General features: G+C 38.3%; 2 protein-coding genes and 2 pseudogenes across 3 annotated transcripts; 1 reads left to right on the top strand and 3 right to left on the bottom strand.

The window, feature by feature from the left end:
* Positions 1–11,088: 11,088 nt before the first annotated feature.
* LOC146455267 (uncharacterized) lies at positions 11,089–32,217 on the bottom strand (annotated as a pseudogene). Its single transcript, XR_014859053.1, has 3 exons — positions 31,985–32,217; positions 31,577–31,878; positions 11,089–12,230 (listed from the first exon to the last, which is right to left on the bottom strand). The product of XR_014859053.1 is annotated as an uncharacterized LOC146455267 (transcript).
* Positions 32,218–33,119: 902 nt separating this feature from the next.
* LOC146455266 (uncharacterized) lies at positions 33,120–34,087 on the bottom strand (annotated as a pseudogene).
* A 4,200-nt stretch (positions 34,088–38,287) lies between these two features.
* LOC146455265 (sodium- and chloride-dependent GABA transporter 2-like) lies at positions 38,288–59,349 on the top strand. Its single transcript, XM_085094412.1, has 13 exons — positions 38,288–38,515; positions 45,683–45,814; positions 46,419–46,749; positions 47,136–47,268; positions 49,126–49,260; positions 50,345–50,448; positions 51,489–51,613; positions 52,719–52,831; positions 53,530–53,667; positions 54,223–54,325; positions 55,490–55,590; positions 55,877–56,044; positions 57,702–59,349. The coding sequence occupies exons 1-13, from the start codon at positions 38,383–38,385 to the stop codon at positions 57,804–57,806; spliced, it is 1,821 nt and encodes a 606-aa protein (XP_084950538.1). The 5' UTR covers positions 38,288–38,382; the 3' UTR covers positions 57,807–59,349.
* Positions 59,350–62,140: 2,791 nt separating this feature from the next.
* LOC146455264 (uncharacterized) lies at positions 62,141–70,318 on the bottom strand. Its single transcript, XM_085094440.1, has 7 exons — positions 70,022–70,318; positions 68,124–68,229; positions 67,570–67,700; positions 64,801–64,894; positions 64,114–64,220; positions 63,277–63,406; positions 62,141–62,277 (listed from the first exon to the last, which is right to left on the bottom strand). The coding sequence occupies exons 1-7, from the start codon at positions 70,198–70,200 to the stop codon at positions 62,188–62,190; spliced, it is 837 nt and encodes a 278-aa protein (XP_084950566.1). The 5' UTR covers positions 70,201–70,318; the 3' UTR covers positions 62,141–62,187.
* Between the last annotated feature and the right edge of the window lie 1,771 nt (positions 70,319–72,089).

Genomic DNA, 72,089 nt, shown 5'->3' with positions numbered 1-72,089 from the left:
TATGTAAATTGCCTTTTAGCATTGACCGTCATTAGTCGATGTTTGTAATTTGGCATTTTAGCATTTACCGTTGCTAGTCAATGTTTGTAATTTGGCATACCTTCCAAAGAAATGGAGAGCAGCATTCCGTTTGTTTTGCTGGGGAGGGAGAGGAGACAAGGGAGTGTTTTCTACTGCCTCTCTTCCCAGGAAGACAGTGGAAAGCACACGACTCGTGTTTTGCTTACCGAGATTTGTCCAAGATTGTGGCTCACTATGGGCCTCCCATGACTCACCACAGGTACCCCAAGCTCCATGAGAGATATACCGTATTTATTCGATAAAGCTTCCACCCTCGAATAAGCGCCCACCCTGAAAAGTTTAAAAAGTTAATAAGCGCCCACTCCCACTCCACTCCCAATAAAAAAACCGACTGCGAGCATCAGTTGTGTTTAGATACGGTGGTCAAACGAACTATTATATTGTTTATGCCTTCGTTATCATAGCGTTCCACTTTGTTGTGTCTTGGTGAAACGAAATTAACTTGTTATGCCTTCTTTTGCAATTCTTTCAAAATGTCCTTGCTTGCTGAAAATGTTAGGAAAATTATAAGCGCCCAGTGCGGTTAATCGAATAAAAATGGTAGGCCATGACCTTTGCGTGAGTATTGTAATTTGAGCATCGCGGCGACTATAGTGTAACGATGAAATTATAAGGATTTGTATGGGGGAAAACGACTCCTGCTTCAATTTAAAAATACCAATGAATTTTCGACAAAAAAAAAGATTCCTGCCTGAAAATTCGTTGGTATTTTTAAATTGAAGTAGAAATCTTTTTTTTCATACAAATCCTTATAATTTTGCTGTACGCAATGGTCGTCATGACGCTCAAATTAAAATACTTGTGCAAACATCACGGCCTATTTCATTCATAGAACGTGGGGTACTTGTGGACTCACTGATTGGAATTGATAATCCCGCTGATAGGATACAAATTGACGATTGTTTGGGGTTCCCGTCATGCATGAATGAAACAATACTAAATTTCGACTAAAATTCTTAGTTTCTCTCTTAGGGTAGTTGTTGTGTAATGTGTGCTCAGTGCGATGGCTTTAGCTATTCATTGGAGGGCATGTTAATTTATCATAATTCTAGTGTCTATAACGAAAGAAAAATACCAACTGAAGAACCAGAACCCGAAAGGAAATGATTAAAGTCGACAGGGGAATTATGCCGGTTCATTTATCTTGATATCGTAAGCTCAGAAAGACGAAATAGATATATTTGTGGGTAATGTCAACTGTGCACATCCTGAATCTCTTATTACTTCTTGTTATAGTGAACATTGATAACTCGTTATTAATATAAGTCTAGACAACAACCTGTCGACAGGGTGTGGGACCTGGGGGCCTTATCACGACCTATCAGGCTAATCACTAGTTATGAATGTGCATGTGGGTCACAAGCCAGTGACCTAAAATTCTAGGTATGCAGCATGATAATCACAAGATTAAGGTTAGCCAATCATATGGACACAAGTTTCAAGATCTGTATATGATCCGGGCTTAGTCAACCATATTCTCATTCAATGTAAGCTGTAGCACGAACAGCATCGGGCTACAGCAACTTATATTAAGCTAAAGCAGTCTGCAGTTAGGCCTTAGTGGTACAAAATTTGAATTTATACAGTCAGCAGTTAGCCTTTTGAATTATGAGCCAAAACAGTTCTGTTCAAGATTTGGATCATGCATCTAAACGAGTAGCGAAGTGCATTGGGTTCAAAACAGCACTTTAAGAACACCATTGGGGCATTGTTTCAAAGTTTTGTGATGGGTATGAGAAGAGCTCCCCGAGGAAAGAAGTTGATGATGCACCTCTGGACAAAGTAGGGGACATAATGGCCTTGCTAGCGGAGGAGTTAAAGGAGGGCCAAAGGGCCTGTTCCTCGAGATGGAGGAACAGGCCCTTTGGCGACAGCAGAACGAAGAGAGATTGCGTGCCAGAATTGCAGAAAAACGTCGGGTGATCGGTAAGGTTAGCCAATCATATGGACACAAGTTTCAAGATCTGTATATGATACGGACTTAGTCAACCATATTCTCATTCAATGTAAGCTGTAGCACAAACAGCATCGGGCTACAGCAACTTATATTAAGCTATAGCAGTCTGCAGTTAGGCCTTAGTGGTAAAAAAAATTTGCCCACCCACCCACGCCAGGGCAGCCTTGTCAGTTTTTGTTGTCGTGTTATCGTTATAGGGATTATGTTATCTTATGATCTGTTATAAAAAATGGAATTGTTACTGTGGGCTATTGTTTGAACTAGTGTATTATTTATGATCCGATCAATCTTAAGTATATGTATTATGTAACGGTTAGTTTAGGTTGTAAGAAAGGCTGCCAGATCCCAATCTTGAGTCCGCGTTGAGGTTTAGGCTACAAAATTTAACAACTGTAAAGACAGGCCTTTTATCTAACAATTGAAAGTTAACAGCCACCAAACAGCGGAAACAGGAACAACTGAAACTACAATGTTTCGACTACACGCAAAAAAGAAACAAACAAGAAAACCAACAACCTGGAAAACAACTGGTCAGCATTTCCATCTATAAAGATGGTTCTGCAAGAAACTATCAACATTTATACAATGAACTGTGTAAAACTCGCGTTTTGATTGGTCTAGAGGAGTGTGTGATTAGAGTATAGACGCACGACTGACGTCATCGAGTGGTGTGACCGGCGCACGTGATCAGAGTCTAGAGTCCAGCAAGAGCGACTGGTCAACAAAGTTTTGCAAACTGTATTTGCGAGTAGCGGACAAACACAGGCAAATTTTCTCAGGAAAGGAAAACTGTCCAATAAAAAATTGGACAAAGACTGTTGAGAGTGGCCTCAACCAGGATAGGAAAGCTAGAACTTTGTTGTGAGGTGAAAAGGAAGCAAATATTTGTCGAAATATGTCGCCGATAGAAATCCGGTAATGGCGAGTAATCAATTACAAATCGCAGTGAAGCGACTTACATGCTGTAATATTTTGGTGTCAGGATTTCCTTCTGGAATAAAGGTTAGTTTTGAAAATATTGTTAGTGAAATTCTTTTGGATTATACTCTAATTTGGAAGATCACAATTGCATGTGTGCAGCTGTTTTTGACTCAGCTAAGGCAACGCGATGCTCGCTCACGAAATGTGTTGAAATGTCTTGGTTATTGTATAAAACAAATAGATTCCATTTTGCCGTGGGTCTGTACTCTGATAACGCACAGAGGACGTCAAAACGTGGTGAGAACATCAGTCATGCTACTCGCCTGCGGCTCGTAGCGTACTTCTTTGTTCTCACCACGTTTTGACGTCATCTGTGCGTTATCAGAGTACAGACGCACGGCAAAATGGAATCTATTTGTTAAATATTAATTTTGGCAAAATGGCATCAGAAATTTAAATTTCCTTCAGGCAGGTAAAAAAATCAGACCAGATCTACTTGGATAGGATGGGACCAGACCAGATCACCTAGTCCAGGTTGGATCAACTTGGATTAACTAAAATTTCAATATGGAATTAAAGTTTTCCTTGCTTTGTTTTGTTTTCTCATTTTGTTTTCCTAGTGCCAGATCCTTGTCAATCAAATGATGAACTCGTTTTCAGTCTTCAGTCACATTCTTCCCTGGCCATAAAAAAGTTAGTTTTTAGATGTTTGAAATGTATAACTTTCCTTATTTCTATGAAAGGTGATGTTGCTCCACTTTCTTCAAACCGGCTGACGCTCATAGACTTTGAGCAGTCCCTTATTTCTGTCAGGGCTGGTTGAGCGGGAAATCACGCAAGCGCACGGGAAAGTCGTCTCCCACATGGGGACAAAAAACATTTCCGCTCCAAGAAAATTACATAAAAACAAGTGTCACATAATGGCAACGCAAATTGTGCAAAACACAAGGTCGAGAAAAATGTCAAAAGTTCCCTTCAAAAAGAAGTAAATATATCAGTCACAACTTTCTCAACCTGACTGAATGAAAATAAAAGAGGGGGTAAAGGAATAAAACATTTTTCTAATTTGCTGTTTCAAACTTTTGGTTATGATTTGGGTAGAGTGTATGCTTACCTGGACTTCCCATATAAAGGGCACTCTCTCCCCCACCTTGATCGGTGTCCTAAAGAAAAGAAACATCTGGAATGTCAACATTGATGGCTACTTATAACTTTACAACATGCAAAATAACTGATGCATGCATCTGATGATTGCGTTTGACTTTATTGTCTTTCGAGGAATAACTATTCAATGATCAATGGTATCAATCCACAATCAACAGGTAATTTAGTTCTGCCGATAATGAATAATGAATAACTGAACACCAAAAAATTGCAAGGGGCATTTATAACTCTTTGCTACATCACTGATTACTCACTGATGTCAGCAACTATCTACTTGATTATAGCGTATTGCACACAAATGAAGATAACAGCAGTTAAGAAAGTGAAAGATAAACCTACAAGCGCAATGTCTTGTGCTTCTTCCCCCAACCTCATCTCTGTGTCAAATTGTCTCAAATATTCTTGTCTGAAGCGGTAACCAGGACTTGTCCTTGAAGCTCTTTAATTATGCTCTTCATGTACTGTCTGAAATTTATAAGGAACAAAAATACTGCACTCAATATGTGAAAGTGCTTGATAATTTGCCAATTTCTCTTGTACATGAAATTCTACCCATTCATTTAAGCTTGATTGCATTAGTGACAGCAAAGCATAAGAAAGGAAGTCATTGTTGTACCTCTTGATTATCATCCCCCTGTGCTGCTGTGCTGTCTGGTTGCTGAACCACTGTTCGACTTCTGAGTAAAAGTACATAGCCAAATTGAAACTATAATGTATAGTTTTATTACACAAGCCCAGCTGCCTTTACTCATCTTAGTGGAGCAGCGAATACTATGAGTATTTGCAGTTAGGATTGGATTGCCTCTCTTGATTGGAAAGAGCAATTCCCAAATTCATTAATAATTCATCAAGAGAAAACAAAGAAAATCACTACTGTGATCGTGGTTTGGATTTGTGATCCTAATTACCATAAAATTTTGCCAATTTTAGCCTTGAATTTCTCCAAGAATTATTGATCATTTGAGAAGCCATATCAAACACTCGAAAGTGTGTTTCATTAGATATCCACACCTCGAAGTTGTATAAAAAAACTCGGCTGCGCCTTGTTTCTTCAACCTACTTCTCAGTGTTTGGATATCTGATGAAACACTCTTCCTCGTGTTTGATATATTTAACATACACCACTCGCAACCCTGTCATGTAGCAGGTTAATTTTTAACCTTGTAAATTATTTTCATGCTTTTTTCAATGCGCCAAACAATAAATTATTAAGATTTTCTCAGGTGGTAAGCAGCAAGTCAGACCTTACATTCAAAATGCTTATTACTTTTACTTGATAATTAAGGAGCTAATGAATCTGAAATGGGTGCAACTCGCTAATACCAAAAAAGTGTGCTTATTACATTTTCAGTTATTGTTAGTTTGCCAACATTGAGTGTCGAGTTAAATTCCATTATTGTACAAGCTCAGATGAAAGCTTGCCTTTGGTTTTTGGACACGCCCAAAAGGCAAAACTGGGCACACCTTGTGTCATCCAGTTCCATAATCTGGTAAGGTAAAACGTCAGCAAACGGTCAGAAGTGATGGACTTTGAGATTGCAGGTCATCCGTGACGTCTTCACTAGCAAAAGAACCAAACCCTTTGAAGCTGACCTCTGGGGAAAAAAATTGACAAGGGCAATGCTTTCTTCGAAGGTCTCATGTAGAAAACAACACCTTTATACCCACAGACACCCTCTTCAGGCAACATTGGCTTAACAGGCTGCACGTACAGTCGGAACTATGGCGGATAAAGTTCTAGGGAGCCTACCCAATCATACACAGCCCTGATCTTTTTTGATCTCAAGAAGCAGCGCTTAACTCTTCCGTGAGAGGGATGCTGTATCACTATATGCACTGCTGAAGAATCACCTCCTGGCTCCTCTGGAACTGTAGCTTCCCTTCCACTTCGTATTTCCCCCAGATTTGATACTTTCGTGATTTCTCCTTCTAGATCTTCCTTTGCTTCTAGTTCACTCCACAGTTTTCTTTCATTTTTAATTTGCCCTGTCAGATGTTGGCGCCACATCTTGCCCTTGCTTTGTCGGGAAATTTTACTATCACTTGTTGAAGGCTCAAACACGCTAGTCAAAAGTACATCATCATCAGAAGGTTCATATGGTTCGCAAGTGAGGTACAGCTGGACTCTTGACAGCTTGAAACATTCAAAATACCCTTGAACAGTGAATGGTACTTCTTGTCCATCACTGCCTTTGACGTTGTCAATAATTTCACTTTTAAAGCAAATGCCCTTCCTATAGGTGAATCACCATCTGGAAAAAATATTTGCTTGCTTTGTTCAATCAACTATTGCTTTGTCATGTGAATGGGTACATCTAAGGAACGGCTTCCGCCACCTGTACAGTAACGCACGCTCACAAATTTGCTCTTAGCTTTGTCAAACTTCATAAGTCCTAATGAAATTCGCCTAGTTTTGGGTGGCTTGGTTGTTGGACATGTCTCTTTGGTGGTAGTAAATGAACTTGTACTGGTTCTTGTATTTGTAAGCTTCCTCTTTTTCCTGCTTTCTCTTTCTTTCAAAATTTTGTAACCAGTCTGCGTTTTGTACCATCCCTCTCATCACTTTGCCCTTAAGAACTTCTTTTTCTGGAACACATGGCTTTTAAACTATAAATGCCCCCCCCTTTCTCTTCAATCCCATTTCTTCCGATACACTTTTTGGCATACAATCAATTGCTGAACAGTGAATCTGAGGCATCAAATAACATAGGGTATTGGTAAGGTAAGGTAAGGTAACTTTATTTAGACACGGTGAGTCCTTCAGCGAACATTGAAAAAAAAAAAAGATAACCAAAATCATACCTAACTAAACTAACCTAAACTACTATTAACCACATACTAAAAGCTGCTTTACAAGGATGCCGTGTTAAAACTCATTCAAAACTGTGGTGACGTAGATTAAATTTAAAATCATGTAAAGATGTTGCTGCACGAAGGTCACTAGGTAAGCTGTTCCACAACCCGGCTCCACTTTAAGAGAAACTCTTTTTTAAATAATTGGTGCGGGGCTGCGGAAGAGCCAATTTATTTTCAGTTTTCCTTAATCGATATGATGTTACGTTGTTTCGAGAAACAAATCTAGAACTCAGATATTCAGGGGTCATTCCATGTAAAGATTTGTACATCATAATAGCAGCTGATTCCAATCTTTAGTATTTTAGTTTATGTCAACCCAGTGCCCAGAACAATTCATCGATGTTAGAGTCATAATTGGCACACATTAAAATACGGGCTGCACGATTTTGGAGCTTCTGAAGCTTTTCAGAAAGACCATTGCCACAGTTGCCCCAAACAACACTACAGTAATTAAAATGTGGTTGAACTACGGCGTCATATACATTAATTAATATGTTAAAAGGTATAAGATGTCTTATTCGCTTAATTGCGCCCAAAGCAGAAGCAATCTTTTTACAAATGTTCTGTATATGACATTCCCAGTTCATGTTTTAGTCGATGTGCACACCAAGAGATTTCGTGGATGACACCTGCTCCATTGGATGGTCATTTATAGTGAAAGAATGAATTTCAGGGAATGTTGATAACTTCTGTCTCAACACAACTAACATGAATTCAGTTTTTGTTAAATTCAAGGACAGTTTATTGGCAGATAGCCATGTATACATCCTGTTTAAATCATAGTTAAGGCAGTCATCAATATGTTTTAAATCTGCGCTAGCGAAGATGAGGCTGGTGTCATCTGCCTACATTCTAGGTTGTGAAAAATACAGACAATTAGGCAGGTCATTAATATATAATACAAAAAGTAAGGATCCTAGAATTGTTCCCTAGGGGTCACCACATTTGACTAATTTTGGAGTGGACATCAATCACTGCCTTTGACGTTGTCAATAATTTCACTTTTAAAGCAAATGCCCTTCCTATAGGTGAATCACCATCTGGAAAAAATATTTGCTTGCTTTGTTCAATCAACTATTGCTTTGTCATGTGAATGGGTACATCTAAGGAACGGCTTCCGCCACCTGTACAGTAACGCACGCTCACAAATTTGCTCTTAGCTTTGTCAAACTTCATAAGTCCTAATGAAATTCGCCTAGTTTTGGGTGGCTTGGTTGTTGGACATGTCTCTTTGGTGGTAGTAAATGAACTTGTACTGGTTCTTGTATTTGTAAGCTTCCTCTTTTTCCTGCTTTCTCTTTCTTTCAAAATTTTGTCAACCAGTCTGCGTTTTGTACCATCCCTCTCATCACTTTGCCCTTAAGAACTTCTTTTTCTGGAACACATGGCTTTTAAACTATAAATGCCCCCCCTTTCTCTTCAATCCCATTTCTTCCGATACACTTTTTGGCATACAATCAATTGCTGAACAGTGAATCTGAGGCATCAAATAACATAGGGTATTGGTAAGGTAAGGTAAGGTAACTTTATTTAGACACGGTGAGTCCTTCAGCGAACATTGAAAAAAAAAAAAGATAACCAAAATCATACCTAACTAAACTAACCTAAACTACTATTAACCACATACTAAAAGCTGCTTTACAAGGATGCCGTGTTAAGAGAAACTCTTTTTTAAATAATTGGTGCGGGGCTGCGGAAGAGCCAATTTATTTTCAGTTTTCCTTAATCGATATGATGTTACGTTGTTTCGAGAAACAAATCTAGAACTCAGATATTCAGGGGTCATTCCATGTAAAGATTTGTACATCATAATAGCAGCTGATTCCAATCTTTAGTATTTTAGTTTATGTCAACCCAGTGCCCAGAACAATTCATCGATGTTAGAGTCATAATTGGCACACATTAAAATACGGGCTGCACGATTTTGGAGCTTCTGAAGCTTTTCAGAAAGACCATTGCCACAGTTGCCCCAAACAACACTACAGTAATTAAAATGTGGTTGAACTACGGCGTCATATACATTAATTAATATGTTAAAAGGTATAAGATGTCTTATTCGCTTAATTGCGCCCAAAGCAGAAGCAATCTTTTTACAAATGTTCTGTATATGACATTCCCAGTTCATGTTTTAGTCGATGTGCACACCAAGAGATTTCGTGGATGACACCTGCTCCATTGGATGGTCATTTATAGTGAAAGAATGAATTTCAGGGAATGTTGATAACTTCTGTCTCAACACAACTAACATGAATTCAGTTTTGGTAATTTCAAGGACAGTTTATTGGCAGATAGCCAGGTATACATCCTGTTTAAATCATAGTTAAGGCAGTCATCAATATGTTTTAAATCTGCGCTAGCGAAGATGAGGCTGGTGTCATCTGCATACATTCTAGGTTGTGAAAAATACAGACAATTAGGCAGGTCATTAATATATAATAGAAAAAGTAAGGATCCTAGAATTGTTCCCTAGGGGTCACCACATTTGACTAATTTTGGAGTGGACATCAAGGAGTTCATTAGACAAGTTTAAGTTCGATTGCTTGAATATGACGTAAACCATTTGTGACAGAGACCGCGTATTCCATAGAATTGCAATTTTGTTAATAGAATATTGTGGTCGACGGTGTTGAAAGCCTTTTTTAAATCTAGAAAAACAACAGCATTGACAAAACCGTGATCAATATTCATAACCCAACTATCCATAGCTTCGAGTAATGCAGTAACCATAGAGAGTAGAGAACAAAAGCCGGATTGATAACGAGAAAGAATACAGTTTTCAGTAAGATAGTGGTATACCTGGTCATACACAACCCACTCAAATATTTTAGCCACGACTGGGATTACTGATATTGGTTGATAGTTAGTGGGATCATTGCGTTTTCCAGAATTTTTATACAATGGGGTAACCCTAGCAGACTTCCACTCATCAGGAAAAATACCAGTTAACAGTTACGAATTTCTATGGATAAGATTTCCAGGAGGTGATCATCCAAATCCTCGTGGACAACATAATTTATGTCCGAACGAATATAAAAGCAAACACCCCCACCAATTCTACCATTAACAGTCCTGTCACAACGGATCACGTCATAGCGCTCAAATTTTACGTCCTGGTCAGAGATACTACCGTCTAGTCTTGTCTCATTGATAGCCAGCAAATCAATACAATTATAATTTAAAAGAACCCAAAGTTCATCTAAATGTTTCAGTATACTTATAATATCTAAGCTAGCCATTTTAAACCCGCGGCCCTTGGGAATTATAGAGTCTGGATTGCACCGGGAACTAGGTGGGGTTAAAAGAAAATCAGAAGTCGCCCCCAGTGATAATGAATGAGAATTAAATCAATGGACAACATGATTAACTTAATTACTTGCTAAGATGGCGATGCCCTTCTTGTTAAGATGGAGCTTCTGATTGTTTACGCATGATTCATCAATGTTTGGGTGTTTAATAAAACCCCATCCATTTTGGTTACGAAAGGATTTGATGACTTTGTTACAGTTGGTTACCTTTTTAACGAGACACTCCTCATCATAGCGCTGTGTCAAAGCCGAGATGGTGACTTTGGTTGCAGGAGAAGAAGATGAAATTAGGTTTCCTAAGTCGTCAATCTGTTCAGCACCAACACATGAAGAGTGATCCTTAAGGTCATTGGTACCAACATGGAGTACAATTTCGCTAGGCTTTAGTTGCAGGGAAGGCTGTAAATGATGCTTTATGTCACCAACTGTAGCACCAGGGAAGCTTCGGACTGTCACTCGTCGCTTCGCCGCGCGGCTCAATAGGTCTCTTCGGAGACCTTTAATTATGGAATCGCCAATAATGACAGTTGTATCAGTTCGAGTGTGAGTTTCGGGCTCTCGATCTGCTGTAGCTTCAGTTTCATCTTGATTCGATGCTTTATTCTTCTTCTATTTCCTCTTTGAATTCACCTCGTTGAAGTCAGCAGTTTCAATAGCCTGATCGCCATACTGGTCTGATAATTCAGCGAACTTAGCAGACAAGAATTGATTGTCATTGTTTAAAATAGTTATTTTCTAAACTGCGTACCGAAAATAACTTATTTATGCTCTAAACTCTGTAATCAAACATCAAACACAAGCAAATACACAATAATGAATTTATTGTTGTATTGGAGGAATAGGTCGAGCAGTGCCATCAAATACGAACCGCCTAACGACCTTTACAAAAAACCAAATAGAAGAAAAAACACAAAAAGAATATAATGTAAACAAGCTGTAACAAAAACTGCTTAAAGCACACGCCAATATGCAAAGGAACGATAAGACGCGACTCAACTTTATCGTGAACATAGCCATCTTTAGCTGAATCAGACTTCCACCTCCCGTGAACTTTAAAAAGCCTGTCCGGGAGATCCAGATTAGCCGCGGAAGTAGCCCCTCCGGACCTAAAGATGTGATTGCTAAACTTATGGGGGTCTAAGCCGATGGCTTCTAGCTTCTCCTTCAGAATTTCCCCCGCTCTGCTGGCGGTAAGAGGCTTAGAGGACAAAACATTGGTCTTCAAATTCTTGTCATATCGTAAGGATCTGAAAATATAATTCTGAGAAGATGACGGAATCCTGGCAGCTTCCAAGTACTTTATGAGATATAAATAAGGACAAGTAACATTCCCAGTCTTAGCGATATAGACCGAGGAACCCTCTATATACTTGTCAGTCTTGCTGACTTCAATGAGAATCCTATGATAACAATCTTCGGTTACAATATTAGGTCTCCTAATGCTAAGAAGCTCTGAAATGCGGAAAAACCCAGCATAAGCAAGTAAACACGTACAGACAAACCTGATGTCAAGTAAGTTACTACTTTCCCCATATTGCCGGTAAATTAGACCAAGGATCTCCGGGGTAATGGGCTCTGCTTTACTAATAGGTTTACGAGGAACACGACGTGAAGCCTCAACAATAGACTTTACAATAAAGGCGTCACATGGATTACGATTATCAAAACCAGCTAATTTGTGCACCCAGTTAATAGCGTAGAAGACGTTTTGAATAGTGGAGCTACCTAAAGAACTCTCAAGTAAATAATGCAATACAACAAAACTGTAACTGAAGTAGCTGGGAGAAAAGAAAACTCCCCAGAGCTAAGCAGACACCACGCCTTAAATTTACAAAATGATTGACAATAATTGATAACAGTGTTATCAGCTCTAGAATTAAAGACAGTGAGCCAAAACTTCTCACACAGTTGAACGCCATACGTCCGGCTGGCAGCTGCTTTAACATCTGAAGCAAAATTAGAAAAAAAAAATAAGAAAGTAAGAAAAATATAAAAAACATGTAACATAATAACAGAAAACATAATATTGAGTCCAAGTGGTCCCACAAGCAGCAAAAAACATTGCCAACAAAAAAGGCCCAAGTGGCAAAATAAGGTTGGGTCCAAGTGGTCCCACAAGCAGCAAAAACATTGCCAAACAAAAAGGCCCAAGTGGCAAAATAAGGTTGGGTCCAAGTGGTCCCAGCGTTACGAAAAAAGACCAAGTGGTCAACGAAAAACAGGGGGATCCAGGTGCATCCCACAACACTAAAAACCATGTGGAATGAGCATAACAAATTCTACAAAATAAGGCCTCTCTAGGAAAACCTCAAAAACAGAACCCCTGAACAGAAATTTTGTGATCCAAAGAGGGCATTCTTATAATTACCCAAAACGAGAACATTGGTACCCTTAGGGATCTCGAAAAAATCAGAGAAAATGGGAGACATGCCCTCATCTGTGAAAATCAGTGGCCAAAATGGAGCGGAAGGACAATGTGGAACAACAAGTGTAGCACAACTGCCAAGTGCGACAATGTGATTGATGACCCGGGGAATAAGAAAAATAGGTGGAACAAGCCAATTATTTTCCCCCGCCCAAGAAACAGAAAAGGCATCAACCGCCTCTGTTCCAGGGCACCAAAACCTGCTGTTGAAGCGGGGTAACTGGAGTAGATGAAAAAGGAGAGACCTGGCTCAATTAACAAACTCGCCGTGTGGTGTCTTAAAAATCCCAAGGTCATGAAAAAAATTACCCGAAAAAATCAGCATAAAAAATCCCAAGGTCATGAAAAAAATTCCCAAAAAATTTAAAGGGACTTTTCATCTGCTTACGCGGAGGCCGGTTAATGAGAAAAAATCAAAGGGACGTTCCCTCGGCTTAAACTTCCGGTTATTAATGAGAAAAAATCAAAGGAACTTTCCCTCGGCAAGCCGAAATATTTTCACAGAAATTCTGTAAAAATAATTCATTCTCTTTTGAAATCATACTTAACTCCCTCTATAACTATTCCCCCATTTTTAATAGCATCAGCAACTCTATTAGCCGATATTTTCAGTTTCTCCAAGGCTTCCTTTCTTGTGTTGAACTCAAGCCTTTCATTTGAAGATTCAAAAACAAACTTTCTCAATTTTTTACCTTTGGAAGGAAATCCAAAAGCTTTTTTAAGCTCCTCATTAGTGTAGGCCATTTTGTTATGAATTCTTCTCTTTTTTGCCATTTTCAAAAGACTCGCACGAATTGGATAAACTGTGATTTCATCACTTTTTGAAATAATTTGGTTTAAATAATCAAGTGATGAACCATTAAAAGAAATTTGAAAAATATCTTTTCCACTCACTAAAATTTTTAATTCAATTTGTTCTTTTTCCATTTTATATATTTTTTTAAAAAATTTATTTTTTCAAAAAAAAAATTTAAAAAATATATATATAAAATGGCAAGTAAGACCTCAAATCCAAAAAACCAAACGCCTTTTTACTCTCGTTGGTGTGGAAACATAACCAATTATTTGGAAGGTTGGAAAAATTATTTTTGGGATATGTTTAGTCACTCCCCTTCTCAAGAGACGCCAACAGAAATTAGTGAACCAACAACAAGAGTCACAGAAACAGCAACAGCATTGAGTGGTTTTGCAAGACAATTTCGAATTCAAAGAGAAGGAAATTATGATGAAATAGAATTCATGCAAATTGTCAAACCAGATGTTTTGAGAATAATGAGACAAAATCGACAAACAAGGATGAGACTCATTCTCAATTGCTATATGACAAGAACTGATTTGACCAACGGAAATATTATAGATGCGTACCCATATTTTCACTCTCAAACAATTGAAAATCTGGGCGCTCTGCGCCCGATTCCCGTAGGGGATCATGAAGGGATAAATGAATCAGAAATCATTGACTCTATGATTGAAACAATCGAAGAAAAATTTCAAAATTACACTAACAGAGGATCAAACTGGGTTCTTGAAAGAGTTCTGTCACTTGACGTTCAAATGACACAATACATTCCACTCAGAGGGAGATCATACATCCCACTACCGAATGTTCTCAAAAACAAAAAAGCAATCATCAACATGAAAAATGATGATAATGAATGTTTCAAATGGTGTGTAACAAGAGCTCTTTTTCCTGTCAATAAAAATCCTGAAAGAATTGACAAAAATCTCAGGGAAAATTCAAAAAGACTCAATTGGAATGACCTCAAATTTCCAATTGATTTCAAACAAATAACACATTTTGAAAATTTGAATCAAAACATTTCAATAAATGTTTTTGGTTATGAAAAAAAAGCTGTTTATCCTCTAAGGCTTTTCAAAGCTCCAGAAAGGCAACACCAAATAAATCTCCTTTTGATTGCTGATGATGTAAAAAAGCATTATTGTCTCATCAAAGACATGAGCAAACTGTGGTCAAGTCAAATCACAAAACACAATGGATCAATTCATATTTGTTTAAGATGCTTGAATGCTTTTAAAACAAATGAAAAACTTGAAATTCACAAAGAGATTTGTCAAAGCAATGAATTCATCGAAATGCCAGAAGAGGAAACTTTCATCGAATTCAAAAATCACATTCGCTCACAAAAAATGCCATTTGTCATCTTTGCTGATTTTGAGTCTCTTGTTGAACCCATCAGTGGATGTCAACCAAATCCAGAAAAGTGCTTCACCAACCAGTTTCAAAAACACAAACCTTGTGGGTTTTGTTATCACATCAAATGCTCTTTTGATGAAAAGCTTTCAAAAACAGTAACTTATCGAATGAAAAATGAAAAAGAAGACATCTCTCAAATCTTTGTTGAAATGATTGAAGATGATATCACAAGGATTCAAAATATTCCAAAAAAGCCCCTGATTATGACACAAAATGATTGGAAAGATTTCAACGAATCAACAAAATGTTGGATATGTCAAGAAGAATTTGAAAAAGATTCCCCTTCGGGGAATCCGAGCGAAGCTCGAGACGAAAAAAAAGTCAGAGATCACTGTCACTTTACTGGGAAATTCCGAGGAGCAGCTCACAACTCATGCAATCTCCGATACAGAAAGCCATGGTTCACTCCAGTAATTTTTCACAATCTTCAAAATTATGACGCTCATCTTTTCGTCAAAAATCTTGGAAAAACTGAAGGTGACATGAGATGCATTCCAAACAATGAGGAAAAATACATTTCATTCACAAAAAAGATAGTTGTTGGTTGTTACATCGACAAAGAAGGAAAAGAACATGAAATCAAACACGACATCAGATTTGTTGACAGCTTCAAATTCATGGCATCTTCTCTTGATGCATTGGTCAAGAATCTGGAAAGAGACAAAAAGATTGAAACAAAAAAAAGTCTCCTAAAAGAAAAAATCAGGGAAAGAGGAAAAACCCTTAAGGAAGAAAAACTGACTCCAAAAGAAAAAGAAGAACTCGGAGAAAAACTCAACCTTCTTTCAAAAAAAGGAGTTTATCCTTATGACTTTATGGACAACATCAAAAAATTTGAAAAAACAAATCTTCCCCTAAAAGAAAAATTTTATTCAAAACTCAACGATGAACACATCACACAACAAGACTTCGAGCATGCACAAAACGTTTGGAAAACTTTCAACTGCAAAAACATGGGAGATTATCACGATCTTTATCTCAAAACAGATGTTTTGTTGCTTTGTGATGTTTTCGAAGAATTCAGGAATGTTTGCCTTCAAAACTATGAGCCTGATCCAGCATGGTATTTCACCTCACCAGGTCTTGCATGGGATGCATCTTTGAAGAAAACACAAGTCAAACTCGAACTCCTAAATGACATTGACATGCTTCAAATGATTGAAAAAGGCACAAGAGGAGGTGTTTCAATAATTTCAAACAGATTTGGAAAAGCAAACAACAAATATATGGGAAAAGATTTTGATCCAGAAAAACCTTCAACATTTATCCCTTATCTTGACGCAAACAATCTTTATGGCTGGGCAATGTGTGAGCCTTTGCCTGTTGGAGGATTTGAATGGGTGGATGAAAAAGAATTTGAAAACTGGAGAAATTTTCCTTGCATTCTTGAAGTTGACCTTGATTACCCAAAAGAACTTCATGACCCCCACAATGATCTCCCACTTGCTCCTGAGAGAATCATTGTCAACAATATTGAAAAACTAATTCCAACTCTCAACAACAAAGAAAAATACGTGATTCATCACAGAAATCTCAAGCAATATCTCCAAATGGGTCTCAAACTGAAAAAGATTCACAGACAGAATCATCAAATTCAAAGAAGAACCTTGGTTGAAATCTTATATTGAACTCAACACAAAACTAAGAGCAAACGGAAAGAATGATTTCGAAAAAGATTTTTTCAAACTCATGAACAATTCTGTTTTCGGAAAGACCATGGAAAACATCAGGAAAAGGGTTGACATCAAATTGGTTAACAACAGATTTTCAGCATTGCGATTCGCTGCAAAACCAAACTTTGAAAGTTGCACAATATTTGATGAAAATTTTATTGCAATTCACATGAAAAGAGTGAAACTTCTTTTCGACAAACCAGTTTATTGTGGAATGGCAATTCTTGACATTTCCAAAACTCTCATCTTCGACTTTCACTTCAATTACATCAAACAGAAATACCAAGAAAAAGCAAAACTGCTTTTCACTGACACTGATTCTCTTTGCTATGAGATCGAAACAGAAGACTTTTTCAAAAACATTTCAAATGATGTTCATGAAAAGTTTGACACATCAAATTTTGAAAAAAACCATCCATCAAACATTCCAACTGGATTAAACAAAAAAGTCATTGGAATGATGAAAGACGAAGCTGGGGGAAAAATCATCGAAGAGTTTGTTGGACTCAGGGCAAAACTTTATTCTGTGAAAATGCATGAAGGAAAGGAAGAAAAAAAGTGCAAAGGAATCAAAAAATCAGTCATCAAAAAAACAATCACTCACCAAGATTACAAAGATTGTCTCATTTCAGGAAAAAAACAAATGAGATCAATGAATATCATCAGATCACATAAACACGAAATTTTCACAGAAACAGTCAACAAGATTGCTCTTTCTGCAAATGATGACAAGAGAATCATCAGAGAGGATGGAATTCACACGTTTGCACATGGGCATTATAAAATAACAAAATGAATCCAGAAAACATTCCATTCAATGCTGCACTGCATGTATTTTTCCAATACAAATTCAGTAGTGAGTAGCGGTCCAACAAATTCAGGAAAAACAACTTTTATTGTGAATCTTCTCAAAGAAACATTCAATCAAAAATTTGATTTTATTTTTCTCCTTTGTCCAACATTCATCAACAACAAAACCTGGGATAATTTTGCTGAGAATGACAAAGATTTTTTCATTATCATTCCAGAACACCATCAAATCAATGACTGGCTCAAAATAATCTCCTTTGCCTTTGAAGGAACAAACACATTGATCATTCTCGATGATTGCGCTTCATCAAAAGATGTGAAAAAAAGGACGAATGAACTTGTGAAACTTGCTTTTTCTGCAAGACATTCGGGAATCAGCGCTTGGGTTCTCACTCAACAAATGTCAAGCATAGCAAAACCTTTCAGAGAAAACATTGCTTCTTTGATTCTTTTTTTCACCCCATCAGCAAAAGACATGAAAACAGTATTTGAAGAATTCGCAGGAGATTTGACAAAAGATGAAAAGGAAAAATACATGAAAGAGTTGAAAGAAGTCAAATTTTCTCATCTTGATTTTTCCCTCAGACATCCTTTTGAAATTTCTTTGAACTGAAAAAAATTTCCATTTGATTTAAAATGGAAATCCAAGAACAAGAATCAATGGCAGAAGTAATGTCACTTCTTGAAACTGAACCCCAACCCATTGAAACAGATCACAGAGAAAATCTTGCCATTTTGGCAGCAAGTGGTCAATGCAAGGAAATGATTGGAGTTGAACTCACTCAAGATCAAATCAAAAGACTTTCAAAGAAAGATGTTGAAAAATATTTCAAAAGATACGAAGCTTCTTTGTCTTCAAAAACTTGCGGTGCAATTTGTTGAAACATTTTTGCAAGCCAGTGCAAAAGCACTTTGTTTTTTTCTTCCTCTTGATGAAAAAAAGTTTTTGAGTGGATTGAAAAATGATTTCATTGTGAACGGAGAACTCAATTTGATTGCTGGGAGTCTTTATCTGAAATACGGAAAATACATGGCTGCTGCGAGTGCAAGTCTTTTGGCAGCAAACAGTTTGAAACTTGAAGAAGGAGCGAAGAGAAGCGAAGAAACTGTGAAAGAACCTGTGAAAGAACTTGAAAAAGAACTTGAAAAGAACCTGTGAAAGAAATTGAAGAAGAATTTGATAAGAACCTGAGAAATAACTTGAAAAAAAAATTCAAAAAAAAAATCAAAAAAATTTTTTTTTAATTTTTAAATAAAATGGAAAGTCTTCAATCATTATCAGCCAGAGTTCTTGCAAAAAATGATTTCAACGAGAATTTTTCCCCTAAAAAACTCATGTGTCATTGGGAAATCAGAAATGCAAAAAAACAAGAAATTTTCGATCAATTCAGTGTTTATGAAAATTTTTGTCTTGAAATTGAAAAAATCCTTGATAACACTTATGAAATTTCCGAAAAATATTATAGTGTTATTAATTCAGCAACAAATGGACAATATAATGATTTGTTTTATGAAATTGAAGAAATTTTAGAACCAAATTATGAAAAAATTATCAAGATCCTGATGAAATCAGAGAATTTTTAAATGAGTCAATTGAAATTCTTGATTGGATAAGAGAAAACGAAAAATCAATTCAAAAAAAAGTTCAAGAAAAAAAATCTAAGGAAAAAAAACATTGAAGAAATAATTTTGAAATTTGATGAAGTTCACGATGATTATCAAGATTTTAATGAAGATGGATACGACGAAAATATTGCAGCAAAAGAATCGATTGAAATTGAAGAAATTGAAATAATTGAAATAAGATTCATTGGGTGATTATATTGGAAAAGATTATTTGGATGGAATTGAAACGATAAAAGAATTTTTGGAAAAAAAATTGTTTTTTATTTGAGTTTTTCCAAAAAACTGATTTCATTTGGAAACCAAATGAAATTAATCTTCAAGATCAAAAAATGACTCGATCTCTTCATTCGTCAAATCATTAATCAAAAATTCATTTACTTTGACTTGCTTTGCATAAAGGTTGAGAAGCACACCGTTCTTTGAAAATGGTGAAAAACACGCCAGAACACAACCACGCATCTTGATTTCTCTGTTTTCATTGAAACATTTGCTTTGATCCATTCTTTTGTTGAACTCATCAAAAAATGGAGTATTTTTGTTCATCAAAATGCCGATGCCACCAAAACAAGTAACATTTTCTTTGCCAGCCAAACAATGGATCCGATCAAAAATCTTGTAATCGACAGGTTTCAGACAAAGTTGCAGCCTTTGACCATATTTTGTGATGACAAAATCACCCCATAGTTTTTGGAGAAGATCTTTGCCATCGTATTGAATTTTTTCAAAATTGTTGCCTTTGTAACTTGATGGTATCAATTTGAATTTTTCAGGTTCAAGAGTCATATTTTAAATAAAAAAATTAAAAAAAATAAAAAATTAAAAAAAATTATTTCATTATTATTTGCATTGATTTTAACAAAAGAAAAAGAGAAACGGAATAACCAAGAAACTTGTGAAAGAAAGGAGTTTTTTTTCTCATTTTTAACAAGTTTTTCAATATTCTTAAAGATATCCTTTTTCAACCTCATCTCGTGTTTGAGTCTGTCATTGAAGACTTGCATGAGTCTTGTCTTTGTTTCTCCCGTTTGGTTTCGAAAGAAATGAAATGTTGACTCATGATTTTCTTGAAGATTGTCTTTTCAAGATATTGCCGATGTTTTTGTCTGTTTTCTTCTGATTCATTTTTGAAATATTCCAAAAGCACTTCAAGTTCTTCTTTGTTTAATTTTTCCATTTTAAATTAAATGACAAGAAATTGAAAAATTATTTAAAATGGAAACTCAAGAAGCGAACAAAGTGAGTGCGCGAAGCGCTCCTGAAAAAATCAAAGAACCTCAAACAAGTTCTGAAAAGAAAGAAAAACCTGATTCTGAACAAATCACAACAACAACAAAACAAACAGTTCTAAAAAAATCCAGGAAGAATTGCAGCTGGAAAAAAACTTGCTGATCACAACAAAAAAGCACGTGAAGCAAAGAAAAAAGCAAAAGAAGTCACTCGAAGCGACACTCAAGAACAAAAAGAAAACCCTCCAACTGAAAAAGAAAGCGAGCAAAGCAGTTCATTTTCACTCACTCAAGTGCTTTCTGTTGCCAGCATTGCTGTTTCACTTGCTGGATGGTATTACAAGAGGGAAGAATTGAAACATCTTTTCAAAAATAAAAGCAAAGTGGGAAGCGAACGGCGTGAGCGTGAGTGAAGCGAAAAAGCACAAAAAGAGTTGATTGATCATATGACGCCGCAGGCGTCGGTGCGAAGCACCATGGTAGAAGTTGAGAGGAAAAATATTGAAGTCCCACAAAGTGGGACGCAGCAAGCTGCAACAAAAACAGCTCCAAAATTAAAACAAATGGATTAATTTGTTTTTTCATATAAAATGTCAGACAATAAACTCGTGAAAACAATGACTGATGCTGCAACAATCACTGGATTGGGTGCAGGATTTGGATGGCTTGCAAAGAAAGTAATCAAAGAACCCATGACTTCTGATCCTTCCTCAAATCTAATGAATTATGTGAAATTCACTGTCATCATTGCAGCTTCATTGGCAACAAAAGATTATCTTGAAAAACAAAAAATATTGCCAAGTTAAAATGGCAAGCATCGCAATCATGATTGGAGGAGCAATAATCAATGCAACCGCCTTTGTTGGTGGATCTTATCTCGCAAAATTTCTTTCTGGAGATTCAGAATCAGCCTCAATGGAGGAAAAAAAGAGACACAACCTGGCAGTTGAAAAATATAAAAAAAAACTCGAAAAATACGAAGAAAATCGAGCAAAACTGAATGATTGGATTCAAACAAATGACAGAATAAAAGATGAAGCAAAACAAAATTTCACAAACACTGATTATGCTTTGAAGCTTTATAACAAGGTTCATCAACAAACAATTGAGCATCTCAAAGAACCCCAATTTTCAGACTTTTACCAACCAAGCGAATCTCAAAAACAGGGAGAGTTGATCTTTGTTGGAACGTCAGCTTTGGCTATTGGATTTGCAGCAAGTCATTTCCTTTAAAAATGTCAAACAAAAAATTGTCAAAAATTTATTATTCCCCAAAAGGATATTGGAAAGGCTTTCAAGCAGTGAAAAAACTTTCTCAAGAAGCAAATGTTTCTGAAGATGAAGCGAAACTTTGGTTGATGAAACAAGCCATCTGGCAAATCTATCTGCCTGTTCCAAAAAACATCCAAAGACCAACATTTGATGTTGAATTTCCCAATGCAGTTCATCAAGCTGATCTTCTCTTTCTTCCTCATGACAAACTTCCAAGAGGGAGAAAGATTTTCAAATATGCCTTGACTGTTGTTGATGTTGCAAGCAGATTCAAAGCTGCTGAACCTCTCACTTCAAAAGATTCATCTGAAGTTTCAAAGGCTTTTCAGAAAATTTACAAAGGACCTTTGAAATGGCCAAAAATTCTTCAAGTTGATCCAGGAAGAGAATTCATGGGTGATGTCACAAAGGAAATGTCAAAACATGAAACAAGAATCAGAAGAGGAAATCCAAATGTTCACCGTGATCAAGGAATTGTTGAGAGATTTAATCGAACTTTGGGTGAAAGACTTTTCAGTTTTCAATATTCCCAAGAAATGAACTTTAAATCAGGTGAAAGATCCACGGAATGGGTGAAAAGGCTTCCAGAAGTTGTGAAAGCATTGAAAAATGAAACAACTCGACTGACAGGAAAGAGGCCAATTGACGCAATCAAAGAAAAGGTTGTTGATTCGAAGAAACCAAATTATTCAAGACCTGTTGGAAAAAATGAAAAGAGACTCGATTCTTCAGTGAATGTGAGGTTTCTTTTTGCTCCTGGTGAACTTGAAGGAGGTCAAAGAAGAGCAACTGATCCGAATTGGTCTCTGAAAGTTTTTTCAATTGACAGAGCAATTGTGAATGAAAAAGAACCGGTTCTTTATTATTTGAAAGATGGACCAAAAAGAGGATTCGTCAGAGAGGAGTTGATGATTGTTCCTCCTGGAACTGAATTGCCTCCGGTTTGAAATTTCTTTTTGATTGATCAAAAAGAAATTAATATGCCACACTATCAAGCTCTTTGTTCAAAATGCTGAATTGCGCATCAGCCAAGATGAAGATGTGGCATTTGACATTTCCTGAACCACTTGCTGTTCTTTTGATTGACAAATAAACACCATCTTTTGTGTTCACCAATCTCATTCCACTTCCATGAAGATCATTGTCTTTCATGCTTCTGAGATCGATGAACAATGCAAACTTGTCTCCTGCAAAGAATTCAGTTGCGTTCATTGACGAGTTTTCCTTTCCAAATCTTCTGAAAACTTCATCAAACATGTCTCTCGTTTTCATTCCTTGACTGAAAATCTTGTTTGGAACTACATTCACGTCAACTTTTACCTCTTTGATGTCAGGATTGAATGTTTTTTCTGAATCTCTTGCACCTGCAGTGTAAGGTTCGAAGAAAAGGAGGAGGATTCCCTTCATTGATCTTCTCGGAACATTGATTGACTCGTTGATAATTGAGTCTGTTCCCTTTGCAAATGTGATTGTTTTGTGATGAGTGACATGCTCAAACATGAAACGATCTCCGTTGAGAAGATTTGAATTTACTTCATCTGAAAGCTTTTTGCTTTGAATGACTTCATATTCAAGCTGAATGTTTGTCAATTCATATGCAAGTTTTGTTGCATCCGATCCCTTCACAACACCGCTTGCAGGAGCAAGGGTCAATTCAAAAACCAGTTCATCAGACAAGGCTCTTGGATAAAAAACTCCATGATCTTTTAAAATTTCGTGATCAAGTCTGATTCTGTATTTGCTTTTGAAGATATCATTGAGCTTGTTTTCCTTCACGACTGAAGAAGTTGGTTTGTCTCCAGCATTGGATCTGATTTTTGAGAGAGCCTCAGATTGAATTCCCTCACTCAACATGTTTTCTCGATCGTGTTTTGTCAAAAAAAGATCTTCCCATAGCTTGAAAAGATCCCAACCGTCTGTGTCAGCGAGAATTTCTCCAGCAAACTTGATTTTCAATCTGGAAACCAACGCTCTTGAAACATTGTTCACCAGAAAATTGTTTGCATGACCACTCACATTCAAATCAAAAATCAATGCGAGTGAATCTGGAACCAAGACTGTTCCCTCATGAAGCTTTGGAACTGGAATCCTGAGTGTTTCACCTGGGGAAGCTTTGTTCGGATTGAATGTGACTCTGTGAACAGTTCTTTCTGCCTTGAGAGCGTTTGATGTTTTTTTCTCAAAATTCGGATTGATTTTTTCACTGACTTCCATTTTAATATATTATTTTTAAAATGGCAGAATACATTCCTTTAGAAGATCTTGATCCTGATGAAGAAGATAAAAATGAAGATAAAGATGATGATGATGATGAAGATTCTGATCAAGAAATAAACAATCCCAGTGAAAGTACTCCAAAGACAACAATGAACAGAGATTATGGAAAAGAAGGAGCAAGACCAAAAACTGCAGGAACATCTTTCATTGAAGGTGAAACTCAAGGTCGAAAAACTTGGGGAAACTCGCAATCCCTCACAAAAGATGCATGGGATGATCTCAGTATATTATACCCAAATGCAGAAGATGATAAACTTGAAGCTTCGTTTTTCAAAGATAAGATAGAAGTCAGGATGAAAAAAAGTGGGAAAAAATTCTACCCATTAATGACCAAAGAGCAAACAACAGGAAAAGAAAGATTAAACCCACAATTGCCAAAAGAAATATTATCTGCTTTGGGAACTGATGCTGAATCTTTGATCGCTAAAGATAATTCTGAAATGAAAGAAAACCGGCAGAGACTGAGAGAAGCAGAAAAACAATTGAAACAAGCAGAAAAGAATGCTGAAGAACTCCACAAAAATGCTCAAGAAATCAGAGATTATAGAAACAAACTCGAAAAAACGCAAGCAAAAATTGATGCACTGGAAGAAGAACATGGTTCGAGTCTTGAAAATCAAACAGAATTGCAAAGACTGAAGCAAATGAAAAAGAATTTGCAAAAAGATTTTGAAAATGCAAAAAAAGAAAATGTAGATTTGCAGAAACAAGTGAAAGCGAAAGAAAAAGAACAAGCAAAGGTTGACAAACTCAAATCTGATCTTGCAAAAAAACAAAAAGAAAGAAAGACTCAACACGACAAAAACCATCGATGAACTGAATAAACGAGAGGCTGAGCTAAAGAAACAAATTGAAACTGACAAAGTAATCCTAGAAGATGAAAACACTTCTTCCCAACTGAGAGCAGAAGTTGAGGCAAGAGTTGCAGAAAATGAAGAGGAGCTTGCCAGGCTGGGAACACAAATTGAAGAAATAGCAAGAGAAATACCTCTTCGAGAGAAAATCAAAAACATTTTCAAGAGATATGGATTCACAGTTTTTGCTGTTTTCCTTGCTGTTGGTTCAACAATCGGTGTGATTGTGAATGCGCTCTCAAAAGGACTCAAATCTGTTGCCAAAGGAGTTGGAAATGCTTTGAAAGATCTTGGAAAAAAGCTTGATCAACTTCCTCCTGGATTGATTGGTTCAATCGTCAGTTTCATCTTCAAAACTGCAGGACAAGTTGTTGGATTCCTTGGAAAAAACGCTTGGCTGTTGATTCTTGCTGTTGCAGTTTTCATGGTTGAAAAGATTCAAAAGAAAGCGAGCGGAGCGAGCGCGCGATAGCGAGTGAAAAATTGAGTTAAATCCATTGGATTGGACTCAGCGAAAAATCCGATAAATGGCAAATGCTCCGAGTGATGCCGCAATGATGACTCCAAATTTCAAAGTTTCGTGACGCGAAGCGTCGGCAGCTTTGCTGCCATGATTTGATTCTTCTTTTTCTTGGTTTTCACTCGCTTCCTTAAGTTTTTTTGTGACTTGTTGTGAATCCAAAGACGGTGGTTTTGTTTTTTTGTTTTCATTTTGTTTCTCTACTGTATTTGAAGGATGCGAAGTTGATCTGTTGGTTTTTGAAGACCCTCCATCCATCTTCCTGACTCCAACTTTTTTCAAGTCAACATTGACATCAGAGTTGACTCCGAGTTTCATGTTTCCAGTTGCTTTTTTCAGATTGTTGTTGTATCCAACTGTGCTTTGAGTGTTCATAACAAGATTTGAAGGCATCAACCATGTTCCTGGTGAGATTGCAAGATCAAGCCTGACTTTTGCCTCATCAATCGCAAGTTGAAATCTTTGGATGCTTTTTGACAAGTCAGGCTGTCTGATTGCATCTTCCATGAGGACGAGAAATTCTCTTTGAGCTTCCTTTGCGCCTCCAAATTCACCAAGGATTGATGATCTGACGTTGACTTGTGCTCCAAGAATGCAATAAACGAATGCTTCAATTGATTGATTGAGTCTTGCCATTCCTGCTTGAGAAAGTCCATTGAGAGGTCCGTTTGGCATGAAAAATTCAAACTGTTTGTCAGCTCCTTGATCATTACCGATGAAATCAATTCTGTTTCCTTTTGCGTCAGTTCCGCCTTCATCGGAGAATCTTTGACTTGATGGGTTTTGAAGGGTTGCTGGAGGATAAGTCCAATGCTTTTGTGCATAGTCTCCTTCTCCTGGATAAAATACGTTAACATATCCATGTCCAAAATTTTGACCAAAGGTGAATCTGAAATCTGCGTTTGGCGAGATTTGAAATTCTGCACAGATTCTCTTGTATGAAGGAATGTCGAATTCTTTTTCAGTTTGACTGAATGTGGGATCACCTGGGAGAGCAGATTCACTTTGAATTCCTCCCATTTCGAAGAGAATCCTTCTTGTTGTGAAATAAATGTGGAAAAGAAGAAAGGATTTGATTTGAGGTGGGAGTGAATTGACGAGATGTCTTGAGATTCCAGAAGCTGTTGTTGCGCACCAAAAGGCAAAGTTGAGTTGTTGTGGCCAATGGTCAATGTTTGGTTGATTCAGCCATTTTCTTGATTCTTTTCCTGTTTTGTGAGAGATCTTTGTTTTCGTAAAAATTTCTCGGAATTTTGTTGTGAAGCTTTCATTTGGTTTGACAAAAATTTTGATTGGTTGGTTGAGGATTTCCCCAAAAGATTCGGGGATTTTGTCTGAAAATGGAACAGCTGGAACTGGATTTGAAGGATTTGAATTGAGAATTAGCTCGATTGGAAAGCCTCCAAATCCAAGAACTTTCTTCATTTCAACAGACCAATCTTTGGGATTGGGTGAAACAATTTGCCAATGTTGACCGGGAACAATAACCAAATTTATTTGAGCTGTTGCGTGTGTTTTGTCGGTCATATCCACTTGTGCAACGAATTTGCTGAGGTCAGCGTTGGGAAATTTGGCTTTGAAGTTTCGCCATGCTTTTTCTTCTGCTTGTTCGGAAAGTCGTTTTGCTTCTTTTGGGTGGGAATCTATCCATTTTAACAAGTTTTCCATTTTTTATCTTTTGAAAAGAAAATGGTTGTTTTGACTGTTTTGACAAATTTAAATGACCACACGGTTTACTTTGATGAACCAATCGAAAAATTTGAGTTCATCCGGTTAACCAGTTGCTCTTTTTATAATTCTTGGTATAATTTGAAAGAAAGAGGAGAAATCGCCATATATGATGACAAAAATGTTGCTTCTGTTAAAAGGATTTATCCCGGAAATTACTCTATTGACACACTCGGAAAAGAAAAAAAGAAAATACTTGAAAAAGAAAACATCAAAGTAAAACTTGATGACCAAAAATGTCCAATTGTGATTGAAAATCCTCTTGGAAGAAAAGTTATTTTTGATCGTGACCTGACTCATCTTCTTGGTCTGATTGATATCAGTCAGGACGTTTCGCCAAAAGCCCAACGACGGCACACTCTGAAAAGTGGAGATACCATCATCAATCGTTTGGCTTCATTCAACAACCTCTTCATCAACTGCGATCTCGTTGATAAAAACGAAAATTTTTTCAATGAAAAACCTTCAAATGTTTTGGCGTGTTTTGACATCAAAGGAAGGCCTTTCGAAAGAGTTGAATATTCATCAAAACATAGCCCGTTTCGGAAAATAGCAGGTGGGAAAAAAATAATCGATTCTTTGCGAATCACAGTGACGGAAGAAACTGGTGAGGTCATCGATTTTAATGGGCTTCCGTTGAGATTTGAATTTGAAATTATTTGAGATCTTTTAATAAAATGAGTGAACAAAATATTATTCCAGGCCCCACGGAGTGGGACCGGGGCGTAGCCCCAAGTGCTCCTCAACTTTATCCTTCGCTTCAAAGCGAAGTGAACGAAGTTGGCGCTGAATTCAGATTGAAAAAGATTTGTGATTGTCAAAAACAACTCGAAGACGAAATTTCTCATTACAAACGAGTCAGCAAAAAATACAAGAGAGCAAAATCAGTCGCTTCGAAAATAACATCCGTTTCAGTTTTTGTGACAACCGTGTTGGCATCAAGCATTGTTGGAACTTCATTGAGTGGAATTGGGATTGCCGTCGGAGTTCCTTTGAGTTTGACGGCATTGGTGACGACTCTCATATCATCGGCTTCAATGGCCGGAAGTGCGAATTTTGAAAGAAAAGTTAGAAAACACGAGAAAACGGTTTCTCTCGCTGAATCATCGCTTTTGTCAATGAATTGATTGATTTCAAAAGCATTGAAGGATGGATTTATTTCTGATGGTGAGTTTGACTCGATTTTGCGAGAGGTTGAAAAATATTTTTCGATGAAAGAGCGTCTTCGAAATAAACAAAGGAAGAATTCAACAGTCAAAAGCGAACCGACGAAGCCAGTTGATGTTGATGCCTTGAAAGAGGAGATTAAAAAAATATATCAAAAAAAACTCGGATCCCTTCTCGACGTAGCGAGTTAAGAGTTGAATTTGAGAAGAGATCGGGTGGTTTTTCGTTGTTTATTTCAAGAGATAAAACAATTCTGTGAAATGATGAAATGCTTTCCCGCTGACGTGTCAAAACTTGGTTAAGCCTTCCATACCTCTACGTCATTTTTACAAATTAACTCAATGTTCGCAAAATTCTTTTGAAAAAAGTTAAGAGGAAGTTCACATTTCAAAAGTCTTGGATATTCCAATATCAGTTTGTGAAGTTTCATTAAGAAGTAGGCATGCGACCTTGAGATGTTGATATTGTTTCGCAAAATCACAGTAAATGATTCACGACATAATTCTTTCAACTCTGAAAGAATGTCGCCTTGCATTGAAGAATAAAACAAAATATCTCGATGTGCGTTTCCAACAGCTCTTGATAATGTGTTGATGGTTTCCACACAGTCTTCAGGGGAGTCCCTTTTTATCTCAATCTGATGGTAACACTTGCTTCTTTCCTCGTTGACTGAAGACTTCAATGTATATTCAATAACAGCAAAGTTACTTCGTCCTGATGAGGGATTAGATGATGTTCCAAGCTCAGGAAATTTCGTCAACATTTCTTTCTTTTCATTTTCGACAAAATCCTTGCCATCTGGAAAGCGAATAACAATCCTCTGTGTAAAAGCTTCGAGGTAATTCGCAAATTCGGCGAAACGTTTCTTGTTCATGTCTTTACTGAAATATTCCTTCCCCTTCAAAATCATCTTAAATAAAGAATCTGTCTGATGCATCAGGCAATTCCTGATTGGTTGATAGAATCGTACGACTGTCATATGACCTTGAACACAATGTAAATTTGCATTTTGATGAACGGCGTTTCCTGACAAGCATATTTAATAAGATGCGAAATTTTCATTTTTGCAAAGCGGAACAAACTGTCAATATAAAGTCGCTTCGTGTGACAAACATTGTTCCTTTATTGGTTGAAAAAAAACAAAGACCTGTCAAAAAAATTTAAAAAATATTTATTTAAAATGGAAAACGATTTTCTCGATTTGAAACTGAAAGTAAGAGGAAAAGGCCTCTTCGATTTGTTTCTCGCCAGAAAGACAAAGAATGATTTAATTGAATTAATCAAACAAAGCGATGAAATAATTGTGCAACCTGCTCGTTCTTCCCTTGTTGAAATAGCGAAAAAGAAGCAGATAAAAAACAACGTAATTTTCACGAAGAATGAGTTGGAACAAGCGCTTGGTCTTTCTTCAAAAAAAGACAAAATGAAAAAGCCTTATGTTTTTTCAAACGCCGGAAGTCGATTTGAATTCGCCACAAGAAAGGAAGCGATGAACGGAATGAATCTTTGCGCGTTTGGAATTGCAAATGCTGCGAAAAATGGAAAAATAGTGATTGGCGATGTTGAGTATGATTTCAAAAGAGAATGATTTTCAGAGAATGTCTCTGAAAATATTACGGCTTGCCGAGGAAAAGTACCTTTGAATTTTTCTCATTAATAACCGGAAGTGTAAGCCGAGGGAAAGTCCCTTTAATTTTTTCTCATTAACCGGCTTCCGCGTAAGCAGATGAAAAGTCCCTTTGAATTTTTTGGAATTTTTTTCATGACCTTGGGATTTTTTATGCTGATTTTTTAGGGTAATTTTTTTCATGACCTTGGGATTTTTAAGACACCACACGGCGAGTTTGTTAATTGAGCCAGGTCTCTCCTTTTTCATCTACTACTGGGTATTTTCGTGATTTGCAAAACGGTCTACTGAGTGAGGACCCCATTTCTCCTCAGCCAAAAGGAAATAGTCCCTGTTTACCCGCCAATCATCATAATCCACAATTCTACTAAGAAAATCAGCTCTGTCATTAGCCGATCTCGGGATCCATTCAACTTCCAATGTGATGCAATTTTGCAAGCACATACTAAAAATGCACAAAGCTAGATGTTGCAAATCTTCCTTCATGCTACCCACTTCGACAATTCTAGAAACACTCTGATTATCAGTATACCACTTGATAGTGTGCCCTTTGACTAAGGGCAAAAAAGATTCTAAACCGAGTGAAACAGCCTTTAACTCCCTGTAAGAAGAGCTCTTCTGAGCTTCCTCGACGCTCCACATCATGTGGGCAAAGGTGTTATGAAAATCTAAGACGTAACTGGCACAACCCGTAGAACTCGCATCTGAATAACATACACGGGTATATTGAGGCTTTACAGACAGAAGGCGCCTGCTGTTAAGGAAAGGAATATTCTCTTTCCAAAAACTAAGTTCGTTTAGAGTTGAACCCGACAGGGAAATCTTCCCATCCCACGTAGGACTTCTCAAAATATCAAAATGGGAATACCTTGTCATGATACGAGTAATATTACCAAAAACGAAACTCATTGAGATAAACTTACGAACAAACTGGGGCAATTTCCTAGCGGTACTGAAAGGATACTGGGAACGAATTGAATCAATTACTAGTACAGCACTGAGAATTCTTTCGGAAGGTATAGTGATGGTATGAATGGATAAATCAATACAATAACCCAACCACACTAAGCAAGAAGTTGGCTGCCAAATGGATTTACTGTCATTGGGAAGGAAACCGGAGAGCTGAAGCGAAGTCCTAACAAATGCTGAAGCAGCTTCACAGCAAGCGAAATCACGGGCAGAACCGAGCCCATCGTCAAGATAAACTGTAATTCTTATAGCATGACTTCTCCAATACCTAACAAGAACACGGACAACCTTAGTAAAAATGTATGGGGCAGAAGATAACCCAAAAGGGAGAACCGTAAACACAAAAAACTTCCTTACCCCATTAACAACCCAGGAAAAACCTAAGAAAGTTTGATGTTCATGCAAAATATCAATATGGTGGTAGCCAGATTTAAGATCAAATTTAAACATGAAATGATCGAAAGGAAGATAAACAGAGGCATTTCTAATGTCCTCAAATTTAAATTTCTCCTTCCAGATGTGTTTATTCACATGTCTGAGGTCCAGGATTAACCTCTTTTTACCGCAACTCTGTATGGAAACAGACAAAGGGTTCACAACATGAGGAGGGGTAGATACCTGAACAACTGAACCTGACAGAACAAGCTCCTGAATAGCCTCTTAAACAAAATCAGAGTGCGCAAGGGCTGAATGGTTATTGTCAAAAAATGCAATCTGGGGAACTGTAATAAAAGGAATGGTATAACCCTTGTCAATGACCTGGAGAATGAAATCATTTGCGCCTAAAGTATGCAACCAAAAACTAAAATTAGATCTGAGCCTACCCTTGACTCCTTGAACACTAGTAGGTGAATTCTCAAATTCATAACAACTCTTCAATAACAGAACACACGTCTGAAATACCTTCCAGAGTATCATTAACCGCGTTATGAACAGAAATCGCATCACTGCTGCCCAGAAGAGGCACTCTCTTTGCTTTGATAACTTTGCCCTTGTTTGTAGGTCGATCCGGCGCCGGCTGTAAAGTATGCGTTTGGGCAGTTTGCTCGCCAATGGCCTGTCTTTCCGCAGGCGAAGCAGATGTCGTAACGAGATGTATCAAAGGCGATCTTTGACGCTTGAGGACGAAAATTGTTGAAATTTCGCGGAGTAATGGAAGAAACAGTAGAAGAAAAGCCAGAAGAGGGCCCCGGGCGCTGAACAACCTATAAAAAATGAAGGAAAAAGGCTGAAACTAAGTGACGATCGATTGAAGGCACTGAAAAGACCTAAAGTGAGAGCAGAACGCATGGAGAGACAATTTATACAAACCCAAACAATAGGCGTGATGAACACGCCTCAATGCGGTACGCATAATTACATAATCTCCATTCCGACGCAACGAGCATAAATACATTTACGGTTTCTTGTAGGCTTTTATTCTCAGCAATCAAGTCTACGTTCGGTAGTTCATGCTGAGAATTGTTTGTGGATTCCTTTGATTCCTTTGACAACAGGTGCAGGGAGGTGAGAAGGCATTGTTTCTCTTCATTAGCAATACGCATCTCATCTGCATATTTGCGGTTTTTACTTTTTGCAAGATCAAGTTCTCTGGATAAATCGCACAATTTCTTTTCGTAATCACCGATTCTACTGTTGTCAGGTGAAGGATTGCGGGTGAAAGAATTTATTTGGTTCTGTAGCGAGATACATTAATTTGCAGAGATTCAATTTTCTCAAGCAACTTAGCATTAAGTTCACCGCAATGACAATTATGAATACACCCTTCAATGGTATCTGCATTGTTAGTACGAGTTTCGGGCGACAAATTAAGTTCCTCTTCTTCAGAGTCCTCAGTCAAGGGTTGAAAAACTTGAATTCCCGGTGAGCTCTGGCGGTCGATAGTTACGTTCACTGGACTAAAGTCATTGGTTAGTTCAGTACTTTCGGCACTACCTTCACTCTTGTCGTCATAATTACTCGTTTGGGCAGCAGGCACATTCTTCACAATTTCCTCTAAAAACTTCCTAATATTACCACGTGCACTTCCCTGTATCTGTAGCGTCTTGGTGGTTACATAGAAATTATATTGGTTTCATCAAATCACAGCACATGATAATAGAATGATAATAGAAGTGTCTGTAACATGTAAGGTAATATTTATATTTTTAGTTTGGTAGTGTTGACTTCTGCAGGCTTGGAGCATACCTAGGATAAGTGCTCTTACGACTTATGCATTACACAAGGTAAAAGGAACGAATATTACAGAATTTTAGTAAACTGGTTAGAGGAGTAGTACTGGTGTGGGCCTCAATGAATGGCACTGCCAAATTTGATAGCCCACGCTCATTGTGAAGGTCAAAGGGTTAAGGGAGATTAACATTAGTTTAGGTTTAGGCTTAGGTTTATTTATCGTTAGTTTATGTGAGATAAATTACAGGTAGACTGGGCCGCAGATAGCTTCGATCTAATCGAGGCAACCAGTCCTTATATGTGCTATCAGGTTAGGAGGCTCACCATGATTCTCTGGTAAATACTACAAGGAATCGGGTCGTCCAGGTATGGTGTCATGTCTTGGCTTACGAATGTAATAGGTGTTCCAATGCTCTTTAAGCTGGTCAATATCCAGCTGCAATAATGGCGCGAGACAGAACCACAAACACTCGGAGTGGAGCTCACTAGCTGGATTAAATGTTCCTTGGTCTTCTAAGTCTTTGAAAAAGTTTATCCACCAGTTCGTTCTGCTTCTTCTGAAGTAGGACCACCACGCTTCTATTCGCTGATTCCTGGCTGTTTAAATCATCCCGAAAAAAAAAAAAACTGTGAATTGAAGCCATTAATCCATTCTCAGTCCCCAAATCAGTGATCAGTTTCTGAGGACATTCACCTTTCTGTTCAACCGCCTCAAGATAGTAGGTCGCTATGTTATGCGGCCAGTTGTTTGATCGCGTTACATACAACCATAGGCACTTTTCTGCTCCATCCATCGACGCAGGCGTGAATAGGAAAGCTGAAGGGTTTGAGCTTATCAGTGCCGTGTGTCATTAGGCCCATTGTTCCTGTAGACCCTTCTACGAAGCCTGTGCGATCTCCTTTCCTCCGTTCCTTCAGGATCCAATTCTTTGAGCAAAATTTCGACAACAGAACGAGGGACACTAATACCTTGCAGCTTGAGAGTGTGCCAAATATGTCTATAGCCTCCCATGCAGTCAGGTCCATCTAAGAGACTTCTAATCTTGTCTCGAACTGAATTCAGGTCGTATTGCAGATTTCTTTTTTCAGACCGTATTCTTTAATGCGCCTTTTCAACGTAGCTATACTTATTCTAATACCATGGTACTGATCTAAAAGTGCAAGTATTTCATCATAAGTAAATCCTTTCTTGAAATAATCGCGAATCGCCTCCTCTTCTCCATGTGCTTCGCTATCCGCCATTTTGTGTATTTGGAGCCGTGTTAGGAGTGGCGCGAGGGATGTTCACTTCCTCTCTAAAATTTCACTTCCGCCGTAGACTTTTACAAACATTTGCCGTGGCGTTTCCAAACTTGCCGTATGTCCACAAAGTTTGCCGTGGTGTTTTCAAACATTTGCCGTAATGTTCACAAACTTTTGCCGTGATGTTTACAAACTTTTGCCGTGGTGTTCACAAACATTTGCCGTGATGTTTTCAAACTTTTGCCGTGGTGTTCACAAACTTTTGCCGTAATGTTTACAAACATTTGCCGCGGTATTCACAGACCTTTTTCCATGCTTAACAAATCAACTTTTCGTCAATTTCAAAATTAGTTTTGTTCCCTAAAACTTTGGGTATTAAACTGAAGTAGATGTTGAGATGATTTTTTTAATTGTGTAGTATTGACCTGAAACTTTACCGTGATACTTGTGGGCCACCGTGAGTAAGGGTAAACGTGTCGACTTTGAGGTGACATCTAGTCCAAAATGCTGTGACGTTTTACTTGTTTATCAACAACTGCTGTGTGTGGACTATTTGTTTCAGTTTCAGTTCCGAATGGTTTTGAAGTTAGATTCTGGAATATAAATCATTAAAATCATGCTAAGATTATAAGTGGATATTCTGTTTGGGCTTGTAAAGCGAAAACTTACAACTTTCTCGCGCTATTAGGGGAAACCAACTGTGAATGCTGATTTTAGGCTCCTACAATTACCAGTTTTCGCATAATTTTTGCGAAAATTCCAAATATTATTATCATATCATCTATGAGAGAGTCAGTAGATCAATAACTAATAGAAATGAGTGGGAGGGACCTTTTAATTCGCTTCCAAGTTGTTTTCTGCTGCGACTATGGGCTTGTATTAAACCAAAATCTTGTGCAAGATGTGCAGGGTTTGAGCTTGTCATACGCACTGAAAATAGCAGGTCCCAACTTTTTTTATCGATTTGGTTAGGCAAAAGATTGAACTGAACCATGATAGTTGTATCTTTTAGGGGAGGATTTTGCCATTGAAGATATTTGGCCACAAAATCACCATATTTTGATATGCTATTTTACCTAGTTAATTATTAACTTGCATTGATTGACAGGTAACTAATCAAATAATCTGAGACTCCTGCACATAACTCACGAAGGATGTACTTATGCTCATGTGGAGCCGCAATAGAATTAGATAAATTCTACAAGCTTTAGGAGCTTGCTTTGTAAAAAAAGCAGGGAGGTGGTCTAACTCCTCCCGGAAAATTCCAAATATCAAACCACTTTGGCTTTTGAAGTTATTAGGAGGGCCCTTCAAACTGGCCAAGTTTCATTGAAATCGGTGAGATGGCATGTATTACCACTTCCTGGTCCTCTCATGGACATGCTCTTAAAGTGCCCCTAACCCTTCAATTTGTTTCCTTTTGGCAGATTTCCTTTTTCTTTCAAGAACTCATTTTCGAAAAATTTTTTGAGAAATATTGAATCCTTTTTTTTTTACGAGCGCTAGAAGTGACGGCAGTCTCGTCGATATTTTCACCTATTGTTCGCATTAGTCCCCCACTCGGCCAAATATGGAGCGTGACGTAAGAAAAGGACATCGTGCAAAAATATCCGAAGATTCGCGGTAATGCTTCAATTGTAAACAGAGAAAATGGTTGAAAAATGTGTGGTTTTTGGATGCAGCAACTCTCCAAATGTAGAGAAAGGAATCAGCATACATAAGATTCCTTCTGAATCCTTCTGGTGTCCTTTTCTTGCGTCACAGCTAAGAAAGTTTCAAATATCGGACACTTCTCATTGGCTCGTTCCTAATAAGCCCACGAGACAAAAATTTGTCCAGTGGGGCTTAAAGCGCGCAAAAATTTAAAAATTTCAGTAACTTTTAGCGCTCGTAAAATAAAAAGGATTCAATATTTCTATAAAAAATTTTCGAAAATGAGTTCTTCACAGATATAGAAATCTACCAAAAGAAAACAAATTGAAGGGTTAGGGGCACTTTAAATTTTGAAATCTTGCAAAACACCATAAACAACTTAACAACAACAAAACAAAGAATAAAGAATAATCGTAATAAACGGCTCCACTGTGAAACATGGAGGTTTCGATAAATTTTGCTCGTAAATTACCGTATTTTTCCTGCCGAGAACACAACAAATAGCTATAATTAAAGCTAAATGAAGAGCGCGTGACCTTCAAAACTTCAGCAAAAGGCGTGTGCTGCCTGCCGGATATAAAGTAGTTGCATGATACCTGTAACTGATTTTCTACTCAAGGTTATAAATTTAACACGAAAACCAACCAGTTTCCATTCACCAAGAAATAATTTTTAGTACGAGGCACAGAGTGCTGTAAAAGTCTCGCGCTCTGATTTCTAGATCACGGCCTCTCGGTGGTTCCGCCCTCGCATTTTTGAATCGCGACGTCTCTGCCTCGGATTTGAAAAAAAAATAGTCAAGTCACAGTCTCGAGTTTTAAATGAGGGTCTCAGCGTCTCGGCGAGTATCAGATGTTACCATTCTATACCCCTGACATTGAATTACTGATCTGTAGTCACCATGCAGTCACCATTTTGTGCCGCCATGTTTCAAAACTATGATCATTGTAATCGCACCAGACGCGCGTCGTTTCTAGTATTGTGCAAAACCAAAGTCTCCTCTTCCTATACTCTCCTTGAAAGAAAAATTGCCTAACCTCCTCATCCATTCGATGATCTTTAGCTTCTTTGCCACACTGAGTCCGAGGTTCGCGAAATGATTCGCGATAATTCGAAATGGTTTGCGAAAGTCGAAAGTCGTTTTAAGTGTTTTTTTCTTTTTCATTAAAGAGTTATGCCAGTTATATGGACTTTGAGCTTGGAGTGGAATTTCATTTCAACTGTGAAGATTCATGAATGTGCTGAGCATTACCATAATTCACTGAGTCGTGACATCCAGTATATTTGTGCTTCAGTCATAGGGAAAACAACACGCAACGGCCACCAGCGATATCAAGGAACGTGAAACGTTAGGAAAGTTAGAAAACGGAAGAAAAACTTCAGATCGCGTGCTAGAAGTTTCATACCCTTAATTGGGTGAAGACGCTGTAATTGAATTAACTGAGAAAAATAAACATTGATTTTATTTTGGCTGCAATTATCGATACCAGAGGCAAAGTAACATTGCAAAAACTATTCAGTAATATGAAATATCACATCGACACTGAGGGAAAAATAAGTTACGCGTCCTGGTGCCATCGATCAGTTGACAAGGTTTTTACAACGCAGCGTGGTCTTCCGTCCTTCATGTTGAGGATACTGACACGTTTTTAGGGGCCGCCGATATTTGCCTAAATTATGTCGGTGTTTAGGGCAAACAATTGGCGCTATCAATGGGATCGCGCTCTGGTCCAGAGGCTTTTCGCGCGGGTCACTTTCAAGACTAGAAACCGGAAACCGCGCATGAAAAGCCTCTGGCACCCAGGATATTCTTATTTATATAATAGGCTGAATTCTGTACGCATTTTGATTGGTTCTTACTTATGATCTATTAGAGGACAGACGCAATCATGACTTCACCATTAACAACTTTTGCTTCTTTGTTATATAAAACAAATAGATTCCATGTAGCCGAGCGTCTGTTCAGTAATAGATCACAGAAGACATCAAAATGTGGTAAGAACATCAGTGACACACTCGACGCCACTTTTTTGTTCTTACCACATTTTGACATCATCTGTAATCTATTACAGAACAGACGCACGGCAACATGGAATCTATTTGTTAAGCGGACACGCTCTAACATCTCTTTTGTTCTAGACATAATTACGAAAAATAAGGTCATATAAAATTAGCACGCCCTTGCTTAATGACAAATTGTTTATAACAAATTTTCAAAGGCGCAAACTAGGTCTTATAATATGACCACGAGTAGAGGGAAACATGGAATCCCAAAACAAGCAACAGGTGCATACTGCCGCTATTCTGAACATTCGACTCAGTTTCAGTTCTGTGCTTCCCTCTGATATAACTCAATAAACACTGGATTTACATGTACACGAATTTTTCAAGAGCGCTTGAAGTGATTTGAACCCACCTAATTTCATGTGCTGATCGAATGCCGACTTCATTAGTTAAAGGGAATGGGCTAAGCCTAATTTTTTTTTCATTTAAGAGTTATGTCAGTTATATGGACTTTGAGCTTGGGGTGGAATTTCATTTCAACTGTGAAGATTCGTGAATGTGCTGAGCATTACCATAATTCACTGAGTCGTGACATCCAATGTATTTGTGCTTCAGTCACACAGGGAAAACAACACGCAATGGCCACCAGCGATATCAAGGAACGTGAAACCTGGACCAACAAATTGGATTTCGTTTTGGCACTAATAGGCTTCTCTGTGGGACTCGGCAATATCTGGCGGTTTCCCTACCTTTGTTATAAGAATGGTGGAGGTAAGCGCCCTGTATTAAACTAGAATAAATGTTGTTAAACAGATAGCACTCCTGAAGAGCATTTGTTATTTCCACGCTTTGGGATTTCAGCATCCACAGAGCGATGTCAATTGGTTATGTGTAAACCGGGATAAATCAGTCTCGGTTATTTACAGCCGATTTCAGTTACTGTGCCAGAAGTAAGACCTGGATTTTTCGTGACCTAATCATGACTGTCGAATCACACTTGTCGACATTACTTCTCACAAATTTACACAGGTTTGTACACGGCTTAAAATAACTTGGTAATTGGTCAATGTTAATTACTCGGTGGAATCTGAACGGGCGAACTCTAGTTTTAAAAATTTAGGCCTTTGATATGGCGTCGGTCACTCGTGACAACCTTAGCGAACAGTTGTACACGATTGCAAAAAATTTTAGTTCTAAGGTTCCATTAGGTTCATGAAACTTTAAACAGCATTCGCTTTCTTAAATTAGCTATGTAAAGTTTAACTGTTTGGAGAGGTAGACGGTAAAATCAGCCGTACTAGCTGACGTGCGTCAGGGAAGATATCACAGAAATATTCTGCTTGGGAAACTACAACCCACTCACATGTTCATTAAAGGATAATGGACATTGTTTCGTAGTTGCAATATGTGAAGCCAAGTTTAGCAGTCGCCATGTGTTTAAAGAAAAGGCGTAAAAAGTCTAGTTTAGTCCAGCAATCGCGATGGGAAAATGTGGCGCTATGATATAAATAAAGCCGACGTTTTCGTCTTGGTAGTAATTAAATCAAAGTTTTATGCTCGAGTAATCTTGAATAATAAACCACAAACAAGCAATATTTGACAACGACAAAAACTTTGTTTGAATCAAAGTTCATGGTTGAGTAATCTTAAGTGTCATTGTCTGAGAAAGTGTTCCAGGGGCCAAAACTTGTGGTCAACCGATTTGGCTAAAACTTGGCACAGAGGTTGGTTGCCATGAGATATTTGAAAAGCCAATTTGGCTCACTTCTCTGACTTTAAGTTTTAGAGTTTCAGGGGGGGTCTCATTTTTCGCCCTTTGAGCACAAAAAATCCAGCCTTTCAGGGGTCATTTTGAAAGTGCCATAAAACCCAACTGGTAAATTGTGTTGCCAAATGAATTTGACTATGAATATTACTATAATAGAGCTTTCTGCATGTAACTTTGCCCATAAGGTATTGGACAGAGAGGAGCCTGGGGCTAGAGTTAAGCCAAAATTAATGTCACAATTACAACTCAAAATTGCCATTTTTCAAAAAATCAGTGTATCTACCTGCCTTCTTGCATAACATCCGTACCTAAACCATTATTTACCTTAGTGACCTGATTATCAAAATCAGTTGAGAAAAATTTGGCTTATCACGGTTTGTTGAATTTTTTTCACAAACATTCCATGCCTCTATAAGGTCATGCAAATTGAAATTTGAGCATAATTCATGCCATAAAGAAACCAAATTGTTGACATGAAGCCCTTATTCTGTATTTGGTCGTGAAAATGAATTGCTAAAGCAAAATCAGTTTAATTGTTTAGAAATACTCTGATTCTTACCTTACAATTGCTCTTAAAGGCCTTTGATTAGCACAACAAATACCCTGATTTAGCAAAACAAGGTTTAATTTGTACTTTGAAAACCTAGTACCCATCAAACAGCACAAATGATGAAGGGCTTACCTCGATATAACGATCTTTCTAAACGATGCTTGAATTTTTCATTGATTAATATTCAGTTCCAAGTCATAATTCTTCTCCGTTGCTCCAAGCAAGGAAAGTCTCTATATTTTGTCAGGCCTGATTTTTATTATGATTACAAGGTAAAGTTAGCTTAACGAAAACGTTCGTTAGCATATAATCTATGTCTGTTAACAGCCTGAACAGTTCTTGTAAATACCCACCAGTCCATGCATACATAGATATATAAACTTACGTAGAGATATACGAGCTGCAGTTTATAGCAGTGCCGATGTGACCCGTTACTTCAGAGTCCTCTAGAGCGGAGTAAATGAAACCATCCGTCAAGAAGGAATGCACAGTTAGGAGAGCTCGATAGTAAAACAAAAAACTTGTGTTGCTAAATACAATAACCAAACGAGGCCAGGGCATTGAGATGATGCAAAATCAACTGGCCCGCCATTTTGGACATAGGAGAGAGTGGGGACTGGACCGAGGTTACGTTCTTCTTCCGTTTCGCGGCTATGTTTTATCAGGAGTAAGAAATTCAAGGGTAATTTCACGATGGCACTTTGTTCCTTTGAAGGGGTAAGTGATCAGTGCGGTGCCACCGCATGGGCTCCGCACACAACAGGAATGGTTCCTTTATTATCCTGCGAGAATGATATGACTGAATGGTTGAAGGAAAAGTACAAGGAGTCAGGTGCGTCTGGGGCAAGAGGAGGACCTGGTCATACCAAAGCAGCAGGTGATTCAAAATATCTGTTAGGGATCATACACGCGCACAAATGGCTTTTATCGCGATCCAGTGGACTCTTTTCTGTTGAAGAGAGACCACGATATTTTACGATATTGTCGTCTCAGATTGTTTGTTTCTGACTGATTGAAGATTTCCCGAGGTAATTTACTTGATTCTTGCGATGAGAAACGAACATTCAACAAATTGTTCACAGGAAGGGCAAAGGGGTTGACTAAAACCCTAACTTTGAAAGGTAAGAGCGCAGTTATTTCATCGCAACAATCTCTTTGACCGAAAACAGCGATAAGAATAACTTCAAGTTGAAGGCTGCTTTTCGTCTACTCGCTCTGTTTGTTTACATTCAGCTTTACCTGTTCAGACGCTTATCATGCAATCACAATTCGTGCGTGAAACCCTACCGGTTTCCTATATTTGCCAGTTTCGTCTAAGATAAGAGAACTTGAAAAATCTTTGCAAACATGCTGCATCGAAGCTTTTCGATGAAATTGACATTTTGAGCGAGAAAATGTCTTGTTTCACGGATAACTTTCTTGGTAACAAAAACTTATTGGGATACATTTTTTAATTAGTTATTTTAGTATGTAAATAGAGGCGGTATAATTTTAGGAATCTTACACCCAGTTTAAAACCTATCTCAGATTTATCGTTGTATTCTGAGCTCAACTAATTGATTAAACATTTTTTTCTACAAGAATAGATGAATCACGATGAAAGGAACTACATTCGATTTTGAGACGGTATTACGACTTGATAATGACACCATGACATACGTACAGAATGTTTTCCCGTATATGGACTCCCTGCTTCGCATCGTTAAGAAGCCCTTATATTGTCTCAAAATCTGCCGATTTGTTATGGGATTTGCTTGAAAGATTTGCTTTGATGCAGTCTTAGACGAAACTGGCAAATATAGGATTGCGTGATAAGCGTCTGAACAGATAAAGCTGAATGTAAACAAGCAGAGCGAGCAGAAGAAAAACAGCCTTCAACTTCAAGTTATTCTTATCGTTGTGTTCGGTCATAGAGATTGTTGCGATGAAATAACTGCGCTCTTACCTTTCAAAATTAGGGTTTTAGTCAACCCCTTGCCCTTCCTGTGAACAATTTGTTGAATGTTTGTTTCTCATCGCAAGAATCAAGTAAATTACCTCGGGAAATCTTCAATCAGTCATAAACAAACAATCTGAGACGACAATATCGTAAAATATCGTGGTCTCTCTTCAACAGAAAAGAGTCCACTGGATCGCGATAAAAGCCATTTGTGCGCGTGTATGATCCCTAACAGATATTTTGAATCACCTGCTGCTTTGGTATGACCAGGTCCTCCTCTTGCCCCAGACGCACCTGACTCCTTGTACTTTTCCTTCAACCATTCAGTCATATCATTCTCGCAGGATAATGAAGGAACCATTCCTGTTGTGTGCGGAGCCCATGCGGTGGCACCGCACTGATCACTTACCCCTTCAAAGGAACAAAGTGCCGTCGTGAAATTACCCCATGAATTTCTTACTCCTGATAAAACATAGCCGCGAAACGGAAGAAGAACGTAACCTCGGTCCAGTCCCCACTCTCTCCTATGTCCAAAATGGCGGGCCAGTTGATTTTGCATCATCTCAATGCCCTGGCCTCGTTCGGCCTCGTTAGGTTATTGTATTTAACAACACAAGTTGTTTGTTTTACTATCGAGCTCTTCTAACTGTGCATTCCTTCTTGACGGATGGTTTCATTTACTCCGCTCTAGAGGACTCTGAAGTAACGGGTCACATCGGCACTGCTATAAACTGCAGCACGTATATCTCTACGTAAGTTTATATATCTATGTATGCATGGACTGGTGGGTATTTACAAGAACTGTTCAGGCTGTTAACAGACATAGATTATATGCTAACGAACGTTTTCGTTAAGCTAACTTTATCTTGTAATCATAATAAAAATCAGGCCTGACAAAATATAGAGACTTTCCTTGCTTGGAGCAACGGAGAAGAATTATGACTTGGAACTGAATATTAATCAATGAAAAATTCAAGCATCGTTTAGAAAGATCGTTATATCGAGGTAAGCCCTTCATCATTTGTGCTGTTTGATGGGTACTAGGTTTTCAAAGTACAAATTAAACCTTGTTTTGCTAAATCAGGGTATTTGTTGTGCTAATCAAAGGCCTTTAAGAGCAATTGTAAGGTAAGAATCAGAGTATTTCTAAACAATTAAACTGATTTTGCTTTAATAATTCATTTTCACGACCAAATACAGAATGAGGGCTTCATGTCAACAATTTGGTTTGTTTATGGCATGAATTATGCTCAAAATTCCATTTTGCATGACCTTATGGAGTGTTTGTGAAAAAAATTCAACAAACCGTGATAAGCCAAATTTTTCTCAACTGATTTTGATAATTAGGTCACTAAAGTAAATAATGGTTTAGGTACGGATGTTAGGCAAGAAGGCAGGTAGATACACTGATTTTTTGAAAAATGGCAATTTTGAGTTGTAATTGTGACAATAATTTTGGCTTAACTCTAGCCCCAGGCTCCTCTCTGTCCAATACCTTGAGGGCAAAGTTACATGCATGAAATGAAAGCTCTATTATAGTAATATTCATAGTCAAATTCATTTGGCAACACAATTTACCAGTTGGGTTTTATGGCACTTTCAAAATGACCCCTGAAAGGCTGGATTTTTTGTGCTCAAAGGGCGAAAAATGAGACCCCCCCCCCCCCCTGAAACTCTAAAACTTAAAGTCAGAGAAGTGAGCCAAATTGGCTTTTCAAATATCTCATGGCAACCAACTTCTGTGCCAAGTTTTAGCCAAATCGGTTGACCACAAGTGTTGGCCCCTGGAACACTTTCTCAGACAATGACACTTAAATGATAAACCAGAACCAAGAAATATTTAACAACAACAACAACAGTCGATGGCAAATTTTGTTTTGGACCTGTATCTGTATGATACTTTCTTTATCTGCTGCTGCTACTTTAGGTGTTTGGATGTTTATCTTTAGAAATTTACCGTGTTTACTTGGAAAAGCGTCGATGGCCTTATGCCTTCAACAAAAGCAGGCCAATCAAAATCCATTCTTGTCGCGTCTATCGCGAGGGAGGGGACCCACTCACCCTTACTTGTGTGACATCAAAGCATCATTAAGGTGGATTATATCGCGAAAGTTTTACGCGCCTGTTGTAAACTGCGCAACGTTGTGAATTTCGCAATAACCTGTAAACTGCGCACTAACAATTTGTAAAATGTGCAATATCCCGTAAACTGTACAATTTCCTGCAAAACGGCTTGTTTGAACAGTGGTCGATTTTTAAAAATGCGTAGTGCGCATGCTCAAGTGCTCCGTGGGAAATGGATTAGGAAAAGGGATGAATTCTGTGGAAAGTGTCTGTTTGAAATGTTTTCTTTTTGGTATCATTGTAATGTTTGTCGATAATTGTTTTACTATCAGAACTAGACTAATCCACGCTAAAAAGTTAATCGAGGTTTTCATCTCGCTCTTTAAAAATGGTTTTAAAGGCTAATGTCAAGCTAAAGGTAAAGAAAAGTCTAAGTCAAAACTGAGAGCCGAAAAGCTTTTGGAATAAGCTTTATTGATTAATAATTAAAATCGAATCAAAGTTCACGTTAATCCAGGGTTAGTTTAACCGGGCTTTGAACAACTGGGCCCTGATCTAGAAGCCTCGAGATCGTATACGTTAGAAAACGCTTTTGGGAATTATTGCCCAATTCTGTATTAGTAAAGCAGGTAGCTTGTGAAGGCCTTGAAGATTGTCTTATCTTGCCTTATCTTCGTTTACTGTGCGCATTGAATGCGATTTCCCGACATTTACATCACCTTTTGCTTTTCCGGTCAAAAAGGCAAGATCATCGTGTATTTGGTCTTTTGAGAAATCTTTTGGACACAGCGCCATCTTTTCTACTGCTTTCTCTATGTCCTCCATTGTTCTATCAGTGCAAGGTTAGTTTCGGTCCATACTGTTATTAAATTCCGCTGAACGAGACGGCTTAGCAGGGATAGGTTCCGGCATTACATGTAAAGGCTGGTTTCCATATGATCGCGGATCGCAGATCGCAATAAGGTCTGCGGTCGTCTGCGATCATATGGAAACCAGCCTTTAGATAGAACATGGTTCTATCTTCTGCGATCGCGATCGCAGGATCGCAGACGATCGCAGAAGTAGTTTCCATATGATCGCAGACGATCGCAGACCTTATTGCGATCTGCGATCTGCGATCCGCGATCATATGGAAACCAGCCTTAAGCGAAAGCTCTAGGGCTGCAGAACGGTTGTTGGCACATCGGAATTGAAGGGAAGTATCCATCCATATTGATGTCATTTCAAAACCAAAAAATGTTTGCCTGTCAATGGAAGAGAACAATTTATCGTCTAGTTTTGTTATAAATTATCACCCCAGTGTAATAAAACTGTCGATTAGTGCCTCTGGCCGAAGACAGAGTAGGTCGAAATGGATTGAAACTTGAAAAATGTTAGGCTAACGTTTTTCAAGTTCTCGCATTTTTGTTTCCAAAATGCGCTAGAACAATGCATGAGTTGTTCTTTTCAAGAATTGAGTTGTTTTTGTCCTCTCGTTGTTCTAGTATTGGCTTTTTTTTTCGTCTCCTTGATCTGATGTTAAATTCAGTGATATCTAGTTTTAATATTTCTTAATAATAAATAATTATATCCACTGAACTCCTGAATACACTGACACTTATTGTCTTTTTATTCTAGGTTGTTTTCTCATCCCTTATCTGATATGTTTGGTTGTTGCTGGAGTACCCATCCTAATTTTGGAGGTGGCGTTAGGACAGTTGACCAGTCAGGGAGGAATTACAGCCTGGCTGATATGTCCCCTCTTTCAAGGTTTGTTGGGATAAATTTTGGCGGTTTCTGAAGCTTGAAGAAACAAGAGTTATTTCCCCAACTGTAAAATGCCGGGATAAGCCCTGGGATCAAACAACTTCCTAAGGCATTTTGGATGGGCTCATAATAGGGAGTGGGGGCTTCTATATATCCGTCATGGGGGGGGGGGGGGGGGCTTACAAACTATAAGGGACAGTAGAATGGTTTTTGAAAGCACATGAAAGTGACGGAAAACTATTTTCACACTTGTGCATGTTAATGTCAACTAATTTCATATCAGTTCACTTCATAGTGTTATGTAAAACGTTGGATCCAAAATTTTGTTCTCCAACAAACGAGCAGTACCGCAGGAAATCATTTCTATATACTTCATTGAACTTTTTATCTAGAACTTTAAAAAAAGTGTGAAGCATCTTGTAAAGCATAATAAGAAACACCCAAGGAAGGTACTGCTGAGTAGCTTTCATTCAAATTGCTACACTTTTGGATTTGATGTATAGACCGCTTAAAAATTACGTTAAAAAGCAGCACAAAAAGGAAATACTTAATAGCTTTCCTTTTGAGAGTGAGAAGAAACTAAAAGTAACCACGTCCTTGCTTTTAGGTATTGGCTGGGCCAGTGTTATTATTGTCCAATTCTTGAACATCTACTACATTGTGATTCTTGGTTGGGCCTTGTTCTACATGTTTGCGTCGTTCACCTCGAAACTTCCTTGGTCAAGCTGTGACAATGATTGGAACACAGCAAATTGTGTTTCCTCCATGAACGCAGAGAAAACCGCCGTGGAAAGTGCTGTGAACAGCTCCGGTGTAAACGCTACCGTGATTCCCACTACAGGCACACCAATTATGATGGCAAACATGAGTAATTTCTCAACAGTGCCGACGGCGATTGCTAGCGCGGCAAAGGTGTCTGCAGCTCAGGAGTACTGGGAGTAAGTGTACATGCTAAGTTGGAATTTATGTAACACCGGTGTAATGAATAGTATATCATTTAGTGATAGTAATGCAGTAATTTGAAGACACGTCTGCCACGCAGCCAGAAAGGAAGTGATTGACTTAGGACAGGTTTTGTATCGTTGTTTTCAAGCAAACATCGAGTCAGTCAGACACCGTCAGAGTTCGAAAATCGGCAGGCAGTAAGTTAGTCAGTCAATGAGGTGGTCAGACGTTCACTCTTTCCGTCAGTCACTCTATCAATCACAGAAATGGTAAGCCTTTCAGTCCGACAGTCTTTCGTTGGGTCTGGTCGGTCGGTCGGTCGGTCAGTCAGTCAGTCGGTTGGTAAATAAATAATTGTTTATCTTTATACTTCTTCTAGGCTCAGGGTTTTGAAAATTGGTAATGCTTTGGATGAACCAGGAAGCGTGAACTGGGACCTAGCTTTATGCCTTTTGCTGGCTTGGATCATTTGTTACCTCTGTGTTTTCAAGGGAGTCAAGTCTACAGGCAAGGTAAAAAAGACTATGCAATGAATATAGATAATGAGAATGGGAAATTCAGTGGAATCAACAGAGTGTCTCTTCACTCCCCTGTTTCCAGGTCGAATTGGAATTTGGAAATGTAGGTTTTTGTGGAGGGAGGAAAACCGGAGTACCCGAAGAAAAACCCTCGGAGCAGGGACGAGAACCAACAACAAAGCGATATAATGAATGTATTGTGTCTGAAGACCGAAGGGATAACCATTAGAGGGTCTCGCTTTTAGCTTACTGGAATCAAAGGAAGCCTAGAATTACTAAGAATTTCCAGGATGGAATGAACTTGAAAACTTAGGATAAATTTTTCAAGTCCATGTATCGTGTCTTGGACAAATCGTCATAAAATAGGTTCACTATTTATAATGGTGAACGTGAGTCGCGTGACATCTGCGAACTTTCATTTGCAATAGAGAAATTAGAGCAACGGGAGCAAGTCGTGGATGATTTAGATGGTAATTCGTGGTAATGAAGGGTACATCAAATGTTTTGCAGCACAGCACTGGTTATACAACTGAGAAATCGGGGAATTAACTCTGCAGTGTAAATTTAAGTGCTTGATGGAAACCTCCTAATTTCCTACTTTGCATTGCCCACGACATGCTCCAGTCTGGCCTCTAGCGCAGTCGGTAGGTAACGCTTTACCCTTGTCCAGTTGTCCCACATGGCCGGAACTCAACCTAGTTTCTAGGACATGAAGGTACGTAAGAACGTGTTACTAGAGACCTTAAGATCGAGGTTTGGCCATCTTACCGCAAACGCCAAACCGCGGTTTGCGGTTTGCGGTTTCACGTTAGCCATCTGCCCGTATTTGGGACTTAAGATCCACGGGTGAAAGCACTGGTGAATTATGAGAAATTAGCACAAAAACAGGATGGCTGCTGCTCGAAGGCGAGATGTGAATTTTGATGTGTTTGTTGGATTTTATTGATTAATGAGAGCAGAACATTACATCACTGACCCTCTTTAAATCAGACAAGACTACAAAGATCTGCTAGACGTTATGCAGCTGGATGATAGCAGTTCTGAAGGCTCGTCTTCGAGCGATGAAGATCTCGATTTCTTATTTCTAGTATGCATTCACATATCATCAGAAATCTGCTTTTATTTTACTTTGTTTATCGTAGTTTTAATTAACCACAAAGTAATCCGACTGGCAAAACAGTTCCAGCAAGAAATAGCCGGCTGCCATGTTTGTTTTCAATTCATTCGTTCGTTCACTTCTATTTCAGCTGAGAAATCGTCCTAAAATAACGTTTCTATGAAAAAGAACTCGATAATTAATAAGCGAAATAGTTCTAAAAAGTAGTATTTCCTCTCAAACGTGTGATAGTGATGTTTTAGGGTGCAAAAAACTTGCGGTAAATCACCTACCTCTAGAGCGTGGTCTTGTCGTACAAACGTGAACCTCAAACCGTAAACCTGACGGCAAGGCACTGGTCACTTGACTTCTTGACGTTCGCAGTTCGCGGGAAATGCCGAAAAACCTCAGTAGTCTCTACTGCCTACTCCCCGTCCTTTTCCCCCTCGAGGAGATGCGAGTCCATCGCGGAATCTCACCAAAACGTACATGTAGGTTTCTCTAGCGGCTCTCTGGAACACGTTTATACACTTGCATAGAGAGAGAAATATGTCGCGATCTTTCTTTTCCATATCAACAACAGAAACGGCCACCCCAGAATGTACTACCACTAAACAAACCCGCTTCGTCACCAATCGTCACAAACCCGCTGTTGTCTCATTAAAGTGTGATTCGTTGCGAGCTTTGGGAGTTTTGGTATGAATTACTTTCTTTTCTCTTTCCCTCTCTTATTTATTCCTTTTTTTTTTTCATAGGTTGTATACTTCACCGCAACGTTTCCATATGTTCTGTTGACCATTTTGTTGATTCGAGCTGTCACGCTACCTGGGGCAGGAGAAGGCATCAAGTTTTACCTCACTCCAAATGTCACACGACTGAAGGACGGCCAGGTACGATTTAACCAACGGGAAACGTGAAACGGTGCTCATTTCTGGTTTTCGAAACATGGATCAATCAGGATTATTACCTACGTCTACTAGCTTACTTGTCTGTCGCTGGGTTACTCCCATCATTTGATTTTCACTGGTATTGATCCATTTGGTTAGAGGGAAGCAATATGGAGTGGGGGTATTCTTTAGGGGCTGTAGGTTTTGAATTTTATCTATTGACGCTGGTGTTTTTGATTGCAGCGTTTGCATCTTTCTTGCCCGACAGCAAGATGAGGCATTCAATATTTCGTCAAGGATGTCTCCAAATGTCGGCTTCCTGCGCAATTTTTTTGGAAGCAAATTTTGAAAGTACGAAGGATAACGTGACAAAAGAAGCGATAAAAGAAAATCTAAAAAAAGAATTACACGATTCAGCTATCTATAATATTGAACTGAGCGAGTTGTAAGGAAACAGGAAATAATGCAACATTTTGCGAATCATGTAAACAAACGAATTGGTATCTTGTTTGTATACTTGAATAGTTGTTGGATGATAACGCGAATTATCAAGGCACTGAGCTCTGGAGGATAACACAAACCTCGGCCAATTCTAACTATCATGACAAAACTGAATCCAATACATGTAAGACCTTGTTAAAGAAAGAAGTGTTAGTCCTAGCCAAAGTAACAAAAGTTACATAAAAAAGAAATTGCCCCCTTGTAAGGACACTCAGGTTTATAAAAGAAAGATATTTCAGCTTTGTGTTGCGGAAACGGTCGTTGGCTAGCTATTGTATTTTGATGTGCCAGGGTATTGTTTATTGCCCTTTGAATCTTTTGTGGTAGTTATTTGGTGATCTTAATATATCGTTAGTGTACTGCATAATCGTTTTGTTTTTTGTTTGTTTGTTTTTTTTACGGGAATATACTTTCACTCGCTCTTCGTTGTTCGTCGGTCAAGAAAAAAAAAACATGCACAAATTGCAAATTAAATCAAACGTGTAGGCATTTTCCAATTTTGCTATATTACAGCAGAATTAAAAGGTAACGTATTTCATCGGTGTTATGAATTCATGCAATATTGAAAAAATGGTCAATTATGCAGGTTTGGCTTGACGCGGGAACTCAAGTTTTCTTTTCATATTCTATTGGTCTTGGAACATTGATTGCGCTTGGAAGCTACAACAGATTCCGCCACAATTGCTACCGGTGAGAAAATGATGTTATATTTGTTAACAACAAGTAAATACCTAAATAATCGTGATTAGTAAAAGTTACATATACCCGGTCGGTGCACTTAAAACCCTAGTTTTATCAGCTTTTTCTTTTTATCGGAAAGTTTGGTATCAATAAGTTCACGAGACAGCCCCGTATAGAATTCAAAGCTTATTAAACAAATGTAGTGCATAAAAATTATCATGGCAACAAGAACTGAATATAGCAATCTTTCTATTTTGTGGAATGGTGGATATTTCTACTTTTAGTGAACACTATAAATACAAACAACAGGAAATTATGTTACAAACCATTCATTGTGGGCCATGCCAGTTATCTGCTCCTTCGTTCCTTCGCTTACTCATTGATTCTTTCGGCTGTTCATTCATCCGTTGACGTTGCTTAACTTCATTTCGTTTTCGGACCAGGTTATCAAAAAAAATAATGTAACACGACTTAGTGCCTTTGCGATTCTTTAACGATTCTCTTTACTGTTCATCAGGAAAAAATCTTTTTCGGATATAAAGCTTCGTCTGGACAAGGTTCGCTGAATTTTTCTGGCAAAAGGTGGCCGCGATATAAAGTATTTATTATTCAGCTATTATTTTTAGTTCCGAGGTCAAAGGCGATCGAAACCCAAAGATACGTTTATCCGGCAGAAAAAAAACTATGAATTTACTATATACTGTCTTAAGGCTTTTTCATTAAATGGTAGAGCCGTGATTGGCATGGTCAACAACTGGATCAGTGGATCCAAAAAAAACAGAAAGAAACCAACCAAAAAGAATGCATTCTTTATTTCTCTGTATCACACATCTTACTTTTTTTGTCTCTTTAAATCGTCAAATTTTAACTGGTCAAATTCAGTTACACTTCTCAGCTGATTTCAAAACTTAAAACCAACTTAAAACACTCTTTGGGTTACAGGGGTGAGTATAATTTAAACAAATGTTCGATTTAAAGCGGATGTTAAGCGAGACAAGTTCACCTTAGTGAACGGATAATTTTGACACACCTTGTCGTTTGTTATTCAGGGACTCCATAATTTTCGCCTGTGTGAACAGTGGAACAAGTTTCTATGGCGGTTTTGTCATCTTCTCAGTACTTGGCTTCATGGCACAGAAGCAAGGAGTGGAGGTTAAGGACGTTGCTAAAGGAGGTAAGAAGGGATACTCGGCAACCAGGAGCAACCCATAACATTCACTGTTCCATGGGGAAAGGGGTGTTCCTTTAAAAGATCCTCAACTCTATAAAGCAATTGAAGTTAATTTTTGTTGGAATTAACGTCCAAATTCGAACAATTTAAACTAGTGGAGAGATCATCTCCACTACTGGGATACGAGTATTGCTCATTTCGGTTTTAAATGTCCCGCGCACCGTCATTTTGTATTTTATGACGTGTTATGATTTTTGCTATTGCCAGAGAGTAGACGTTCTTCTGTGTGGACACCTAAATGGTATCACGAATTAAAAAAGGGCCCTCTTGTGAGAAATTGGAAAGCAAAAATAGTCTGTTTCGTCTGCCACTGAAATAACATTTTTGTGGTTTCCGAAGAAATTTGATTTTTTTATGGTGTTTCCAACAATTTAACTGTATTTTTTAAAGAGTGGAAGTTTTTTTCTCAATTAGCTGTTATTTTCGAACAATAGTTATCATGCATCTGAACAGTCACCTCGGAATGCCTAAACTGAAACAAATTGCACTCATCAAAACAAATCAAATGAAATATGGCCAAAAAGGTAGCTTTGACTTTTTCACGATCCCAACAAATTGCCTGTTCACAGCTGAATGTTCCTCCAGCGAACCGATGACACCTTCTAGTTGTTTTGTAACTTGACCATGGAACTCATCTTATTTTACGGCATTATATCCTTGTCCAGTTGTAATGGACTTGGAACAGAAAGGTAAGATCAGTGAACTGAAGGGATTGCTTTGAAAATAATGGTGGAGTTTGCTCAACGTGACAATGATGATGACTGGAATTATATGTCCAGGATAAGTAGTTCGGGCATTCTTATCCTATCAGTTCATTCCTGTTCAACCTGGTCCCCATTTCCCAGGGCTTTTCCCTCTCATTCTACAAGGGAAAAGCCCTCGTAACGAGATTGCTCTTTCACTGTTATCTACTGAAGGCTGACTGTCGGATCCGGAATGGATTGAACCACTGCAGTTTTTATGAGGAAATTTAATCGTCTGAGGCTTTACTAGATAAAAGTACCGCTGATCATTACTATACATCTATCCCTTTCTTCCCTTTTCGTAGGTCCAGGCCTTGCTTTCGTCGCTTATCCTGAAGCAGTTGCTCAGATGCCTATAGCTCCGCTGTGGTCCGTTCTGTTTTTCTTCATGGTCTTCCTACTGGGACTTGATAGTGAGGTTAGTACAAAAATTGCATCATAGCGGTCTGCAGTTATGAGTAATAAAGGGCACATCATTTCCATGAAATATTAGCCTAAACCTATTTTAAAAATAACTGAGTTCGAAGTCCGCATTGAAAGAATGTGGTGATGTGTTTTTATGCCTGTTGAGAGAACTCGGATTTTTTTGCCGAGTATGCCAATGTCACTGAATGAAAAAATAGATTTGTCATTTCTTCACCAGGCTTAAAGCATAACATCACATTTTTTCAATGCGTTTATACCATTCATCGACAATCAAATCCTATCAGTATGTAGGATGTTTGTCCCATGAACTTAGTTTAATGGCCTTAGCTCCCACGAGTCTCCTGTAACTCAGTGCTAGAGCATCCGAACTAGATCATAGTCATTAGTCAATCATAGGTTCGACTCCTGTCAGGAGAACTAGCATTTTCTTTTTGCGAGTACTGACACATGCATACTAACACATCATACGTGACCACATAAAATACACCTATAAAGTTCAAAGTTGATCACGAAACGTTGTTATTCTATATAGCTCTCGGGCAATTACCAGTGAAACTGTATATGGGCTAACACAGTAGAGCACACCAGTTAAGTCCTTTTCTATAAGTGATTGTGCTAGTATAAGTAAGCCATTAATGTTGCTTGGAATCTTTTTCTGAATAACAATATTTATCTCTTTCAAATATCAAGTTTGTGGGTGTTGAAGGTTTTGTGACCGCCATTGTGGACCTGTTTCCTAAGCAACTGAGGCGTGGCCATCGTAAAGAAATGTTCATTGGCTTCATGTGCGTGGTCTGGTTCCTTGTTGGATTGTCCATGGTTACTAAGGTATTTTTTTATTTTATATTATTTACTTTCGAGAGAACTAAGTTCAAACTGACTAAAATTTCAATTAGCAAATAAAGTACTGTTCAGGAGCTTTCATTTGAATCGTCACACTTAGGACTTCTTCCATAGTAAGTAGTTTCAACAACTTTCCTTTGTCACTAGAGAACAATTGCTAATTAAATGGTGGATGCGGAGCTAAAGGTTAATTTATCGACAAGACTTAATGCAAGGAAAAAATAGGAAGTAAAGACGCCGTGGTAACTATTTTGAGAATAGAAATTAATGAACGTTTTAGTTTTCTATAACAGGGAGACAATTCTTGCACAAATTTTGAGTGCTTTAAAAATTCAAAGATTATTGGGACTTTAATAGGCCTTACTGGGAAGGTGCAATGCTTAAATCAACTAAGCTATCGAGCCAACAATGAGCTATTGACGTCAACTGTTCTGAAAATAAACGTTCTTACATTTACGTAATGCATCAAAGGAATGTACCTCACCTGTAATACGATATATATGCAATAATAATGCTATTTTTCTTTCGTTTCCTCTTTAGGGTGGTATGTATGTGTTTCAACTATTTGACGCCTACTCGGCCAGCGGTTCTGCCCTTCTCTGGGTCTCTCTCTTTCAAAGCATTGCCATAGGGTGGATTTACGGTGAGAATTCAACTGAACGCAGTCCGCGTTAAAGGGGAAGTGTCACGGAGATTTGGTGTTATTTCAACCCCCCCCCCCCCCCCAAAAAAAAAAAAAAAAAAAAAAAAGAAAAAGGTTTTTGTATTGTACTAAATCCGAAAATAATGGTCCAGTTTTTCTATAAATTGCCATCCAATTGTATAAAAACTCTCCTGCTTGTCTCTGACCACAGACGGACTGAGGCAAATTTTGTTCAAGTTGTCGCAACATCGCCTCCATAAAGTGCTAGAACAGATCGTGGGTTACTCCTTTCAAGAATTTAGATGATTTCTCCCGGTTTTCTGGAATTTAAGATGGTCAAGATAAGATAATAAGTATTGTTACACCATTTTCATTAAAAAAAGGTCAAAATCCACGTGACACTTCCACGTTAAAATTAACCTACTCAAAGATCTATCTATCTATTCAATACTGTCATACTTTATTCAGCATATTACAATACTGGCCACAAATAGGGGGACGATTTCTAAAACTGAACACGAAATGCCTCCCTGCTCCCATGCAATGTTGTCATGTTGCTGTGTTGATGTACAATGCGAATGACTCCAGTGGCTACCAACATTGCTTGGTTGGGGGTGGGGACTTCCAAAAATTTACATTGACAGCACAACCGAGCTCATGGCGACTGGTTATAGATATCCAGAATACCAATGTACCCTGTCAACGCTATTTTTGAATCTGTCCCAGAACATATTGGCCAAAGTAGCTTTGGTCTTATGCGGTTGGAGCTAATGACAACTCTCGTCGTTTTCATTTTAATCAAGAACTTGGTGGATTGTGATCCTTACATTTGCTGGTACTGAAGGTGGTAACAGCGGGGGTTTGTTACGTCCTATCTGTTTCCAATTCTCAAATAGGAGACGGGATAGCCTTTTCGGGATGGTGATCCAAGCCATGGTCTTAACATTTGCATATGTATAGTACAATAAGCGCTGGTGCGGCGTGGCACCTCGCAATTGAGTTGACAGGGCGGCAGCGTCTCCTGAAATCTGCCTTTGCACCCTTTTGTGAACCGTCTGGATAATTTCCCGACCGCTGGGATGCTTCTGTGTTCTCACTATCACTGTCTGTTGAATCAGACTTGCTTCTGACTACAAATAACAACGATCTCTCTTTATCATACAGGAGGGAAACGTTTTTATAGGGACATGGAGAACATGCTCGGATTTCGTATCCTTCCTTGGTGCCGATGGTGCTGGGCTTTCCTCACACCTGCGTTCTGTATGGTAAGAGAATAAATTCTCAAAATAGTTAGAAGCATTAACGATGGGAATAAAGATTTTAATTTATTGCACTTAAAAGTTATGAGATGTTCAATATTTCAAATCTTAATGAAAAGAGCCTCCGCTGCAGGACAAGTTTGGATAATATTTCCTTAGGCTTGGGGTGGGGGGGGGTGGGGTCTCTTAAGGAAGTCAGGTTGAGACTGCCATATGGTTGCTTTATGTTACATCATTTTTCGTAGAAATTAATCTTGTTTTAAAGAGATCCATTTCTTTCCCCTCTCAACAGGCAGTCTTCATTTTTAGTCTAGTGACGTATTCGCCACTTGAATATGACGACTACAAGTATCCAAGCTGGGGTCAAGCCATCGGTTGGATCATGGCTTTGTCGTCAATCTTGTGCATTCCAATTGTAATGATCTATAAGTTTGTGACCACACCTGGATCTTTTCAAGAGGTATGAACTTTTCCAGTCCGAAGCAAAACATTCTCTGAAAATTCTGAGGTTGCTCAAAGACCCAGTGAAGGTGGTACGCCCTTTCAACGAAATACGGAACAGATTTCCCACTGGAAGATCAGAAGGTCGGTGGTTCCAGGCCTATCTCTATGATGTCCACCCTGCTAGCAGAGCCTTTCTTTCCACGAAAGAAGAAAGTCTCCGCAGAGATCGAGTCAAGTTTTTATTGAGCCTACGGAAGCTGTTGCTTGGATACAGTTTCATTCCCAGGCCGAGTCGCGTGGCCTCAAAAATAGTGTTGGCCGCTAAACAACAGTGAAAGGCAAACTTTCACTAAAGAAAACAAATTAATTTATTCCGAGAAGCATTTGCTTATGTCCTAAAACCGAACAAGGTGAATTTTCGTTTCAAGGAAAGGTACACACAAGCCATTTCGCTTGCTGCGTAGTCTTAGTCTGTAGAAGGGCATTTATTGAGCCCAATTGTGCACCTTTTTGAAAACGTTCGCGAAAGCTATTACGTATGCGAAGAATCGGTTAATTTAAAAAACTTGTTAGTACAAATTACAATTATAAAACATGTAATTTACTTTACCAGAAGCGCTCGAACATTTCCTTGAAACTCTGTTGCCGGAGTGATTTGTTTTCAATGACAGTATTTGTCTTACCGTCGCCTTCGTCCAAACAACGATCTGTTCTCGAAGAGTGATTTCTTCCCTTTATACTCTGATTTCCAACCTGAAGCTGTCGTGTATTCCTTGGGGTTCTTCTTTTTATTTATAATTCTAAAAGGTGTGTAGGGAGTCTCGTCAAACACAGTTAAACAATCCCTCAAAACCATTTTGCCTTGGCGCAGTGGGCTCAGTCTTGCCCTTCGGATTATCCACCAAACTTATGCGTGCGCTAATCGCTAGAATAAAAAAAAATAGTTTGACAACAGAAAACCAGAGTGACTAGGCGAAAGGTTTGGCTTACGGCCACTTTTAACGACTTGACTCGATTCATACAGAGCGTCTCGTTCTCATCCTCTTTTTTTTTTTTTTTGGGGGGGGGGGGGGGGGTGGAAGGGAAAGGAGAAAAAAAAAAAAAGGAAAGGAAACTCAGTTCCAGATTGTCTTTCTCAAACCAGGTGTATAAATGGGTGCCAGCCAACATCGTGTGAGAAACCCACTACCATCACATCCAGGGATGAGTAATTTTACCAGTAACATTTGCAGCAATATTCTTAGTTGAAAAGGGAGAATAGAGAGAAAAGGGAGATAAGCACCAAGCGAGAACAAGGAGAACATTTCCCTTTTGATTTCGATGAGAAAGTAAAACTGTCCCGTGAGAAGTAATTTAGGTTAGTATTTAGGCTTCCAGAGAGTATGGATAATTTTTGTTTTATAGGAAGAAACGAAAACAAGAAGAGATGTTTTACACGCTACATATTTAGTCCACCACCATGCGAGGGCACTTCGCAAATTTCAAACGCGTTAAAATAGCAAGTGACAAATCACGATAAATCTAAGAGATTAACGGGGATTTACAATCTGTTGAGGCTTTTTTTGATCGCTTGTAGCATGATACAGATGGGTTGGAAAGCTGAAAACAAAAAACAGTATTGAACCATGCTATTCCCTTGAAAGCGTTAAACCTTTCTTTGTCTTCCTTACCAGCGTTGGACTGAATTGACCACGCCCATTATGAAGAACCAATCACCAGAAGCAGGACAGGCGTTCTCCCTGGAGACTTATAAACCCAAGGACAAGAACGTGCTGTGATGATTAATCAATTCTGGTAGCCCTGCTTGGTCGAGTTCATTATATTAGTTGATATGTTTTAACGTAGATGTTGTTAATTCAGTATGAAGTCACGAAAGTTATTACGGGTGCCATGAGGAGAACAATTAGGATTCGTCTCATGGCAGAGCTGGGGTGGTATGAAAGACGCGCCATTCATATTTAAGCCTGTCATATCTTAACCCTTTAACTTTCTTTTTATTTGCATGTTTTTGGGTTCTCTTTGTTCTGGGTTGATTTTGTAACGTTATAGTGATAAGAACTGTCTACAAGCAGCATTGATAGGTGACCACCCGTGGAGTCACAAGGTCACATATTCTACTTTTTGGTCCTTAAACTAGGAAAAAATGCATTATTTGCCAGGCTGTGGCTCGAGAACTCAAGCTGGGAGCCTTTTATTGCCCTCCACATTTATGGCATGATATTTCACAGCAATTGGCAAAATCTGGATTGCATGCTATGAATGATTTGTTTTAAAGACAGATATGAACAAGTCGTATTTTTTTTTTTTGAGAGTACAAAGTTTACTAGAAATTGTCAGAGAGCGTTACAGCTACATCTGCTCCCAACTAAAGTCTGTGAGAAAATTCAAAATTTGACTTATTCCTTGGCGAACAGAGCGCTATAAAAGGTTGTTCTCTCCTTCCACAACTAAGCTGTGGAATGACATTGATTTAAAAATTCGTGAATATTTTTCAATTGGCCCTTTAAAGCGCGCGTTGGTTAGTTATTACAATGTCCAGAGTATTTTTCGCCTTTTCACTGTGCTCTTGACATGTATTCCGCTATAATTCATACTAGAATGTGGCTAGATTTTTGTGCTTTAAACTATTATCTCTGTAAGATCGCAGTTAAATTCCCACCTCTTTGTGGTGTTGGTCTGGATAATGAGACAAAAATTTATCTTTCTACAATGTCCTAATTATGTTGCCCTCAGCCCTGATTTGATCACTGCTGCCGCTCGTATCGCTTCTGATAAATGATTTACATGTTCTGACCGGCTGAGTGTTGAAGTTTTTTCTGGTTGGCTTTTCTGATTTGACAAACAGTGCAAACGTTGAAATTTTCTCTCATGTTCGGCATTTTATAAGGTGAGTCTAACCGTTTTTCTATTTCTTGTCACAACTAACTTAAGGACGGTGCCTACTAATACCGAAGTATTTTTGTGCGGCTTATGAATATGCGGGAAAAACAATCTTAGCAAGGCCTCTTGGAATCCAAAAAGAAAATTGGGGGTAACCACGCATTTTTCAGAGATGATTAAGCAATAATATTCTAAAAAGCGCCAAAATATAAAGCAATGTATGGGATTTTTTCCTAAATTGAAGCTTAATTATCTCTGAAAAATGCATGATTACCGCTAATTTTCCTTTGAGATACCAAAAGCACTTGCTCAGTTCTGCTTTCTCCACATAGTTTTAAACCGCGCAAAATTATCCCTGTATTAGTAGGCACCACCCATAGGAAACCCGAGTATCTCGAGATGCGCAGAACGTATGCGCAGTAACAATAGGAGGCACCGTCCTCAAATCATTTTTTTTCTTATCACAGCAAACTAAAAGGGGAAGTATCACGGGAATTTGATGTGACATCAAAAATTTCAAAACGTTTTTTTATCAACAAAAAGCTAAACGTATTGCTCAAATTTGTTGCAGATTGTCACCCAAGTGTACTAAAATTATTGATGAGTGTCTCTGGCCACAGATGGACTGGGTTAGAATGGACTGCAAAGTTCTCGCGTTCTCGTCTCCAAAATACACTAAAGCAGATCATTAGTTGCTCCTTTGAAGAATTAAGTTGATTTCTTTTTCTTGATGTACTAGAATTATTTAGGTCAAATTGCCTGTAATACTTGCCCTTCCAATTTTTTTTTTCTTCCCCCATGTTTTTTCATATTTGGCGTCTTTTTATACCATAATTAACTTTGATGTATTTATACTTGTCTTGTGTCCGTGGTGTAGGCTCATTTAACTCTTGGGGCACTCTTGGGGCAAACATGTATACAAATATGTTTTAAAAAAATTCGTATCGTGGGTTAGCTTAATAGAGTATAGTCACAGTTTTATTGTAATAGGTATTTTTAATAGCATTTAACGGAATTTAACCAGGAAAGATGTGGTCTGGTTGGCCTTACTTTCCATTGTGCAACATACTGAATAAAATGAACTGTCGCTTTACGGAAGTCAAGTTTGTTTTTCTGAGCCCTCCTTACAGGTCAGCAACTAAAACAACAGACTACGCCAAAAGCCGTGTTCAGCCACTTACGGGGGCTTTTCTGAGCTTGGAGTGAATCAATTCAATTCAAAATGTGGCATAGAACAGCTGCTTCAATTTCATCTCATGCTATATGTTGGTTGGTTTCCAAGCGATAGCAACGCCAACCCAATTAATAATAAAATCAGCCCGTAAAAGATGATTCTTTTTTTTTTTTTTTTTGAAAATTCTCCTACAGATTTTTTTCTCAATTTGCCCACAAGTTGCTTAGGTTGAGTAGTTAAAATCCTCAAGAAGAACTTTGCGTTACTGTTGCTATAACAACAGCCGTGGTTTGGAAATAAACGAAAAAAAAAATTGATCATAGGTTAAAAAGTTGGTGTACCCTGTGGGTAATCGAGGCATACCTTCTATTTGGATTTGAAAGATCGATCCGTAAAAATTTAATTCACGTATGACTTGTCACGCTATGGGGCTTTGAGCCAGTTACAAGCGTCACACAACAATGAATAATTTACACATTGGATTGGCACAAACAAAGCCTGAAGAAGAAAGGCCGTGCCTTTCGAAATATTGGAAAAATATACCTCCCTGACCGTGACATCAACCTTGCTCTTTTTCAGGTTACTTGTTCTACAATTTTTTTTGCTGATAAGATCCTTCACTACAGGATCCGGTACTTTTATTTTGTCACGATGGTCATTGCAAACACAGTTTTAAAATTACTGTTTTTTTTACTAGGCACAAGAGAAGGAAGGCGTTTACATCATCTCTTGCTACAGTGTCGCATACTAGACCAGACTAAACGTCGAACTAAACAACGTTTGCTATACACGACCAGAAACTGCTGTACTGATTTTGTCGAGGTTCATTCATTATTTAGGTTCGGCACGAAAAACATTAATGACGGTGACATTTCAGAGTAGGCTGCTAGTATTCCCTTTCTTGATAGTGCAGAGGGCCAGCTAATGACATAACAAGCGAACGTCTGAGGGTGAATTTCTCCACTTGACTAGTTCGCTCGTTCATTAGCTCGCTCCCTCGGCCATCAACAAAAACACTGCTTAAATAGGTCGTTTTTATTACTTCATAGCTTTTAAATCCTGTTACAATGAATACACCTTTTCTATATTACGTTCCTATGGACGACGCTTTAGGTGCTGCAGCCAAACAAATGTGCTCAGTTTCTTTTTATGATCTGCTTTATTCAGTTTGGAGTCTAACATCTGATTTCTGAATAAAAGAAACTCTGTGCGCGTATTAGTATTAATTTTTTAAAAGTCCAAAAAAGGTAATTAAGTAAGCTATAAGACGCATTGGAACCAAAAGAAAAACCAGAACTATTTTCCCTTGAGTCTTCCAAAAATCGCTAAAAAACTGATAATGGTTTGTTTGACTCATTAGTAGCATTTTGTTGACAAGAACAGGTACTTAGCACAGTTTTCACCCACAAACGTGAAATTCCCCACTGTTATTTTAGTTTCTCCCAGGTAGGAAAATCGAGAAAGAAACAATTAAAAACATTACAGCTGAACACTCCAACTTGGGCAAGACAAGGTTGTGTTACACTGCCCATTGTTTCATGTGATTTAACTGGTAACGGACCAATCAAAATGGTCGCAGGCAGTTCCATTAAAAAGTAGTAGAACAAGGACACACTAAAAATAGAAACCTTTTTAGCCACGAGATCATAATCTCATATTCTCGTTTTAGTTTTGTACAGTTTAACACCCTCCTCTTAAACTTTTCCCGAAATTTCCCTCTTTGGGCGATTCTGCGGTCATACGTTACAGAAGGGAGCGCTTCGCGCTACGGTATAACCCTGGTTTGGGTAGCGCGACCACCTTGTTTTCTCGGCTACCTGTTTTTGACCGGAACAAAAACAGTGTCATCTGTATTGTAACCAGTCGAGTGATCGCTAGCTCAGTCAATTTGAACTTAAGATTGGATCTGGTTGTGGCGGTTCTCTTAAAAGTTGTTAAATTATAGTGGTTTGTAGTTTTTAGGTTATTGTCAAAGCTACTTGACGTATGGTGAAATCATCGACTTTAAGTTCTAGTCCAACCTCGGAGGCAATGTTGAAGTTTGTTGTATCTCACTGCGGCACACCTGCAACGTATTGCTAAGTTTCTGACCTAAATTCTTGGAATTACATTTTGGTGTATCCATCTTTACTGCATTTGTGATAGAGCGATGTGCACGCAGACTTAAGACCCTTACACGTAAATACAATACCATCCTGGAAGAGAAACCAAATAAAGATATGAAACTGGATCAGTAATTTATAGAATAACACGAGAGATGTTATCTATCTTGAACGCGATGAACTAGATTCTCGTACCCAGAGTTTTCAGACGGGTTGGTCGCCTGAAGAGACTCTGTGGTATTGGAATTTTTTCACTGCTGAAATCCCGCGGAAAATTGCAAGTGAAAGACAGACCCGTTAACAGGGCAGCGAAAAGGTTTATTGTAATGGTCTATTGTAGTGTTTTTGTTAGAATTTTTGCCTTGATCACGTCTATAAGACACAATAGGATTTGGAAGCACCAGTAATTTAGCTTTAATTTGTGAACATAAAAAAAAATTGTGTCCGGTTGCGGTGCTTGCAACATAAATTGCAGTCATCGGCAGTCACTCTTTTAACTGTACTAGAACTTTCCACAAAGGTGCCAACTAGCTGACTCTTTCCTTTTTTTCTTTTGAGTCCTTTTAACTTCCTATATAAATGGTAAACTTAACCTTGATTGTCATGTGCAAAACCAAGACTATGATGAATCAGTTCACTTATCCATCCCGTTATGACCAACCAACCAATCAATCAGTCCGTTAGTAAGTCAGTCGGTCAGTTGGCCGTTCGGTTAGTCAGGCAAGCAGGCAGTCAGTTGGTCGGTTAGGCAGGTAGGGAGGCAGTCAGTCGGTCGGTTAGGCAGGCAGGGAGGCAGTCAAACTTTAACGTTACCGTTACGGTCTTAGTCTCCTGGCTCACGGAATACAAATGTTACGTAACTAGAACTTTCTATTTTTTTTTTCAATTTTAAATTTAAAAATTTGAAAACAATTGTTAAAGAATGTGAAATGACGACCATAGTGTGAATGAAATGGTAATGAAAATGGCTGTGTGGGCAATATGCTTGATTCGCTCTGTCTGGTTTATCTCTAGTGATGCTGAGTCAGTGACTAGCTGTTTTGGGTCTGACTGTTTGTTAAGAAAGTCGTTAGTACGTAGCTGATATTTTACCTTCACTAGAGATGGCATTCCAGCCCAGAACTCGTAATTGGGTACCATCTCAGGCATACTCTCGACTCCCATTTTATACTTTTTAATGACAATTCCACCGATCAGGTAGGCAAATAGTAATAGGAAAAACCTGACAGAGAAAGAAAAAAAATCAACGGGGAATGTAAAGGAAAACCCTCTGCATTAATGAACTTTTACGATCTTTCGGAAATTTAAGGTGGCTCTTAAGCCCTCTTGTAGAAATTTTTAAACATTGCAAAAATTGTATCTAAACATGCTGATTACATTTCTATAATAGAAATGGGGGTCGCCGAGCTTATTTTTGACTTTTAACCACTAAAAGGTAAAATAAGGGCTGCTTTAAACAAGTTATACTGTTGCTATGGTAACACATTATGTGGAGAAAATGACCATAACTTAATCACCAATATCAATGCGTCGTTTTGTTTTGTCATTATTGTTGTATCAACTGATAAAGAGTGGTCAATCGAACCGTCAAAGTGTAAGTGCTGGATCTTATCCATACCCGTCAAAAAAATTTGAGAGAAATAGCACTGACCAAAAACCTTGTTCCCTGCCTAAATGGAGCTATATTTTCTCAGTTCTTTACCTAACAAATAAGCTTCGGTTCTTGTCAAGGTCAGGACTATGAGCATTAAGAACACCACATTGTGTAAACATCGTAAGATGTTCAACTTTGTGTTTGATTATCTATTCGTTATAGGAACAACTATATTTTGGACTTTCACTGATAAACCATCATCTTCCTCCGTGGTGGTCACCAAACCTTGCGGGTTTGGTGTTCACTTGTAAGACGTCCTATTGCTTTGTACTCACACTATCAATAGAATACTTCCAGTACTAAGGCCAGAACTTTCAGACCCCGAGGGATTGTCAGAAACACAGCCATCTTCACAAGCGCATTTGGAAGTGAATGTCATACTCTACGAATAAAAAATACAATTCTGAATAAGTAAAACGAACACGAGAATAACGAGGAGCTGCCAAACGCCTGCTATCATTACTTTCGGTCAAATAGAGATATTTTTCCCTCGTGTATAGGGGGTCTTCGTCGCTAACAAGTACGAAGTCCAGGGAAAATCTGATCCCGGATTATCCATTGCAGTCAAGGCCCTCCCATGTCACCTAGCATTCACACGCCATTGGTCCGTTCTTGTGCGCTCTCAAACAGTCACTAACAATGGACAGACTCTAGTATCGTCCCAGTGGCTTTTGTTGCGCAGGATGTGACCATGTTTATACAAATATAAACATCCGAAAAAATCACTTTCTTCTCTATTTACTGACCATCGTCCAAATATCACTGGAAAATAGGCTGGTGAGTTACGTTTCAAATCCTTGAACATACACTATTTCAGGAAGCGATTATTTTCTTCGTAAACTCTTTTTTCTAGTCGAGGTTCCTTCACCATATTTTTATCACAGGATGACGGAATCATAGCTAGCACCTCTTGTCTACATTATCCAGTGAAATGGGCTTTAAACTAAAGTAAATGTTCCTACATAAGCTGAATCCTTTGGTCTGTAGAATTCTGTAACACCATCGGTTCCCCCAGGATATCTGGATGCATCACACTTTAGAGTGATTTCCACAACTCTAAAGAACAAGAACAAATATCAAACACTTGAACCAGAGGGGAGTACACAACGATTTTGTCAAATCGACTGAAAACAACTACTACTACTACTACTACTACTACTACTACGACGACGACGACGACGACGACGACGACGACGACGACGACGACGACGACGACGACGACGACGACGACGACGACGACGACGACGACGACGACGACTACTACTACTACTACTACTACTACTGCTACTGCTGCTGCTGCTGCTGCTGCTGCTACTGCTACTACTACTACTACTACTACTACTACTGCTGCTGCTGCTTCTGCTACTGCTGCTGCTGCTACTGCTACTACTACTAACTACTGCTGCTGCTGCTGCTTCTGCTGCTGCTGCTACTACTGCTACTGCTGCTACTACTACTACTGCTGCTACTACTACTACTACTACTACTACTACTACTACTACTACTACTACTACTACTACTACTGCTGCTGTTGCTGCTGCTGCTGCTGCTGCTGCTGCTGCTGCTGCTACTACTACTACTACTACTACTACTACTACTACTACTTCTACTACTACTACTACTACTGCTGCTGCTGCTGCCGCTGTTACTACTACTACTACTGCTGCCGCCGCCGCCGCTGCTGTAGACTATGTTTTCACTCTAATGACCCTAACAGATAAATATGTCCACTACCACAAGGAAAACGTCTATGCTTGTTTCATAGATTTTTGTAAAGCTTTCGACTCCGTTTGGCACGAGGGGTTGTTCTACAAGCTACTCAAGATCAACATAGGAGGACACTTTTACAACCTGATTAAAACCCTTCATTGCAGCTCTACATGTTCCATAAGAATCACAGAAAACAAAACACGATCTTTCTCATACTCAAGAGGTGTACGTCAAGGATGTATTTTAAGTCCCCTTTTATTTAACCTCTATATAAACAATTTGCTGATTTGCTGACCCATTCGTTTTTCCAAATGGAACCGAAATAAATTCACTCTTGTATGCAGATGATTTGATAATCCTATCAAGATCCTAAACAGGGTTACAAAACTGTCTAAACGCGCTCTCTTCATATTGTGAAAAATGGATGTAAAAAAACAATTAAAAAAAACCAAAATAATGATATTTCAAAAACCCCAAGAAAATCCGTTGACTGTAACTTTGAAATAGGCACCGAACCAATTGAAATTGTTCAAGAATACACCTAATTAGGTACACGTCTAACTCCAACATGAAACTTTACTCTTGCACAAGAACACTTAAAAGAAAAAGCTCTACACACCTTCTCTAGTATACGAAAATATACACTTCTTCATAGACTTAATCCCAATACCGCATCACAGATTTTTTACACGATGATATTTCCGATGTTAAGGTACAACAGTGAGGTACGGGGGATGTACACTAAACAGGATTAAAAAAAAACGGGACAATTCCGTAATAGAAAAAAATCATCTCAAATTCTGTAAACGCTACTTAGAAGTAAACAATAAAGCTTCTAACTTAGCTTGTAGTGCCGAACGTGGAAGATTACCGCTAATTGTCCCAATTAATCAAAAAATTATGAAATATTTTGTCTATCTAAACAACAGAAATAATTCCTCTATAGTCAAACAAGCTCTCCATATGTCGAAGAACCTTCACTTTATTAATAATTCCGGATTCCAATTTTATGAACATGATAGAACAATACCATTCATCTAATTTAGATCCTGAATCTCTTGATAATGACACAGTTAGACGATATTCAACGTATATGAAGGAGAAATATATATATATTTCTGGCGACTCAGCGTTGAACATTCAAAGAAACTAGAATTTGACAAAGTTTTCAAAGATGAATACTCCACATCCGATTACTTACACCAGCTAAGAAATGATAATGAAAGGTGAAATTTAGTGAAGTTTAAAATAAGTGATCATAAACTTACGATTGAACTAGGTCGGTATCAGAGTTTTTATACCCAGGGAAAGCAGATTATGCCCATTGTGCAAATCAAATCAAGTGGAAAATGAATCTCATTTCTTGTTTCAATGTAGCGGATACTCTTTTCAAAGGGAGACTTTCTTAAATCAAGTCAATGAGAATACCTGACTTTGGAAGAAAATCGACCTCAGAAAGTATAAAACTACTCATGAACTCTAACGATCATCATGTAAATAAGCTAGTAATGAAGTTCATTTCCTCGTGTACAGATACACGTGGTACACTGTTATTATCAAATGAAAGTGATGTAACTTAGGACAATATTACTATTACCCTTGTTTTATTAATAATTACTTAGCTTTTGCAGTACTGTAAAATCTTGCGGTCATGCAAATAAAGCGATTTACTACTACTACCACCACCACCACCACCACCACTACCACTACCACTACCACTACCACTACCACTACCACTACCACTACCACTACCACTACCACTACCACTACCACTACCACTACCACTACCACTACTACTACTACTACTACTACTACTACTACTACTACTACTACTACTACTACTACTACTACTACTACTACTACTACTACTACTACTGCTGCTACTGCTACTGCTACTGCTACTGCTACTGCTACTGCTGCTGCTGCTGCTGCTGCTGCTGCTGCTGCTGCTACTACTACTACTGTTTCTACTACCACTACCTACTCCGTACAATATACGTTAGGCGATTTATAATACGTACCTTTTGTACCCGGTTCCGTCAGTGTATTGCTGATAAGCTATAATAGTACTTCCATTTTCATTTACTTGGAAGACAGAAACAGTTTTGGCGCAAGGGTGGGTATCCGATGTATCGGTTTGTTTTTGACACATCTCGTGATAAAATACAAAAAATAAATAAATAAATAAATAAATAAATAAATAAATAAATAAACAAATAAATAATGAATGGATGAATGAATGAATGAATGAGTGAGTGAGTGAGTGAGTGAATGAATGAATGAATGAATGAATGAATGAATGAATGAATGAATGAATGAATGAATGAATGAGTGAGTGAGTGAGTGAGTGAGTGAATGAATGAATGAATGAATGAATGAATGACTGCTGTTGTACAGTAAAATAAGCTTAATTGCAAAATAAACGCTAAAATTATTTTTCTCTTTGAAAACTTTGAAGCAAAGATTCTTATGACAAATTTTGCGGTGGCAACGATTCGTGCAACTTGTCTCACATTAAAATTTCGAGACAAGTTGCAAGAAAAATTGCCTAGTGTAACAGCGCCTTATTACTCACCAACATCTCTGTGCAGCCGTCGCCTTCACTAAACTTTGTGCAAGGATTCCAAGAGAACACAAACTGTCCCTCTGTCGTCGGATCTAGGCTTGGAATTCCTTGAAAACTGACCAGGAAAAAGAGGCAATACATGTAGTTCGTTATTTGAAACTAAGTCGTATTACTTCAATTTCATTAAAGAAAATGGCCCTCACCGAGCTACATGCCAGTGGCACAACTTGGTTTCAAACGTACTGCTTGAAACTTCAAATGCAACCTCTTTTTTTAATTTTTTTTTATTTAACGAACATAGTACACATTTATTAATATTTCTTACAAAACTTATATAAAAAACATACATACATTATACGGGTACATTACCATGTAATACAAAAAAATACTTACATGCTAAACGGGTACAAAACAAAGAAAAACTGAAGTTCTAATGCAACATCGTTCGGGGGAGCGAGGACCCACGGTCCATTTGTTCGAGACGACCTCTGAAACGGGCCTGACACAATAAAACTTGAACGTAGGCGGACTCCTTTTGGCAGACGAGTGCTCTATTATCCTGCGTGTGTTTACTTTAGACTTAACAATAAATTGAGGCCTCTAACACATTTCAGAAGTTTCCAGACATTTTTTCCGCTTTGTGTAACGAAGTTTTTTAATTTTATAAAAAATTGCCGTGAGTTTCCTCTCAATAAGGACAAAGGAATCTTTAAAAAAAAAGTCTTCGCGAGTTCAACAATTCCCACGCGCGTCTGAACGCCACTCGTTCGTCGCACAGATGAGATTTTTTTCTTTGAAACTTAAAAATAAAAATATCATTTATTTCCGGAAACATTGTTTTCGTGCATCGAGTTAATTAAAAATGGTCTAGTTGATACAACCGCCGATAAAGGCGAATTATTTCTGTCTAAACTGATTGCACGGATAAAGACGCACCTTGCCCACCCAAATCTCGCGCGCACGAAGTGTGGCGCGCACTAATGACCACACTTCCCAACACGAAAAAACTGGTCCCAGACATCCATACAGTTTGTCTCAGACAATTATAGTTTAGAGAGTTCACAGGCAGTTGTATAATATCCTAATTTGGCTATGATTGTAACAAAATTTTGCATGTAAGAAAAAACGATGGTGCCCAACGGCTGCGTGACAAGGCCGAGGTGTTACCCGAATTGCGCAATCGTCTCTGCCAAACTTACGAAAAGTAATTGGTAATTCGTTTACCCTTTAATTGTGTCTCCTAAGGGGTTACGATATCACTATTATAGTGGGCAGCTGGTAACACACATATGGCAGTTGAAGTGGTAAGGGTTCGAATTCATTTTAACTCGATACAAAATTACACATAAACTAACATAACAGTAACGTAACGCAACCTAACATAACGTAGGTATATGCAGCGCTTAAGGGTATGGTTTTTAAACCATTTTGGTCTGAAATAGGGGATAGATTTTCACCATTTTGGTCTAAAGGCTAAAAACGGGTGTGGATTCTAGAGACTAGGCCTGAAAATGGGTACGAATTTTAGAGGCCAGGTCTGAAAAAGGAACCGGAAAATTACATATTTTGGTCTGAGATAGTGTCAGGGTTTCGGACAACCGTGCCGCACACCCGCACATGAAAACATTCAAAATAAGTCTGCATTTCCCTGTATCCATATATAATATTATAGGCTTGTCATAGGCATCTTTCGAGAGTAATCAGCTGTTTCAAGTGAAGGACTGAAAATATCCAGCTATAATTTAAAACTTTAAACTATCGGCCGATGAACTCTCACCATGTTGTAACGACTCCAGATGTGGGAAAATAATCAGGTAATCGCACTGAAGTTTTCCTCAAGCCGTTCATTTGTCTCTCTCATTTTATGAACGCCCACGCGAAAGTGGACTACCACCATTGATACTTACGCTGGTCCTTTTGAACCTCCATCGATCGCTCTCAAGTTGATGACCTTCCCGTTGCTCTTTCTACATGAACAGTCGTCGATCTTTTCACAAGTTTCTGCGAGGATTTGCATGAATTTGAAAATAAAGAGAATGCAAATAACAAAGACAGCTTTTGCTGTGTTATTGTGCGCATACAACATGTTAAAACCGAGCTTTCCTTCCAGACAACGCTGCCGTGATTACTACACGCTTGCATGCGTGTATGGACTGTGTGCTTGACGCTGTGTTGACCTTATCGATCTGGTAGTAAACCACTTATCAAAGAAATGAATGTCGTGACTAAATGTATACTGGCTATCTTCTGCTGGGAGTAGGGAGGTTAAAAAATCGATCAAAATTATATGAAAGAAACGCGAAGAAAGAGAGAGCCGGAGCGTGGTGAGGAAGGGCTTATTCTACTTTGCTAAACGAAACGAAACGAAACGAAATGAAACGAAATATGTTGCAATAGGTGACAATCGGCATGAATGTCTTAATAACGTGATTTCAAGACAAAATTGCTGCCTTTGCAAGCTTATTTGATGACAATTAACGCCATTTCTCAAAGTAGTAATTTTAAAATATTACTATTTTGCGAAAAAGAAGCTCGTTTCGCAAAATAGTAATTTTGCTAAAAATTACTATTTTGCGAAACGGCTTCTAAATTACCTTTTAACCCAAGTTTACCATCTATGCGCTTAAAATTTCAACCTAAGTCTAAAAGGTAATTTAGAAGCCGTTTCGCAAACTAGTAATTTTTAGCAAAATTACTATTTTGCGAAACGAGCTTCTTTATCGCCAGGACAAGGTTTAAGAGCGAAAAGAGAAATGTAAAATACCCAACAGACAACGTAGGTTGATATTTTAAGCGCATAGATGGTTAACTTGGGTTTAAAAGGTAATTTAGAAGCCGTTTCGCAAAATAGTAATATTGTAAAATTACTACTTTGCGAAATGGCGTTAATTGTCATCAAATAAGCTTGCAAAGGCAGCAATTTTGTCTTGAAACCACGTTATTAAGACATTCATGCCGATTGTCACCTATTGCAGCATATTTCGTTTCATTTCGTTTCGTTTCGTTTCGCAAAATAGAATAAGAAAACCCTTTGGTCTATAACCACTGTCCCTCCCATCCCCCTACCCCCAAAGTCAGTATCCCTTTCGTGTCTCAATAGACGACAAAAGCAAGAAAAACTCGGGGAAAAACTAACAGTTAATCTGATGAAATGACGTTTATTTTTTCACAGTACTTTCTGCTTTATCATGTCACCTTGCATAATAGCAATCACTGAATTCATGTAGTCACGACCGCCCATTTCCCATAATCGCCCCGCTTGCGAAGCGCATAAAAGGAATGATCCCGTTGGCTTTATTTAGGGAAATATAGTAATCTGAGTCACGCTAAGATATGTCTGTACACTCTCTCTCTTTTTTTTACGAGAACATCTAATTTTGCAGCCGCAGCTCAGCCGAAAATGTAAAATAAAAAAAGTGTAATTCAGCTGTATTTTGCCATTGTTACTTGTGTGACGAGCGTCACGCACTTTCTCGAGCTAAAGAAGTCCTGCGTGAGCGGCTACTCAGTATGGTAAGAATACGTATGAATGACAACCTAAGGCCCTTTACGTGCTCCGGGATTACAATGGTTATCACAGAAGACTCATACAGTCAACTCTCTCTAAGCGGACACCTCTCTACGGCGGACACCTCTTTAAGAGGGACAGAAAATTTAGTCCCTGCCGAATTTTACTTGTTTCTCTGTAACTGAACTCTCTCTAAAGCGGACATCTCTCTGAGGCGGACAGCGGACACTTTTTTCCAACATGTTGTTTCAAAAAACCTCTCAAAGCGGACACCAGATGTTTTTGAAGTTTTATAATAGGTCCAAAATTCCGAAAAATTAGCGCAATCTGATAACAGTGGTCTTAATAAAATATACCAGACCTTACTATATGTCTTAATACAATAGTAAAGTCACTTTTCCCGTCATTTATACAACAACTTATTTGCGCTGCCGTTTACTGGAATCAGTTGAGTCACTTGTATTCTT

This window comes from Pavona decussata, unplaced genomic scaffold, assembly GCF_977016875.1.
Source record: "Pavona decussata unplaced genomic scaffold, jaPavDecu1.1 SCAFFOLD_280, whole genome shotgun sequence".
Classification (NCBI taxonomy): domain Eukaryota; kingdom Metazoa; phylum Cnidaria; class Anthozoa; order Scleractinia; family Agariciidae; genus Pavona; species Pavona decussata.
The sequence above is the reverse complement of the archived record's forward strand: the minus strand, read 5'-3'. Positions and strand labels throughout refer to the sequence as shown.

Bases quoted from the DNA above. Each gene is read 5' to 3' on its own strand.
- LOC146455265 (XM_085094412.1), top strand. From the start codon at position 38,383: ATGGCCACCAGCGATATCAAGGAACGTGAAACCTGGACCAACAAATTG. The intron at 50,449-51,488 runs GTGAGAAAATGA...TTTGTTATTCAG, and splicing joins TTCCGCCACAATTGCTACCG to GGACTCCATAATTTTCGCCT. The intron at 56,045-57,701 runs GTATGAACTTTT...CTTCCTTACCAG, and splicing joins CACCTGGATCTTTTCAAGAG to CGTTGGACTGAATTGACCAC.
- LOC146455264 (XM_085094440.1), bottom strand. From the start codon at position 70,200: ATGTTGTATGCGCACAATAACACAGCAAAAGCTGTCTTTGTTATTTGC. The intron at 68,230-70,021 runs GTAAGTATCAAT...TTTCCTGGTCAG, and splicing joins GGAGGTTCAAAAGGACCAGC to TTTTCAAGGAATTCCAAGCC. The intron at 67,701-68,123 runs GTGAGTAATAAG...TTTTATCACGAG, and splicing joins ACGGCTGCACAGAGATGTTG to ATGTGTCAAAAACAAACCGA.